The sequence below is a fragment of the Adiantum capillus-veneris genome, chromosome 9 (assembly GCF_014529385.1).
Source record: "Adiantum capillus-veneris isolate H3 chromosome 9, ASM1452938v2, whole genome shotgun sequence".
Lineage (NCBI taxonomy): Eukaryota > Viridiplantae > Streptophyta > Polypodiopsida > Polypodiales > Pteridaceae > Adiantum > Adiantum capillus-veneris.
In genome coordinates this window covers 18,720,857-18,792,945 of record NC_140939.1, presented here as the reverse complement: position 1 = coordinate 18,792,945, position 72,089 = coordinate 18,720,857, and the positions used below count along the sequence as shown (strand labels likewise).

At 42.9% G+C, this 72,089-nt stretch overlaps 2 protein-coding genes across 2 annotated transcripts; one reads left to right on the top strand and one right to left on the bottom strand.

The window, feature by feature from the left end:
• Positions 1 to 10,301: 10,301 nt before the first annotated feature.
• On the top strand, positions 10,302 to 12,395 carry LOC147450190 (pentatricopeptide repeat-containing protein At4g13650-like). The gene has a single exon (XM_086519481.1). It carries the CDS (start codon positions 10,443 to 10,445, stop codon positions 12,060 to 12,062), a length of 1,620 nt encoding a protein of 539 aa, XP_086375607.1. The 5' UTR covers positions 10,302 to 10,442; the 3' UTR covers positions 12,063 to 12,395.
• A 5,776-nt stretch (positions 12,396 to 18,171) lies between these two features.
• LOC147450189 (CRS2-associated factor 1, mitochondrial-like) lies at positions 18,172 to 48,925 on the bottom strand. The gene is made up of 5 exons (XM_086519480.1): positions 47,935 to 48,925; positions 47,688 to 47,815; positions 19,448 to 19,673; positions 19,239 to 19,366; positions 18,172 to 19,167 (listed from the first exon to the last, which is right to left on the bottom strand). The coding sequence occupies exons 1-5, from the start codon at positions 48,758 to 48,760 to the stop codon at positions 18,823 to 18,825; spliced, it is 1,653 nt and encodes a 550-aa protein (XP_086375606.1). The 5' UTR covers positions 48,761 to 48,925; the 3' UTR covers positions 18,172 to 18,822.
• Between the last annotated feature and the right edge of the window lie 23,164 nt (positions 48,926 to 72,089).

Sequence of the window (72,089 nt, the reverse complement as noted above, 5' to 3'; positions counted from 1 at the left end):
TTTGGTATGGTGCCATCCTTTTTAGAGCATCTTCTATCATTTGCTCTACATTTGGCATGGTTGTTGTTTGAACATTCTTTTTAGTGGTAGTCTCGCTCGCTACGGAGGAGGAGCTACTGGATGCAAAATCTGTATCCGCTGACACCTCTCCATAAACCGTACAGTTATCCACTAAGTACAATGCCTCTCTCGTTACTTGCTCGAAACTTGTACAAGCTTTCAAGTGCAAGTCCTTCTTGAGAGTGTCGTTTCTCAGTCCCTCAATAAAGAGAACAGATAGTCTGTCATCTTGTGGTCGTTCACGTACTGGACATCTCTCAATGTATTGTTTGAAGCGAAGTGAAGCTTCCTTCACTTTTTCGTGTTCTCTCTGTTTAAAAGCATATATTTGTGAGACCGTATTGTGCTTAATCCCTCGTTTTGAGAATTCCTCAGCAAACTCTCTTAGCAAATGGTCAATGTCATGGAATCCCCCTATGTTCAGTGGTTGAAACCATGTCAATGTCGTACCTTCTAGAGTAAGACCAAATCCCTCGTATTGTGTATGGAAATCTGTTATCTGCTCAGCTCTTAAGACTTGCTTAAAGAGTGACACATGTGCATACGGATCTCCTGAACCACCATACTTCTTTGGCATACACTTCGCTACTTGAGATGGTCTCATACGTCTATGGTCTGCTACCAATCTCATTGCTCCTGTGTCCCGGCTAAAGCTTTCTCTAGCATCATGGACTTCATGGGTTACCCTTGTCGGTTCCCCTGCCCTGAATCTACTACTAGGAGGTAAATGTGATGGTTCCGCTTCGAACCTTGGACCTGGAGTGGTATACGTGGGGATTGGAACTGCACTACCTCGATTCGTATCCATTGACTCTCTGGAATGTAATGATCCCATTGGTCCGGGCTTCGAGTACTGAGGTTGACTGAAAGAGTCAGCAGCCTGAGTTCTTTGTCCTCCTGTCGTCATTGGGTTTTGCACTCCATTTGTTGGTGCTAGTCTTTGTGAGCTAGAAGTAACATAATACTGATGTAGTGGTCCCCCAAAGTATGTATATCCTTCTAATTCTTTCTTGCCCATTGTTGAGTATTGCCTCCCATACTTGTCGTAAGCAGCAATTTTCACTTCCGATCCCTCTGTGTAGGTAAAGACATAAAGTCTTTTTTGGTCTGTCAACTCTCCGGTGTAGGGTTCTTCACATCTATAATAGAGATCTTGCTCCCCATTATTATATTTGTATAGCCCCACATAGATGTTATCAATGTTGATCCTTGTAGTTTCATTCTCTCTTCTTAACCTCGCATCAGGGAAGTTCATTATTGGTGCTTTCTCCTCAAGTTCTTCATCTACTTTGGCTTTGGTGCCCATCAATCCCCACTTGTCCACAATGTTAGGGTTTAGGACTACCAAGTACATGGTACCCTCGTCATCTAGATATCTATCTCCGCTATAGCTCACAGGCACTAAGTCCTTGAACTCACTAGGTCTCTCCTCTATCTTTACACAATAGCGGTCCATTCCATCTTTGTAGATCTTGGCACCTTGCTCATTGTCGTACTGGTATTTTATGAACAATAGCTTCATTGTGGCGGAAGGGTTTGATGATCCTGCTGCCATATTTTCTCTGTTGTTTAGGTTCAAGTGTTCCAAGTGTTCGGTGAAAATCTCGTAAGATCTCTCCGAAGAAGTATCAGAAACACTTCCTTCAAAGATCGGCTCTAATGGTTGCACCCAACTTTGGTTTACACTTCCCTCGGTTGATATGACACTTGCTTGTTCCCCTTGTTTTGGTTGGTTATTCTGGAGATTCCTGCCCGATCTCAAATTCATCAATTCCCCTAAAGGACTTTAACTTTTCCGTCTCGGCAATTTGTTTTCCCCAAGTTTTTGTGGTCAGAATTGATCCAAACTGATTGATACTTGGTCAATTGTTTAATCTTGTCAGTTGGACAACTTCTGTTTCATCAAGTGAGAATTTTGTTGCAGTTATGCTGAAAAAGGCATTATACGCGTATGATGTCTTTTTTCACACATTTGGACTATTTTTGTTATGCTCACTCTCAGTAGCCCCCTTATGCTCTATCCACTCACAAAATTCAGTTTGAACTCTGTTTAAGCAAGTTATGGCTAATTTAGGCTTTTCTTGGCAATTTTCCGCTTTTGACTTGTTTTGGGTCAATTGTGATCCAAATGGGATGAAACTTGAAATATAACCTCTAGACAGCTATTATGGATCTGTGTTGGAAAAGTATCAAAATATGTCCAAAATTAGGTAAAAGACATCATACGCGTATGATGTCTTTTTCATCAATTTGGGTCAAGACTTGATATTTATGCTTTCTACAGTGTTTGTAACAATCTTGTCAGGTCAGATATCAAAAATAAGCAGTGGATGTGCTAAAAGACATTATACGCGTATGATGTCTTTTGTCCCAGATTTTGACTATTCTTGGTTTTAAGCCTTCTCCAATGTTTATAATTGAGTTTCAAGTGTTTTTGTCAGGTTTGAATGTAAAAACAAGATCTGAATCCAAAATTTCCTATTCTTTGCGTTTCTTGGACTCCGACTTGTCTTTTTGAGTTTCTTTGAGTGTTAATGCTCTTGTTTTAAGTTGAAATTAGGGTATAACTCTCCTTTTGAACACTCTGGTAAAGTCAAAATTTCTGTTTTGGTCTCTGTTTGGTCATTTAGACATCATACGCGTATGATGTCTAAAGTTGCAGATTTCCAGTTTTTTGGCACAGAATCCTTCCTAAAGCTTTCTCAAGTGCTCAGCAACTCCCAGATACACAGAAAATTTCTCTGACTTTTGTTTATTGCAAGTTTCACTACTAACTCGACGGTTTAGTGATCTAACATGCAATCAACCATATCAAGCAAATACTCCACTAGCTCTAGATCAGGATCAAATGAAGTCCTACCTAAGCTATTCCTAATCATAAAATGGGTTTGGTAATTGTGATTTTAAAGAGATCCACTGCCACTCACAGACTAGCAAATTCTTCTTCTATCAACAACTACTCAACACCAACAAAACAACAAACAAATCTAAGCTAAACTAAAAATACTGTCAACACGGAAGACCCAGGAATACCCCACTTCCTAGTATCTCTCGAGATCTTCGGAGTCCACCACTCCTAGATCTTCTCTAACTAAAGTATACAAAGTAGTTTATACGACTCACCTCGTAGGATTAGTCTAAGGTCACCTACTTAGGGCTCTCGTCCCCGGCAACGGTGCCAAATGTTAAGGCGGTTACGCCGCTAGCGGAAGCTAAATAGCGATAACTCAACCAACAACAGAATTTGTCAGACGAGGACGGAGCTTGACCCGCAGGCGCATGGAAACAACTAGGTGGGTGTCAAATCACCTACTCGACCTTCTAATGACAATCACTACTAAGGAAATCAAATCTAAGTTCTAAAATACGCAAGTGACTGAAATCCGTACTACGAACGAATGCTATACGAAACAGGATCTAAAATCATTGAATCGATCTCAAACTCAAGGGGAAGTCTATACACTAGGTAAGAACAACACCCTAAAGACTTGAACTGCAAAATCAACCTATAATCACTCCGTGCGGTAAACGCGTATGAAAACAGGCCGAAAAATACAGGTGACCGAAACTTGACCCCGATGGTACTAATGCGTAGCTCTACTCGTTGTGGTTCTATAGATATGCTGCACGCTCCATTCCGACACACGAGTTGGAAGAAAACTCACACCGAAGCTCGTAGGAACTTACCACACATAGAAGCCGATAGCGCGCACTCTTGGTATCTGTGCGTAGCTCTCGCCGTTGCTAACACAATGGCGGTGTCGCTTCTCCAATGGCGGCTCCGTAGCTCGCGTAGCAAGTAGATAAGACTCTCTCTCTCTCTCTCTCTCTCTCTCTCTCTCTCTCTCTCTCTCAGACACAGTCACGGCGCTCCAAAAACTCACTTTGATTAAATAAAAACTCTCCTTTAGGTTACAAAACTTTGGCTTATATACCTCAGCCTTGGAGGTGAGAACATCTCTAACTAATTACATCAGCAAGTGAACTTACTTCGGAATTACAAGCTGGAAACTCAATTGAGTCCCGTTACTTAATGAATGGCTCCAATCAAAATCAATGTCGCAAAGACATTTATTACAATCAATGGTTACAAAAATGATGAGTGTGAGCAAAAATGTGGGTGTGATCCTCTGCTGGCTCAACATGAGGTTTGGGGGATTCTCGAATGTTGAGATCCTTTCGGTGATACAGGTCTTGGAGCGATCCCTCGAGCACCCTTAGATAGGCAGCTAGGATGTATTGACTGTGAGTTAGACAGTTGGGATTGCATCTTTGCTTTACTGCCGTTGAGGCATTGTCGCAGTCTATGCTTATAGGATAGTGACAGGACAGTGAGAGACAGTACAGGTCCAGGACAGGTTTACCCGCAGCTTACAGTGTCAGAGACAGTGCTTTTTGAGATTTTTTTGATCTGTTTTTTAGTACACCAGAGCCATTTTACAAAGGAGACTCTGCCAAAAATTTTGCAAAATCTGAAGCTTTCTTGGTTCATTTGACAAGTTGATATTGGTTCAGAGGTCAGTTTACAGGGGAAACTTTGCCGAATTTTTCCCAGGAAAGTAAACTACTGTGAAGCGTAGCTATGGCTGGATCACAGGATACTGCTCTTTACAATATCAAGAAGCTGGATGGAACCAATTTCCCATTGTGGAACAAGCAAATTTGGCACGTGTTGGTACAAAAGAAGCAGATAAAACGTATAAAGCTCAGGGGGATAAAACCAGAAGATATGGACGAAGATGAATGGAGCGAAATGGATGAATTGGCACTTTCTACCATTATGCTGACTTTGGCAGAAAGCGTTTACTTCAATGTAGCAGACGAGATTTCGGCTTATCAAGGATGGTTAAAGCTGAGTGATCTTTATGAGAAGCAGAGTGCAGCTTCACAGGTATACTGGCTTAAGAAGCTTGTTGACTTGAAGATGAAAGAAGGGACACCTATGTCCAATCATCTGAATGAATTCAACACAATCTACAGTCAGTTGTCAGCTCAAGGTGTCAAGTTTGATGACCTGTTAGAGCTATGTTCCTGTTGATCACATTGCCAGAAAGTTGGGACACTTTTCGCACAGCTTTGAGTAATTCTGCACCTCCATATGGTTTGAACATAGCAGGTGTAGAAGGAAGTCTGCTTACTGAAGAAACCAATAGAAAGACAATGGACAAAGGCAAAGGAACAGCCTTAGTTGTCAGGGGAAGGACCAAAGAAAAGTACAAAGGTGGAAAGAGGAATGAGTCTCGTAGCAAGTCCCGCAGTGCTAAAGGCAAGAGTGACATAGAATGCTACCATTGTGGCAAGAAGGGTCACATGAAAAGAGACTGCAGAGAATGGAAAGCAGAAAAAGGCAAAGAGAAAGCTGAAGACCATAGTGAGAAGAACAAGTCCTCAGTGAAGATTCAAGAAATAAATGTGACAAACACTGTTGCAGAGGATGACAGTCTAGTGTCAGGAGACATCTACTTCTTGAAGAATACAATGGACTCGGCTCTTCTTACAGCATCTGATGGAAATGCACTGAGTGACTGGATTATAGACTCAGGGGAATCACTTCATGTGTCTCCAAACAAGGAGTGGTTTACTTCTTATGTGACCACTAAAGATCATGTTCGGCTAGGCAATGGGCAGACATGTGAGATCTTAGGTGTTGGAGATTTTCAATTGAAGTTTCAGAATGGATCTTCTTTCACGCTGAAGAATGTGAGACATGTTCCCGCAATTACAAAGAGCTTGATCAGCACAGGTTTACTTGATGATGCTGGCTACATCACCATTTTTGGACAGAACATGTGGAAGATATCCAAGGGTTCTATGACAGTAGCACATGGAGTAAAGTCTAGAGGACTTTACGTGATTTATGTATCAAATGTCTCTAAAACTGTAATCAATGTAACCGAGCAGCCGAACGTTTCTTTGTGGCATAGCCGGTTAGGACATATGTCCAAGAAGGGAATGGAAATCTTGTCTCGTTCTGGTTATTTGCCTGGCTTTTCATTTAATGATTTTGAATTCTGTGAACATTGTCTGTATGGTAAGCAAACACAGTAGCCACATAAGCATAGAAGCAGTAGAAGAGATACACAGTTGGCACTTGTTCATAGTGATTTGTGTGGACCTATGCCTAACCTATCTCTAGGGGGAGCTTCTTACTTTATGACATTTATAGATGATTACTCGAGGAAAGTATGGGTTTACTTTCTCAAGCACAAGGATGAAGCGTTTAGTGTTTTCAAAACGTTTGTGACACTTGTGGAGAATCAGAGTGGCAAGAAGCTTAAATGCTTATGAACTGACAATGGTGGAGAGTATGTTTCAAAGGCCTTTCAGGACTTTTGTGAGTCAAAAGGTATAAAACGTGAACTTACTGCTCCTTACAATCCTCCTCAAAATGGTGTTGCTGAGAGGATGAATAGGACCATACAAGAGAAGGTCAGAAGTATGTTGTCTAATGCACAGCTGCCAAATGGGTTTTGGGTTGAAGCTGTATCAACAGCTGTTCATCTTGTAAATAGATCTCCTAGCAAGGTTTTGTAGAAGGATTCAGTGCCAGAGATGGTATGGTCAGGCAAAATGCCCTCATACAAGCATCTCAGAGTCTTTGGCTGTGAGGCATATACTCACGTTCCAAAGGAATTTAGGAACAAACTTGAGCCAAAGAGTAGAAAGTGCATCTTTCTAGGCTATGGTAATTCTGGTGAGATGGGCTACAGACTTTGGGATCCCGAATCCAGAAAGGTTGTCCGCAGCAATGATGTTCACTTTAATGAATCCAAATATCATTCTAAACCAGAGAGGGTTGAGGAGATTAGAAGAGTAGTTTTTCAAGAAGATGGACCTGCACGTGCAAGACAAAATTTCAGGGCTCAAGAGGAGCAAGGACAGGATAGAGTGGAACCACAGGTTGTGGCTGAGCCTGAGCCACCTTTTGTGCGTAGATCTGGACGTGTCACGCGACCTCCTGATAGGTTTGTTCCATCTATGAACTATGTCATGTTGACTGATTGCAATGAGCCTTCATGTTACAAGGAAGCAGTGCAAATGAAGGACTCCGGGAATTGGCAATTGGCCATGCAGTCAGAGATGACAGCTCTGCATAAAAACCAGACATGGAAGCTAGTTAAATTACCACGGGGAAAAAAGGCTCTACCTTGTAAATGGGTTTACAGGTATAAGATCACCGCTCATGATAGTCAGCCAAAGTACAAAGCAAGGCTTGTTGCCAACGGCTTTAAGCAAGAACAAGGCATTGACTTTGATGAAGTCTTCTCTCCGGTGGTCAAGATGACTACATTGAGATGCTTTCTTGCATTGGTTGCCATATTAGATTTGGTGTTGCACCAAATGGATGTCAAGACAGCGTTCTTGCATGGTGATTTAGATGTGGAAATTTACATGCAGCAGCCAGAAGGGTTTGTTGAGAAAGGCAAGGAAGATTGGGTGTGCCAGTTGTTAAAGAGTCTTTATGGCTTAAAACAATCACCGAGGGCATGGTACCATAAATTCCACAAGTTTATGCTTTCTCAAGGCTACAAACGTAGTGAGTTCGATCACTGTCTATATACAAAGAAGGCTAAGGATGGCAGTTGGCTGATCCTTATTTTGTATGTGGATGACGTGTTGATTGCTGGCAAGCACTTGGAAGAAATTTCAGCTTTGAAGTCAAAGATGGAAAAATCGTTTGACATGAAAGACATGGGTGAGGCAAGTCATATACTTGGTATGCGCATTGAGAGAGACAGATCAAAGAAGTTGATTTGGTTATCTCAAACAGAGTATATTGACAAGGTTTTGCAACGTTTCAATATGGAGAAGGGAAAGGCATTGAGTGTTCCATTGCCACCATATGTGAAACTTAGCAAACAAGATTGTCCTGTGTCTGAGGAAGAACAGGCTGAAATGGATAAGATTCCATATGCGTCTGCAGTGGGTAGTTTGATGTATACAATGATTGCTACTCGCCCAGACATTGCATTTGCAGTGGGAGTAGTAAGTCGATACATGTCAAACCCAGGCAAGAAACATTGGGAGGCAGTGAAAGGAATATTGAGATACCTGAAAGCTACAAAGAGTATGCGTGTATGCTATGGGAGTCAGGAGCTAAGTGTAAAGGGTTTTACAGACTCAGATTATGCAGGTGACTTAGACAACCGAAGGTCTACGTCAGGGTATGTCTTTACATTGGCTGGTGGAGCAGTATCATGGCGTTCTAGATTACAAGATTGTGTTACTCAGTCTACTACAGAGGCTGAATATGTTGCAGCATCAGAGGCATGCAAAGAATCAATTTGGCTTAATTGACTAGTAACACATTTGGGAATCAAAGAAGAGATGCCTGTGTTATATTGTGATAGTCAAAGTGCTATACAATTGGCTCGCAATCCAGTTTATCACTCAAAGACAAAGCATGTGGATGTGAAGTATCATTTCATCAGGGAAATGCTCGAGGATAAGCAACTTCAGCTTGTCAAAGTTCACACCACAGAAAATCCTGCTGATCTACTTACAAAAGGACTTCCCTCAAAGAGCTTTGTGCATTTTCGCAAGCAGTTAGGTGTAGGGTAGTACATCACTTCTCTACATCTCTTGTATATTAGCTTGTATAGTAGCTTCTCTCACACTTAAAGTATCACATTGGACTTTAAGTGGGAGGTTGTTGGGGTATAAAGCCCAATGTGGTCGCCCAGGTAAGTGGGCGGGCCACCAGGTATGTACACATGTTCTTTTGTAAAAACCTAATCAAAACTCACTATGCTCTACACATTACAGTAGAGCGAGTTCACCATATCATCGTGCTCTTCTTCTCGCACTCTCTCTCGCGTCGCACTTCCTCTCGTACTCCTTCACTAGTGACTCCAGCTATGCTCTATGGAGTTCAGGTGTGGGGACCTCAGTAGACCACCATGGGAGGTCTGGCAACACAGATGGATGGAGATGTATGGAGAGGCCTTTGGTTTCTATGATCGCTCGGATGATTCGGGCTAAGGCCTCAGTACCACATGAGATTATCCGAGCTGAGCTAGCCCCCCCCCCCCCCCCCCCTCTCGTGGTGGAGGCATTGACTAGATCAGTATCTTTTATGCACGATCTACGGGATCTCCCCAGGGACAGATACGCTCGGCTTGCCTTGGAGTCATCTCAACAACTAGCTCTACAAGGCGATACAGCATGTTGGTATGGACAGATGACAGCATGGTTTCAGTCGCATGGTCTCAACATGGATAGATTACCTCCGCTTCAATACTCCCTGGATGCACCCTCCCTGTCTCTCACACGGACAGAGATCACCAGACTCATACGTCAGGGTTTGATTCAGCTAGATACCAGGAGTACATGGATACAGCCGACACAGGAGTTGGGCACGAAGATGGTCTTCTACAGAGAGCATCTTCTCCAACTCACGGAGGATGGCTTTGTGACTAGGCCTGCATACATAGATACACACTTATCTCATGGGATAAGATGCGCTATTGGACAGATACGCACATCCTCACATCAGCTCCAGATCGAGACTGGCCAATTTCGAGGGGTGCCGACAGGGGCCAGGATATGTCCTATGTAATTTAGAGCCAGAGACAGAGCTGCACTACACATGTCACTGCCATGCATACTATGAGATACGTGGCCGCTTCCACTGCCTATTCAGAGAAGGTTTCGGACCTTTTTCTAGAGTCATGAGATACAAGGATCTCATCGACCTCCTCCATGGTCAGTACTCTGGTTGGGCGTCTTGCATGTCGAGCTAGAGTAATCTGTATCTTCTGTTGCAGCCTTCGTCGTTAGTGGGAGACCCCCCCCCCCCCCCCTCTATTTCCTTTTTCCTTAGTGTTTTAGTGTTAGTTCTTTGTAACTTTATAACTTTATAATTTCAGTACTCAGACATGATATCAGATTCACCATTTGTAACTTTTTGGTCTCATAGGTCATTTTGGCCTTTTGAAGACGTTAATATAACATTTCATTTTAATCTCTCTCTCTCTCTCTCTCTCTCTCTCTCTCTCTCTCTCAATAAGGTGGATCGATCTCTTTATTTGCATGCATGTCCTAAAAGTAAGACATCACCAAGTCAACATGAGACGAGTTTTTTTTTTTCTCGATTTGGAACCCATTTCCATTGCTTGTTGGAGGGTTCTAGAGAGGTAAAAGCCTTTGAATTGTATCCTTGTTTTGCATTTGAAATCCAACCCTTCACTTTTGTTTTGCAAGGTTTTCTTTGAAGTGAACCACTAAGTGACCCACTTTTCGGGCACCAAGTGGAACACCCTGGTCTACGGTTTATAGAAATCATGGTAAAAGTTTGGCAGGCCCGTGCTCTCAAGCTTTGACACTGCTAGCCTAAATGCTGTGCTGTAGATGAGCGAGGGAGTGATGGGCGCGTGTTGTGGATGGATGGGTCATCGTTGGAAGCCCTGAGTATCCAGCAGGCTCTATCGTCTCTCAAATGCGCTACCCACCTGCCCCCCGTGGACTCTCTCATCACCATCATCAACAAATGCAGGGCCTTCAAGAACCTTCCATTCGCCCGCAGCTTGCATGCCCACCTGCTTCACAATGGCCTGGATTTGCATCCGTCTGTGGGCAATTTTCTCGTTCCCATGCTTGTAGAGTGTGGAGGTCTCTCCCATGCCCTGCAAACTTTCTCCCGTCTCCCCCATCGCCGTGAACATGCATGGACTTCACTCATTCAGGGTCTTGTTAACTGTGGGAACTCCACGCATGCTCTCGCCCTCTTCGAAAATATGCAAGAGGACCACGTGCATCCAAGCCCATTCACGCTTCAGGCTCTATTGAAAGCTTGTGCCCAGCTCAAATGCCTGGAGAAGGGCCTGGAAGTACACACACAAATTTTCATGGCTGGATTTGATGTAGATCCTTTTGTTGGTAATACTCTGATTGACATGTATGCTAAGTGTGGCTCATTTATAGAAGCTTGGGAGGTGTTCTCCACGCTGCCGAGTCGAGATGTCGTATCATGGAATGCCCTTATGTCCGGATATACTGAGTACATGCTATGCGAAGAAACTCTGTGGTTTTCAGAAAAAATGAGGCTGGCTGGCTTGTGTCCTAGTGTTGTGACCTTTCTCTGTATGTTAAAGGCTTGTGGCAGCTTACAAGCACTAGGTAGGGGCCAAGAAGTACATGCAGAAATCATTATTGAGGGGCTGGAAAGTGATGCTTTCATTGGCAATGCTTTGGTGGACATGTATGCCAAATGTGACTCACCCATTGAATCTTTGGAATTGTTTTATGACTTAGAAAATCGAAGTGTCGAATCTTGGAATACCCTAATTACAGCATTCTCCGAACAAGGATTAGACGAGGAGGCATTGAACTGCTTGGAACAAATGCAGCTGGAAGGGGTCTGTTCCAATGAGGTTACTTTTCTCTGCAGCTTGAAGGTATGTGGAGATACAGGGCTTCTAGAACAGGGGAGAAAGCTACACAGTTATGTGCTGAAGGGAGGATTTGAGGGAAACGTGTTCCTTGGAAATACCTTAGTAGATATGTATGCCAAGTGTGGATCGCTTGACGAAGCACACGATGTGTTTGATTGCCTTTCAGTACGGGATTTGGTCGCTTGGAATGCACTACTTGCCGGGTATGCTCGTAGAGGAGAGCGTGACATTCTACTTTCATTTGTTCAGGTCATGATGCATGAGGGAGTACAACCAAATTGGGTTACATTTCTGAATGTTCTGTCTGCATGCAATCATAGTGGACTTGTACATAATGGGCTAGATTTTTTTGAGTTTATGACAAGCTATGGTATCATCCCCACTGCTAGGCACTACAGCTGCATTATTGATCTGTTTGGCCGCTCTGGACAGCTAGATGAGGGGCTCGCAGTTATGTCAATATTATGTCCTCAGTTTAATGCTGATGTTTGGCAAGCTCGGTACAATGTGTATCAAAGTAGAGGTGATACAAGAACAGGCATTGAACCCTTACCTTGGTCAATGCGGGCAGATGAAGGTTTGGTTGATAAGTACAGAGATGCCCATTAGTTGTCTCAGAAGGCCTCAAAGACCTCCAATCGGTTACACACACACACACACACACACACACGCAGAGAGAGAGAGAGAGAGAGAGAGAGAGAGAGAGAGAGAAGAAGAAGAAGAGAGTTTTAACGTCGTAGGAAACTATCCCGAGAGAGAGAGAGAGAGAGAGAGAGAGAGAGAAGAAGAAGAAGAGAGTTTTAACGTCGTAGGAAACTATCCCGAGAGAGAGAGAGAGAGAGAGAGAGAGAGAGAGAGAGAAGAAGAAGAAGAGAGTTTTAACGTCGTAGGAAACTATCCCGAGAGAGAGAGAGAGAGAGAGAGAGAGAGAGAGAGAGAGAGTATTTCCGCTCAGGCATGTGGGGGCAATCAAGGTGAAACCCTGCAGATTGCTATTCCATGGTACTTCTGAAGTTGCTCCAGTTAAGGTGGGGCATATAGGATGACCTGTTGCAGATCGGCAACTCAAACTCCCTCTTTCTCTGTGTCGGCTTCTGTCAACCTTCTGCCATTCAAGGGCTTTCTTATTTTGTGTAAGTTGATTTTCCTGCACACAATTATCAAACCTTAACGTTTTAAAGCTTACCATAAGCTCTTGCATGCACACATAGTATACATACATGATGGCACGGAAAATGCACGCACATCGCTTGCATTTTTAGCTTCCTCTTCACACATTTACATAGTGCTATCATATGTCCTACTCTGATTTTGGCATTCTTTTGATTCGTTATTTTAACTGTTGTATTTAGTGATACCCATGCCTATCTATGGTTGCACTGTCTAAAATTTGGTGCATTGCCACCTTCTTTTGGCAGGGAATAGGCAAGGACAGGTTGGGGGCGCCATCTTTTGCTATGTCATCAGCATATACATCGCCCTTGCTTTGTGTGCTTGGTGGCATGCGAATCTCTGTCAAGCTTTCTTATCACAGTTCTGGAGGCATATTTGGAAGACATGGATTTATTGGCGAGTGATGTATTTTTATGTGGGTGCTTTCACATGTGGCCAAGATCCCAGGCGACAGGGATGGCGGTGGCAATTGCAAGCACTGTCTATGCAGTTTCCCTCAGGCTCACTCGGTGTGAAAAGACAGGCCAGTATCCCTGGTGTCACAGATGTCATCAGCAGCTGCGAACTGGAGTTGCTGTACGCTCATGCTCGCTTGGTATAGGTCATATTGTGTCCAAGCAAGGCGATGATAAATTTTGAGCGCTTCTGCCTATGTGGCAGCAGCGCTCGCCATTAAAAATTTGAAGATCAATAAAATCAACCACACTCGCTAGTGCCACATAGGCACTAGCGCTTGAAATTTAAGTGCATCAGTCCAAGCATGAAATTACTACAGCTTTTGATAACATCTTTTTTATTTACCTGCACTGGCCCTGATCCCAGGTGTCAGAGATGTCTTGGTAGCTGCGAAGCGCTACATTTGAAGTTTCCCTTGCACTCTTGGTATTGAAAGCTACAATGGTGCTGTCCCAGGCAAGGGATCAGGTAGGACTCTTCAATTGGAATGCACTGAGCTGGATGTCAGATGTCTCGGGTCTTCATCTTACTTCCGATGGGAAGGACGTGAAACTCTATGTATGTAGGGGGTTTGCCACTCACTTCTCTTATAATCCACCCCAGAGGAGAGCATCATTTCTTTAGTCCCAGGCAATGGCTTTTATGTGATGGTTTCAAAATTAGTGTGAAGAACAATGGGGGTGAAGAATCATGAGTGGTGTAGGGATATGTTCTATGAAACATTTTTTTGTGCGTGCTTTGTTTTTGGGGTGAAAGTTAGTTAGAGCCTAGTCTACTAGGCTTGGGGTTAAAAGTGTTGCCTCATTATGGATGTGAAGGGCTTGGAGCGTGTGCTGCATTTATATTTGGAGCGGTAAGCGAACAATGTCATGCTCCCTATGCTGAGATAATTTTCAAAGTTCTGTAGAGCATACACCTTTTAAGTAACCTCATTACTCAAAGGCACATGACACAGTGTAGCTGTGCACACTCTGTTGGCAACAGACATGTTAATGGACGAAAGGGTCCAAATTCATAGGTTGCCAAAATGCATTGAAAGGTAACAGCATGAGTTCATAAGATATTGAGATGTGACCCTTGTATGCCTCCAATATGAAGCTAGTAGTGTAACAAGGGGCATCAATCGGGCATGTTAGGATATTCTCTCTAGCAGAGGATACTTGTTTGTAGCAATTACTCTTACAAAGATGAGATTATTTTAAATTAACATAAAGACCCCTAGAAAAATCTGCATGGGTGAAGCAATGGCTTGATATTTGCTCTTGAATCACACTTATTTTGGGGGCCACATTGAATTTCGAATTTGAAGGTTGTGGATGTAACATTTGGAGGAAAGAGGCTAGGCTAGAGCGGAAGTGTGATGTGTGTAGGAGCTTGTGAGACAACCTGGCCACACTTGATTGATGAGGACATACAAGCTTTCAAGCAAGTCATGCACATGTTCATTGAACATATTGTTGGTGTATGGGAGACAACACCTATTATACACTACATGGTAAATTAATACATTTATGTTGAAAATGTCTAATTAATATGCATATTGTCGTGGTTATATTGTTCACTTATGCACCATAGTTATTACATACACTTTTTGGGCAATCAAGGCATGGAAAGGTTGCAATACTAAGGCAAAGAGAGAGCAACAAAATCTTTGTTTCAACTATCGTATCTGATAGTCACTTGTCTTAGCATTGCCTAGAGGGCGATGGAAGTTCTCTACATAAACTATGACATTGCTCAGGAAGTCTTTGCAAGCGTAAAGAGTGGGGTTTATCTTCACTCTTGGTAACAATACTTGAGCTTAAGGTTAAGTAGGTATTGAGGGATGGATTGTAGATGTATTTTATGACTTTAAAAGGGTGAGTCCTCCAAACAAAAAGATTAAGCTTGCAATATACCACATGCAAAAGATTGTAGCTATTCCTAGTAAAAAAGGAAAGTCACAAGTACATGTATTACGTTGATTCTACAAACAATCAAAATATTGTTTGGTCCCAATTAAGTGTTATCACACCAAGAGCTACTTATACTAACCATACTTCTAGGTTCCAGCAATATTGCTCTTAAATCAAACAATTATTAGAAACCAAAGCTCAAATGCCAAGCAGACTTGTCATTCTTGAAAGAGAGCACATGGCATATTCTTATATATGCGCCAATTTGGACAAGAGTTGGTCCAAATAAGTGTGGAGAGTCATGAAATATTGATTGTATTGCAAAAAGAGTGTTACAATGGCCATGATGGTGCCGTCAACAAGTTTTTTAACGGTTACAATTGAGGGGTACCTATAGTGGTGAGGCTTGAGGGTCAACCAAGCATCAAACAAAAATGAACTATAGAAGCTTATAAAAGTGCAATTTACTATCTAGCCAATATGCACTACACTTCTCAATTATTTTTGGTATCAGAAAGCTCTACACCATGAATCAAACCATTGAGCATGACTTGACATATTACACAAGTTGTCTCACATTAACACATCAAAGGCACAAAAAACATATAAATAGCAAGCATACCATTGCCAACACAAAACACTTGAGTACCTCACCACTCAAATCACCACAGAAACTCTACACAAAAGGAAAATCATTGAAATCAAGAATGCATTCAAGAATAGATTTTCAAGTCTTTGGGGAGGAAAATGCCTCTATGCTTAATAAAATGGAAAGATAGAACCTGTTTTGCAGCCTAACCAAAACCAATCATATTAGAGAAGCCCCAAATGGATAAATTTCATTGTCATGAAAGTCAAAAATGTACAAGAGCAAACAAAGATGCTATTACTACTAAGAGATAACCTAAGAAGTGACAACTACGCTAGCTACTACCATGGCAAGGAATCATTTACACAATGAACAAGAGGACTCTTCCAAAATATGTTTAAGTAATCACCATCGTATCAAGTGAGTAGAGTACATGGAACACCTATGTCCAAAGAAATGTGTTACAAAGATCTTCTTTGAATAGTGCATAGGTTGTGAACCTTAGAACCCAATATTTTCACACATTTGTACCTTCTAGTTTATGACCTAGAGAGAGAATATCCTATTTCCTACAAGAATTTGGTAGCTTTAGAAGTCCTTTTATAAATGTTTGATGTGCAATGCCAAAGTTTGCAAGTGCATTGTACTTGGATACATGTTTTTAGGGAACACTAGTCTGTACACCACCAGAGATGCAACATGAATGAAATGGTAATGCTAACAATGTGCTTTGCTAGATGCCCATTCTCCATCTTACACAACTTTATAATAATCTACATTTGAGGTATTTAAAATGACTGCTTTGCCTCTTTCTTACAAGCCTCACTTACCTTAAGTTTACAATAATGCTTAAGACAATGAACAATAGAGGCAAGATACAACCTGTAACGTTAGCAAGTCCACTACTCCAAGTAGGCTAAAAATTGATACTTTGGATAGTGGAGTTAGGATATCTAGTTTGGCTAAAGTTGTCTCATGAAATGAAGGTATTGTACATGGCCAACCAAAGTTATATTAATCTCTAAATGGTCTATTGTTCCATCGGCATAAATTCATGGTTGGTAATTGGAGTATTTAGAGTGGCCTTTCACATTAATTCACAGATTCGGTAAACTCCATACAAAGCACCAGTCTAATAGCCAAACAGTATCACAAGTTGTGAACACACTAATTCATGTCTATAACGCCCTATAATAGTCACGAAGTAGCAAATTGTGACACAATAATGTGTCTCTAATACTCAACAAATTGTGTGACTATTTTACCACAATCAAACTTCCTATAACACCAAAATGCAAGAATTATAAGAACTTGAGCCCTAATTTTCATTTGGATGAACAAACTCTAGCTCTATGTAAAAATGTTAAAACACACTTGAAACTGAATCCCGAGCACATAGGCATAGTCCAAAAGACAGCACAAAGTCCCAAACCACTACATCTCCATCAAGAATAACCTCAATCAAAGATCATTATCAATGCCTCATAAAAAGCCCCAAGCGGTTTAGAATCAGTAAGGAGGGGAAGACAATAAAGATGAAGCTTTCAACTCACTTCATCTGCCCTTATTGTTGCTCAAGGCCTTCAACCACAATGAGGATCTAATACCTTGTAAAGGAACATACCAAGATAGAGCTTGTGGCGGCTAGCAAGCACACACATAAAAAAACAAGTGTGTGCATGAATTTTTTCTTTGTCACCACTCCAAATGAGAACAGTCTCCATAGTTTAAGTGAGACATAATAGGAAGATAAAGTCAATGTGAAAGTGCTAGTGGATGAGGTGGTGGGAGAAGTGCCAGTTATATATAGGAGGAACGGACCATATGTTGGTCTTGTTATGACAACAATGATCACCTTCTATATATCGATGCCTGATTGTTACCTGTCCTTCAGGTTGGGTTGCACTTATCCTACCATTCATGTGTTTCTAGGGGGGCCTAGACTTTCTTTCCTTACCGACCTGATGGCCTTGCTCACTGCTCATTGCCCTCCACATTCTCCTTGTCCACTCATCCTAATTGCACCTCACCCTCATCGTGTAGAAATTTGGCACCTCATCTTATTAAACTTGATCATCTACTTGTTATCCTCAAAGGAGCCTCTCGTACATTGCAATATGAAACGAGGTGAAAAATCACAATGGCCTACATGAGAGGATAGGATTGTGTGCTACTCTATGTCCCTCTTTATAGAAATAGGAAAGATAGTGTCCAACTCTCACACATGGGCTTCATATACAAAAGGCATTGCTTAGTTAATGCCCCCTTTTACAGGAAGAAATAAGGGCTGTCACCAAAAGCTTGCCATGGAACACTAATAGAGAAGCTTTGAATACCCCCGGGCCACTACAACATGCAAAATAATAGCAGATCAAGGAAGAGGGCAACACCTCCAAACATATTGCACCATGCAAAAAGAATAGACTTCACCAAGACATCAGAGAAGCTCCGTTATCTTGATGTGTCCACGTAAATCCACTAGAGGCAAAATTTTGCAAAGAACCACAAGAACAAGAAATGAAGCTGTCCACTTAACATCGTCAACAAACCTTTATAATTCAAACGCACTAGAATACAACAATAGTAAAAAACAATGTATTGCAGACAACAAAGAACAGGACTGCCTTCTTCATTGGTCCCCATTTTTTATATCCACACAAGCAATGCATTCTACTTCATGAGCTGAAGGTATGAGAATGTATCCCTTTTCTTCCAAAGAAGCCAAAATCATAACCACCCAGGCAGTCAAGCCAGAACGAGCTAACCATCACAATTGCAGACATGATGATAAGTTAGACCCATGGTCTAAGTCAATATGCAAGTGCCAGCTTGTATGACTCAAGGCGTCCGTCATTACCTTTGTTTGAAAAGTAAGGGTCAACCCTAAATCAAAAATAGTCTGGCAAGTAGGACATTCCAAGATAAGAAATAGACATAGGACTTCATGGGTGGGGGCACTGCACAAGCCCAGTTAACAAGTACAAATGAGACGATTAGAGGAGCCATTCTATAAGCCAAAAAGTGACAAAAGTATGCGAATAAGCCATATATCACTAACTCTGCAGCCGCATTAACTCCTCCACAAAAGCTACATACATATCTCTAGCCATACTACAGAACTGAGATACCCAAAGTCATTTCCAGGGCAAAATATGGGCAATGGACATTTCGGCGGGACAAAGATGCAGCCTAATTGCTAGCCTAGCATTTGCTAGAATTTAAGTGCAACTACTTTTAAGCATATTTCATCCGTCAATCATGCTTCAATGCTTTCTTCCAAAGAAGCAGAGCTTTCAGATTCAGAAGAAGAAAAACCAGAGCTTTCAGCATCTTCATCTGAAGTATCCCACAGGTTTCCTGCTTCATTGGAGAAGTCACAGCAACTCTTTATGCTGTTCACATCTCCAGATTGCCCAACCAGCATTTGGATGTCCTTACCACCATCCTCAAGATGTTGGACAATTGTTCCATCACTTTCCTTGAAATTGTTTGAATCTACTTTCGACGGTTTTGATTCTACACGCGATGAAACCCAGTCCCTCCCTCTCCATAAGATTATTTGTTCTTTATCAAACGATAGCAAGTAGCAAGGAACCAGATCCTACACAAACCCACCATCAAGATTCATCAGCTGTTGCAGTTTGGGAATAACATTACACCAGTGAAACTCACCCTCAACTTTGAACCAATCTTCTTGTAGTCACTTGGATTTAAACCTTTGCAATCAATCCGTACCAGCTCATCATCTTCAAACGCCTCTCTTACATGCCGTACAAGGTCTCCATAGTAAGCATTTTTAGCTGCGTCAAAAGCATACCTCAGTAGCTAACACATCGAAGACACAATTACAGGAGAGGACAAAAAAATACAAAGATACTCACACAATATGCACAGGCGCATGATTTGAAGACCTCGTTTTCTCAAGACGTTTGCTTGATAAACTTTCAAGCCACCCGGTGCTTCACTGATGAGCTTAGGATACATAGGTGCATGGGGCTTCCAAAGCATAGGAGGAATAAAAGGTCTATCTTTGAATTTGAAGTTTCGACCTCTGAACAGGTACAGGGTTCCACCAATTCTTTCTATTATCTTTCCACCAGTCTTGTCCTGCCAAACTGATGAGTATGATCTTTCAAAAACTATCAAGAGCTTGACTCTTGAGTCAATTCATGTCCTGAAAACTGACCAGTGGCACCTTTCATACTAAAATCAAGTTGAAGCCCTCTGATGAAACAATGAGCAGTCAATTGAAAGTCCCTCTGACAAAAAACAGGAATGGTTCACTCAAACATCTATTCTTATCCTTTGAAAACTGGGCACCGGCTATTGACTTATACTAGAATGGACCCTCAAGAACCCAGTTGCATGGGGTAATAAATGGCCATCGCTGAACAAAAAGGTCACAATTGACATGAGCTTTCGTTGGCATATACTAGAGTGGACCCTCAAGAATGGCCATGTATATCAGGATGACCATCTAAGTTCACTTTGAACTCAACTTACATGCATGAGTACCTGCCAATAGTGTTAAGAGTTTTCTGCAGGTATAATCAGTTCCTGGTATAATTAGTTCCTTCACTTCCCCTTAAAGCATAACAAGATTGTTTCTAGATTGCTAAATGAGTGATTTCCTGACACCAGCACATCAGGGTAGACATATTTTGCACACCTCCTAAGCAAACATCATCAAGGAGTAAGGCATAGGACAGGTAGCTCTCTTCTCTTCTCCTGGCAATTTGCAAAATCTTCCCTGCAAATGGCATACCCTGAGCACTAGCGAAACTCCAAGAGGTATGGGGATCACCTTTCCTAGTTGTGCAGGGAGATTTTCTGTGTTACATGCCTCAAAGAACAGCTTGACACGGTATGTTGGTTTAGCCCTGCCTGAGCGGCAATGCTATCAAGGGCCACCGACCAAGTCTATAAACACTATCATGGAGCATATTGGAGAGAGGCTATGACACAAATCGCTCAAGTGTCAAGCCACTCGCCAACCTCCTGCAAATCCTGACCGAGGGGCCTAAACCCTAAGAAGAAGCAACAAAAGAAGTAGAAGGGGCACAAGAAGTTTTACCAACTTGCAAAGTCTCATCGAGTGGCCTATTTTTAAAAAAGAGTTCCCACCAACTTATAGGACCCCGTCCGATAAGGGCCAGGAACCTAAAGGCATTAAAATAAAGCATGACATACGCGCGCGTTGTCGTATTGTGACACGTACATAGTCGGAACGCATGCTACAAGAGTTATCTTGTAACTTTTTAGATACATAGTTATATTTTCTATAATGTACATATGCATATTTATGTATAATAATATGCTTTCTATCTCATCCTATTATTTATCTCAAGGGTAACCTATTCTTACTTTACCATCAGAAAATACTATGGAAAAAGCGTCAATAGCTCCGCCTCTTTAACTTAGGGCAAAAAACATTGATTCTTTATTTCTACTATCTCATTATCATTTCACACCCTAGCTAGATCCTATATCTAGGATAAACTCCAATATATATATATATTTTTCATATTTTTCTTATATTTCTTTTTAAAAAGCTACTATGAGGGAATCAAATCCATGCATTATTGCAAGCATGATTACAAAACTTTGTCAAGGAGCAATGTCATGCTTTCATATGGCATGAGATGTCCTTTGGAATCAAATGAAAGTCTAAGCTAAGGAGACCACAGGAAAACTTTTGCTGCCAGAAATGGACCCTATTTTGATGATTTTTTACACAAGGTTCTAATCCGAATTGGAAAACGATTTTAAAATGAAAATCGTAGCTAATGAGTTGAATTTTCTGCCCATATTTTTACTTTTTTATTTGGAGCCACGGTTGAGGAGATATGATCAAAATACTAGACCCCAATCTGCCCACATCATGCAGGGACAACTCATTTCCAACTTTTCTGTTCACACTGGCTCTTCTCTTCTTGTGTAAATCCTTGTGGGTTCCCTTCACCTATAAAAGGGGACCTCTTCTTCCTTGAAATGAACTCAAGCATTCAAGCCATTGATAAGAGGAATTCATAAGGGAGTGAGTAGTAAGGCCAAATTGTACTTAGCCATTAACATAAGCCTAGGCCTACACTTTCTCCTAGAAGAAGACTAGCCATTCTTGCAACAAGCTAACCTTGGAAGATCAACTCTAATCAAAGAAGGTCTTGCACTTGGTGTATCAATCAAAGTGGAATTATCCACTCTTCTTCTCTCTCCATCAATAATGGTGCCGAAGGGTTTGTCAAGTAAGATGTGTTCTACATTGATGTTTTCTTGATTTCTTGTTGTTTTCATTTTCATCTCTAATCCAATATATATATATATATATGTATCTAATCTCATCTCCTTAACCAAACCTATCTCTCTCATTCTTAGTAATTCATCCTCTCTACAAATTTTAGGTTCTCTTTGCTACAGGTACATCTCTCCCCGCAGTATCCTTATTGCCTACGGGCAAGAATAGGGCTTGGGAGGGAAACTTCTCATCTCTTCACTTCTCTCATATCTACATTTCTCACATACTATCCTAGATTAATAATCCACATGATGATAATTTCTATCGCTTTCACTCTGTACGATCTATTAGAATTAACGTATGGATTAGCCGTAAAATACACTTTCAACAACGTATAGTGTTTCTCTTTTGCCCAGAAAGGCTCAATGAAATACTTCTATCACCGGATCCCATCATACTACCTCTCATAAACTATAATTTTTCTTTTGACGTAACCGTAGTTATCTTGCTATGAATGAAGAGGATTTGTACACACAATTAATCCCAATCACTAGACAAAATATATATATATATTATGGTAAGCACAAAACTACAATTCCAAAGAACAATTCGTAGTCTATCTGGTCAATCAAGATTGAATGCCATTAACTCATCTATTAACCCTTTCATACTACCCATGATACGATATGACCATAGCCTTGATGTTTTCATCTTTGTGTTGTTTTGACACTCTCTTTTGTGTTCTTTCTTTGTGTGTGTGAGTGCAAGAGAGAAAGAGTAGAACTTCTTTCCAAACCCTAGTCTTCATGGCATCTATGGTTTAACTCCTTAATATAGTTTTTTTTTAGTTCTCTCACAAACTCTCACAGCCATAAGCCCGGTGCTTTCCCAGCAAGACCGCAAATTTCTCGACGGCGCGCACACACACAATCTCTTGCGTGGAGAGCTGATGACGTGGCAACTATACGGACAGATTTCTACAGTCCACGCTGATTGTGCTAACGTGGCAGACAATACGCAATTACCCGTTTTACGAGGCTGTGCCGAAGGGGAACCTATACGGATTTCCGCAAAATGCGCTGGCAATTTTGGCGCTAGTACTTTGGGGCCAGATGATTTTGAGTTTAAAGCTTTTCATGTAAATGTTTTTGAGAGGCCAAGGGCGAGCAAAGGGCTCATTCTCTGGCATGCTTCTGCAAGAAGGTGCAGAGGATGAAGTACAAGCAATGTACTTGAGTTCAAGGAATATAAAGAAATACCAAAAGGGGCGCCAAGGTTTAGGCGAGTGCTCTCTTGGGGTAGAACTCCGCCACTCCCCGTCTCGTGTCGTGCATCTCTTTCAGTTCAGTTGTTATATGAAGTGCTTAAAGATGTTCAGTCTGTTCTTTTCAGTTGACAGGTGGTGCCCGTCCCATTACAGTGGTATTAGAGCTTCAGGCATGTGCTTTTCTAAAAAGCGTATCAGTCCCACCAAAGAGCAGACAAAGCAAGATGGCGCTTCCAAGCTTTACACGAAATTTTATTAAAGAATCTCCGTGTCCCAATCCCGGACTTACTAGCAACTCCCACCCTTTCTTCATTGCACATCGGACGCGCTCCCGTCTGTATCGCTCTGTCTTACAGGGCATAAGCCATAAAGATCACTTGCAAGAGAAGCATCAAGGATTTTTCAAGCCACTGTTTTTCTCAGAGGCAGTGCCATGCAATGGTGGATATCTTAGCTACCAAGCAACACACTCCAAGCACTTGGCAAGCTTTCAAGAAAAAAAAGATTGTCCGAAGTTATATGCGTTTTGACATATTCCTTCGTAATGCAGCTTCTAGCAGAGTGGGTTATCCTGAAATGCTTGCCACGGAAACCCTAGCAAATTACAACTTGAAATTTTTGGACATCTTGCAGTAGGTGTTTCTTCTTGAGCTGATAACCTTGGAAGTCCAATGTGATTAGTATATCTTGGGGCTACCATCACCGCTATAGAAACAGAGTCTGTCGAGGTTTGTTTCGACTATTCAAGAGTTTATGGACCATGTTGTGATTGGCTACAATCTTATGGAAGAAATCTAACCCTAATTTTGGTGCAAGTTTCAGGACGGAAGCCCTGTCAACTTTCGAGCTCGATCAATGTCGAGAATGCTTTTTCAATTTGAATTAGCAAATCTTTTAATTTTGTTTGAGAACTTGTTTGGTGATCCTCTTTGAAATTTGTCTGAAATGGATAGTAATTGTTTTAAACTTGTCTTGGTGTCAATTTGAATTGTTTGACTCTGGTTTCAATAATGATTTCAATGCTTGGTCTAGGTATTGTCTAAACCTCAGAACGACGCAGACGAGATCTCTGGGGAGCGTTTTGTTGTATGCTTGAAACCTCGGAACCACGCAGACAAGATGTCTAGGGAGAGTTTTGTTGTATGCTTGAAAACCTCGCAACGATGCAAACGGGATGTCGAAGAGTGTTTGGTTTGGAAGATCGTCCTGCAAAAAAAGGTGCTCATACTTGGTAAACAAACCTGAATACGTGTCTGGAGCCTTGAGGCTCTGAGTAACGGGAGAAGCATAGATGAATGCCGCTTGTGCTCCTCTTTGTAATTCACGCTTTGCCTGCACATAAGAGATCAGAGGTAAAGAATGCAGACCCTCCTCACCACAAGTGTGTTAAGAGTTCATATTCCTGTTCAGTGGTAGCTCCGGTATCTTCCAAGAGCAGATTAGGGACTGGGGGCTGTTTTGTGGCTGTGCCCGGCCAATGTGAGGTTGTTCTCTCATGTCGGGTCATGTCCAACCATGTTTAGCTCGGGTTTTGGCTTGGTTCCATGGTCTCCAGTTGTCCTGCAGGCTAGGAATAGCATTCCCCAGCCCTAGTATATTTTTCCCCCTGAGCCTATGTGCATCCAGTGCCCTTTCCACACCTATTCCCTATTTTCCACCATTTACCAAGGTCGTGGGGCTAGAGGAGTGGGTCGGGCAGCAGGCTGAGGTCAACCCTATATAGGCAGCCAGGGGGGGATCACTTCCTAGCAGTGCAGATTAGCCCCAGTGAGGGGCGCCCTCTCCATGGCACCCCAAGGGGCAGCTTGGCGTTTTCTCATGCTGGCATCCTGGCGTTTTCTCTACAGATCAGCCAGCGTTTGTCATGCACAGCAGTTTAAACTTTAGCCCCAGTGGGGGGGCCGCCCTCCTTTGGGTGCCCTAGTGGGCAATCCTCTTGTAGCCAGCAGTCAGTGGACAACAGGGTGGCAGCCTTTGAATGCCTCTTCCATACATCCCATTGGAGAGCTCCAACCTTGGGGGCAACCCTTCTTCAGGCGTGCTTCTTTCCTTGCAGTTTTGTGCCCAGTTTACTGGCATGTTACAAATTCACCCCAGCATTCTTCATGGGCTAGTTCCCCGAGCCGATTCCTTTACTCTCCGTTTGAGTATTGGAGTTATGTTGTGTATTGGATGTTGATTGCACAGTTCAGTTGTGGGTATGATCTCTTCAGCACAAGTACAAAGGACAATTTTTTAAGGAAGCAAGTTACAACAGTGGCAATATATGTGCTATTCCGAGTCTGTATGCAGTTTGGCATATTGAATTGGATTGTACCGACTGGTTTGATCTTGGCAGATGCAGAGATATGGTGGACATTTGGTTTAATCTCAGGGAGTTTGCTTGAGGAGCTAGGACTTTTTGGACCCCAACGGCTTCTTTGGCAAACATGATCCTCACGTAACGACCTTTCAGGTCTTGTTGTTCTTCGCAGTCCGAGTCTACCGATGGTGTGATTCGCTTTGAGTCTCGAGTTTCATGAGATTCAAGCTTTGCTATTCGTTTTTAGGGGAAGCAGTTTTACTCCAAGTTGTCTCAGATTTCTTTCTGGTGGTACTTATTCTCTTTTCCTAGGATTGAGCGGGAGGGGGACTTCCTATCTTTGGGGAAGCTCTCAGCTTTAGCTCTTGAGCTTTCAGTGTCAGTGTTTGCTCTATTCCAACGTGGGTTGAGTCACTTGCTACCTCATAGCGTACTTTTGAGGATACTTCTCTTTCAGAGGGGGCTTCCAAGTTATTATCTTCAGTCGACTACCGATGCTCCATTCAGTCAAGTACCACGCATGGTGTCTTTCAGTCCTAGGTTTCCCTTGCCCATTTCTTGCGGTTTTGGATGGTGTGCTTGAGCCCACAGTGCAGTTATTATCTTGGCGGATGTTTTCCCTTAGCCATTTCGGTGGTTGCCTTGTCTTTCGGATTGGTGGTGTGACGGTTGCTCTTCACAGTGCACCCACGCAGTAGTTCCTATGCCCCGTCTTCCAGATTGATCCCTGGAAACTGTACCATACAGGACACACCTACTTCCCTTATCCTTAGACTGGCATGTTCTCTTTTGTACAGGTGGATAGTGGTCCTTCTTGGACTAGGAACCAGTTACAATTAGCCATGGCATTCTTCAAAGAGGGGAGACAGTCTTCTTGCTTCTCCCAGATTTGGTTCCAAGTTCCACAATATATCATTATTACCATTTTTTTCCTTTCAAATTCACTTATCCTTGGTGATCCAGTTACACAGGCAGAGACTATTGGAGAGTTATGACAAGTATCCATGGTTTAGGTGTTCTCCCTTTCGAGGGGGATATGAAGCCAGTTTGGGAGTTGGTTTCCACGGACTACTTCCTTTCAATTCTTATGGTTCCATCTAACAAGGACATATATCAGCACGGTGCCCCAAAAAGTCACCCAGAGCACAATCAGAAGATAGGTCAGAGAGTTCCACAGCAGCCGAAGAGCGCGGAAGAAAAGGAAAGACGAAAGCAGGATTGGTATCAGATTGTGTGGAGACCGACCTGGATCAAACAAATGAAAGCACCTTTCCGCGCATGGGGCAAAGTACGAGATCAAGAAGCCCTAATCTTCTTTGACGGAGGAGCCAAAGCCAACTTTATTTCACCCGAATTGGCGGCTCGACTTGGAATTACGCCCGAGCAAATGGGGCCACAAGCGGAGGTTGTTCTAGCGACACCCGGACGGGATGTTGTCATTACACCTGTCATTGGTAAACTTCGTTAGCATTGTCAGGGGTATTTAGGGCATGAGGACTTTTACATCATGCCTTTGGAAGGGTGTCACATCCTCCTAGGAATCCCTTGGTTCCTAAAGAACAACGCCGTGGTCGATTACAGGGCCAGGAAAGCTACTTTGAAGAATGAGAAGGGCCGAGAGATTGTACTTGATGTGAAGTTGAAGGGTGTATTTGTCTTACTTGTATCGGCTTCGGCCGTTTCCAAATTAATGAAATCTAGTCTTTTTGTTTACTCGATCTTCTTGAAAGAACTGAATGATGAACAAAGGTCAAATACGTCTGAATTAGAAAAGGAACGACAAGAATTTCTACACGCACAGGCTTATTGTTTCTCTGAAGGTCTACCCTGCGAGTTACCTCCTCCTCGTTTTAAGGACCACACGATTGATTCAATTCCCGGTAGTACAACACAGAACGGGCCACCTTATCGAGTTAGTCGAGCCCAAAATGAAGAAATAATGAACCAGGTAAAAGAACTTCTTGAAAAGGGTCTCATCCAACCTAGCACTTCACCTTTCTGTTCACCGGCATTGCTAGCACTAAAGAAAGATGGATCTTGGAGAATGTGCATTGACTATAGAGCTCTCAATAAAATCACCATCAAAACAAATTCCTTATCCCCAGGATTGATGATATTCTCGACAGACTTCGAGGGTCCTCTTCTTTCAGCAGAATTGATTTGAAGAGTGGATATCATCAGATCCGAATTGCTCATGGAGACGTTTACAAGACAGCTTTTATGACAACTTCTGGTTTGTACGAATATTTGGTGATATCATTTGGCCTTACGAATGTTCCAACGACATTCAACCGTATAATGGATAGGACTTTCAGAGAGTACCGATCGTTTGTGGGCACCTTCTCTGACGACATCATCATCTTCTCCAAGAATGAAGCAGAACACAGACAACACCTGTTGCAAGTCTTCCAGGCACTGCGGAAGCATAAATTGGTTATAAATGCAAAAAAGAGTGAATTTTCCTTGCCAGAGATACACTTCTTGGGACACATCTCCTCAACAGAACGGATAAAGATGGACACGACCAAAATTGAGACTATTCGTGATTGGCCTGATTTAAAGAATGTTCATAAAGTTCGAAGCTTTTTGGGCTTGTGCTCATATTATAGGCAGTTCATTCGAAAATTTGCAGAGATAGCTTCTCCTTTACATATGCTGACTCGAAAAAGAGTTCCCTTTACTTAGGGATCAGCAGAGATTGCAGCCTTTCAAACTCTCAAGAAAAAGTTGACAGCAAGACCAGTTTTGGCCTTACCAGTTTACTGGGATGCTTGTGGTCGCAGTTTGGGAGCAGTCTTGATGCAAGAAGGCCATGTCGTTGCTTACGAGAGCAGGATGTTTTCATGTCCTGAAATGGTTGCACAGATTTACGAGATAGAGCTCTTGGCAGTTATCCATGAGCTTACACAGTGGCGACGCTTTCTACTCAATTGGTTTTACTGTCTTTACAGACCACCAAAGCTTTCGCTACTTCTTGTCACAGGAGCAACATTCGGAAAAGCAGATGAGGTGGGCGAACAACCTGGCACAATTCCACTTCCATATAGTCCATGTTCACGGACAGAAGAATTTAGTGGCACATGCGTTGTCTAGAAAGCCCTTAATTCTAGCTATTTCCGCGATTCACATGTCATGATTCATGGCTGCTTTGTGCAACTTCGGGGCTGTCATGATCGAAAGGAAGGGATTGTAGATTTCTTGATCTGTATAAATTTGCCAATTGAAATGACAAGTTCCAGTTGTAAATTTTCCTAGCTCCTTAAGAGGGCTTCAACTTGTTAAGTGATTCTCTCGTGTATCGTACCCGGTTTCCGGCTTGGGATGCCCAAGCCTGTGACAGTGGTATCAGAGCATCAGGCGTGTGCTTTTCTCAAAGCATACTGATCCTATCAAAGAGCAGACAAGGCACTTGGGCACAATTTTGGAAATTGTTATTGAAGAATCTTCGTGTTACGTGACACATCCAACCCTCTGTGTCTGTGGACAAGCTACAGCATGACAAGGGTTCAATCAGTCCAGTCAGTCTAGCTTAGGAAGTGTTCTGGAACTTTTGTGAGTCTGTGCGCAAACCGTGCATGCCCAAGCACTTAAGTAGATGCATATCCTCTTGTTACACACAGCATGATCATCAACATTACCATCAAAATCCAACAGAATCTATCAAGAGCATTTTCCAGTGCATTAAACTTATTTTCCCTATTTTTGACATTTTTCACTTATTATTTTAAGTGACTTTTGTTGAGAACTGAGTAGGGCAATTTGGGTAAGATAATATATAAGCAAACCCTAGGCTAGCACTATTTGGCAGACGAAACCAAGAGAGCACAAGGCAATCCTGCACAACAGGCCCTCAAGGTGACTCCTCAACAAGAACCCCCAGCGTTTTCTTCAACCAAAAACGCCAACACACCATCAGCGTTTTTCAGCCTAGCCTAGCATTTTTCATCATCGTTTTCAGCCAAGGACTGCAGCGACAAAAACTCAGCAAATAGCGCTTGGTTTTTCCCCTGCTGCCTAGCGTTTTTGAGGCACCGAAACCAGCGTTTTTGGACAGCAGATTGCAGCCTTATAGCGTTTTTGGACAGCAGCAGCACATCCGATTTTCAGCAGCCATAAGGGACCAGCAGATAGCGTTTTTGCAGCGATAGTATTCAGCCAAAACAGCGGCTACTTCATCACCATTTTAAGCCGAAGACAGAGTCAAGTCGTTGCCGTCGACATCGTCCTAGTTGCCATTGCATCATAGTCTTCAAGTGCATCAGAGTTGTACGAGTTTGTGCAATCAATAGTAGACCACTCTCGCCATCGAGAGTGGGGCCATCCGAGGAGGGTTTTACAACTCCTTGGTGTCGTATTCTCTTCTCTCTCTATCTCTCAGTCTCATACACCTTCACGCACAGTGCCCATTCACTTTGTTTGTGTCCATTGCACTCTCTCATTAAAGAACGGAAGACTCTCCCTTCCCTAAGTAAAAGGAACCTTGAGCACAGTTCGGAGCACTCATGTTGAGCAAAGTTCATCATTCATTCCGCTGCACCTTACATTGGTATCAGAGCTTTGGCAGTGTTTTGTATCACTCAAGGAAAGAACCACAAGAACCACTGATTTTTTTTTGCTTGTTGCGGTCACACGTAACCCAAGTCCTCTTGGGCGTGTTGATTCCTAATCGTGTTTTTGAAGAGTGACAGGAAACCCAAGAAAGAAGGGCTTGTCCAGCCTCCCCTTGTGCCTCTTTTCACTCATTGAGAGCGGACCGTGCACTTAGCGGCCGGCCAATCAACATGAGGTGGGAAAAAGCAACCTTGGTGTGAGCGCAAGGCCGCCAAGCAGAGTTACCAGGGAACACCTCCCTATGGGCTGGGAACGCCGGAACGGCGTTCCGGAAGGTTTTCATGGCCTGAAACGGCCCGAAACGGCCAGACGTTCCGCAGGGGGTTTTGGTACCGGAACGGTTGGGAATGGCAGATTTTCAGATTTTTGAGCTTTATCTTGTGAGGCTCCCCCTTCTTAAATGCCCTTTCCCCCACCCCTTACCTTCACAGTGCACACAAGCTCTCAAGGGTGAAAGCTCAAGCTCTACCCTCTCGAGTCTCGAGTTTTGACTCTCAAGCTCTAGCCTTGTTAGTCTAGACTCTAGACTCTAGATTCGACAAGGCTCTCTCCCTCTCCCCCTCTCTCTCAAGCTCTCTCGAGAGTCGAGTCTCCCACTTTTAAGCTCTCTCTCTCTCTCTCTCTCTCTCTCTCTCTCTCTCTCTCTCTCTCTCTCTCTCTCTCTCTCCGCATCCCTCCCCCCTCAAGCTCTCAAGCCTATACGACACACGTTGGCCATAGTAAGGTTGAATGGTCTTCAAATCAAGTTTTTTGTGAGTATTAGAGTCAAAGAACTCTGACACTACTATTATTCAATCACACAGAGCTTAAAATTGCATTATTTGGGTGTTTTTATGCCTCCCGTTCCGGGAAACCTCACCGTTCCCCCGTTCCGCGGGGATCCCGTCGCCATTCCCGTTCCGCGTTCCGGGTAACTATGCCGCCAAGGGGTGCGCCCGTGGAAAAGAGTAGAACTCGGGTGAAGAGAAGATCCTTCTCTAACACAGATTGCAAGCTAAAGAAGAACCTCAAGACCCTCAAGAACCCAAGACCCACAAGAACCCAAGTTCCTCGAGAACTTAAGAACCAAGATCACAATGTATGGTCATCACACGAAGCGGAATAGATACTTTACATGGAGGTGGTGAGCATGGGAGTGGCGAAGAAGAGTTTTCCCCACCAGGAGGTTTTCCCGACTCTCCCCCTTCCCCATCTACGCCACGGATTGTACCAAATCCTATGGAGACTTTGGTCAAGACAATGTTGAACATGATGGCACAACAAGAAGCGAATCGTTTGGCAACCGAGGAAAGACAGGCAGAGCGTGCGGCACAGAGTGAACGACGCATACAAGAGTTGGTCCGACATGTTCTCACCTCGAAGTCCGAGCTAGCCAAAGATGTTGGTAGTTCCTCAAGTGACGCAAGCCGAGATTTGGACTCCAACAACCCAGTCATAGAGAAGTTGACTTTCAGTAAGTATGATGGTAAGACGGATGCTACGGTTATTCATTCTTGCTTGCATTAATTTAATGCTTATTTTGCGACAACTAAGAAGACAGGAAATAGCAAGGTTTTGACGGCAGCTATGTACCTTGCCAGTGATGCCATCAATTGGTACCACGCATGGCAAGAGGCACAATTAGGCGTGCACCTAGAGGAAGCCGACGAATTCATGCCCCTTTCCTTCAATTGGGTTGATTTCCAAGACAAGCTGAAGGCGCAGTTTATGCCACCTTAGTACCTCGCACGATTGAAGGACAATTGGCGCGCTCTCAAGCAAAATGGTATGCCAGTTATGTCTTTCTCTAATCGTGTTTTGCAGCTCGGCACTAAATTACGCAAATCGGATGCGGAGCGCAAGAAGGCATTCCTATATGGATTGGACGAGTATATCAAGTATGATGTCGAGGTGCTCGATCCAATCGATCTCAACAAGTCGGTAGCGATTGCTCTCCACAGGAGATGAAGCACAACAAGGGAAAGCCTAAGGAAAACAAAACTTCTCAAGAAACCCCTCAGACTTCTCAGAACCCGCACAATGGTAAGAATGGTAACTCTTCTAGCCCATCTTCCTCTAATTCTTCGGAAAAGAACTCTAACAATGAATCTAAGGGTAAACTAAAGCACCTGCAAAACCTAAGCTAACCCCAGATGAAAAAGCTGCAGAAGGAATTATAGGAGGATACATCACAGCTGAAGAACAAGTGATTTATGCTAAGGAAGGTAGATGTTATCAATGTCACGTCAAAGGTCACATTAAGAAGGCTTGTCCTAAGACAGCCCCACCTAAAGAACCAAAGGCACCCACAGCAACCACAAGCACTTTAATGAACCAAGCTGAATCTTCTCATGTCTCTAAAACACACATTGATGAATCTCTCATGAAGTGTTTTGGTCATGTAAAAGGTCAGCGTTTTATCATATTGTTTGATCCAGGCAGTATGCATGATGTGATTAGTGCCTCTCTTGTTGACAAAGCCCACCTAGAGGTTAGTCAGAAATCGTCTCTCGAGGTTTCTGGCTTCGCTCCTGGTATGGACTCTCATCACAAAAGAGTGCCTTGATGTGTTGTTTACAGTTCAACAAGCTCCTTTCCGTAGGAAATTTCTCGTGTCTCCTCTTTCAGAATGTGATATGCTTTTGGGCATTAGATGGTTTCGTGAGCATAACCCTCTCATTGATTGGGAGGCTAACACTCTCACCTTAAATGCCAAGACTAACTCCCCCCTCATCATTCGTGTTGAGGAGGGTTTGCATTCTTTGCCTCTCATCTCTCATGTGCAGGTAAAGCATGAATTACGACGAGGAGCACGAGCGGCATTCATCTATGTTGCTCCAGTTTCCCCAAGCATTCAGGCTCCAGCTAAGTATTCAGATTTGTTTACCAAGTTTAAACATCTCTTTTTGCAGGATGATCTTCCACCCCGTCTCCCACCCGAGCGGCCGGAGGACCACTGCATCAAGCTTATGGAGGGGGAACAGCCTGTCAGTAAGGCTCCCTACCGTTTGAACAAGACACAGGAGCAAGAGTTAGAGCGACAACTCATGGAGTTGGTGGCTAGAGGATTCATACGTCCTAGTGTAAGTCCTTTTGCTGCTCCTATTTTGTTTGTTCACAAGAATGATGGTTCGTCTCGTTTGTGTGTTGATAACGGGGCTTTGAACAAGATGACCGTCAAGAACAAGTTTCCGATGCCTCGCATTGAGTATATCCTTGATAAGCTCAAAGGGGCCAAGGTTTTCAGCAGGTCGATCTCAAGAGTGGATACCATCAGGGTATGGATATTCAAAGGCGACATCTTCAAGACCGCTTTTCGCACCGAGCGAGGGCAATGGAAGTATATTATTATGCCTTTTGGATTGACAGGTGCCGTGGGTACATTTAATCCTCTCATGGTAGGCCGTTTCGGCGATATGGTTGGTATATGTGCGTTCATCTTTCTTGATGATATTCTCGTTTTTTCTGCATCGTGAGAACAACATGAAAGGGATGTCGAAAGGGTACTAACCCGTTTGGATGAGTGTCAGTTGTACATTGCAGCTAAAAAGTCTGAATTTTTTCTTACTTAAGAAACTTATCTGGGTTATATTATATATGCAGAAGGCGTCGAGCTAGATTCCGCGAAGGTGGAACATGTTCGTAAGTGGGATTTGCCCAAAACTGCATATGATGTGCGTTCTTTTCTTGGTTTATGTCAAGCATATAGTTCGTACATAGAGAATTTTGCACGCATTGCCGCACCTATGACTGATGTTTTGAAAGAGGTAAAGACTCGCCATTAGCGCGTAGACTTGTCCGAAGCAGCCATTGAGGCTTTCGCAACTCTCGAAGTTGCGGTGACAGAAGCACCGTGTCTTATCCTTCCCTCTTGGGATGATCCCTTTGAGGTATGGACGGATGCGAGCAATGTCGCCATAGGCGCTGTGCTCAGCATGGTCGTCCTGTAGCTTTCCTTAGCCGGAAGCTCAATACTGCAGAAAAGAATTATTCAGTTTATGATAAAGAACTTTTGTCTGTCATTCACTCTCTTAAGCATTGGAAGCATTTTCTTTATGCTAGAGAGTTTACAGTTCGCATAGATCATCAAGCCCTCAAGCGGCTCCAGTCTATGCCTAGTGCACATTGGAGTGATCGCCAAGCACAGTAGGCACACTTTTTTGAGCAATTTGGAGGTTTGATTGAGTATGTGCCTGGAAACGCTAACCCTGTTGCAGATGCGTTGAGTCGCAAAGGACAGATTTTGGCTCTTGAGTCAAGGTCCACATTGTCTATTCAGGGTGTGTCTTTCGACAACATGAAGAATCAGTATGCGGATTCCGAGTTTGGTAAGCATTGGTTGCAGGCTCTTGCTTCCCAAGGGCCAAGCAACTATCTCATTCGTGATGGTTTGTTGTATTTCTGTCAACGTTTATGTGTGTTGCCCTCTCTCAGGCCAACCATATTGCATGATGCACATGATTCTCTCACGGGTAGGCACAGGGGAATGAACACCATTTTGGAAAACATAGAAAGATTCTTTTATTGGCTTAAAATGCGAAAGGATGTGTTTCGTTATGTCACACAGTGCACTATATGTCAAAAGGTAAAAGCTCCTCAAAGTAAGCCGCAAGGCCTCTTGCTTCCGCTGCCTATTCCCGATGGACCTTTTCAAGATATTTCCATGGATTTTGTGACTAACCTTCAACCAAGTTTGCGTTCAAGAAACACTCAATGTTTGACAATTGTCGATCGTTTCAGCGAGTTTTGCATATTGATTCCTTGTAAAGCCACAGTCACCGCACAAGATGTTGCACGGTTGTTCATTAAGCATTGGTACCCCCTCTCTGGTTTGCCTTTTCATCTGGAGTAAGCTTAGGTTTAGCAGTTGTGTTACCTTTTCATCTAGAGTAAGCTTAGGTTTAGCAGTTGTGTTAGCTTTACCCTTGGATTCATTGGAAGAATTCTTTGTTGATATACTGTTGGAAGATTGGTTAGAAGAGTTATCATTCTTACCGTTCTGAGGAGTCTGCGAGGTACTTGTGGAAGTCTTGTTCTCCTTAGGCTTTCCCTTGTTGTGCTTCATCTCCTGTGCGAGAGCAATCGCTACCGCCTTATTGAGATCGATTGGATCGAGTACCTCCACATCGTACTTGATATACTCGTCCAATCCAAAGAGAAAAGCCTCTTTGCGCTCTTCATCCGTCATGCGTAATTGGGTACCTAGCTGCAAAACACAATTAGAAAAAGACATAACCGGCATACCATTTTGCTTGAGAGCTCGCCAATCATCCTTCAATCGTGCAAGGTACTGAGGTGGCATAAACCGCGCCTTGAGCTTGTCTTGGAAATCAGCCCAACTAAAAGAGAGAGGCGTGAAATCGTCGGCTGTCTCTAGATGCGCGGCTAGTTGTGCCTCTTGCCATGCGTGGTACCAATTAATGGCATCACCGACAAGGTACATAGCTGTCGTCAAAACTTTGCTATTGCTTGTCTTCTTAGTTGTCGCAAAATAAGCATTAAATTGATGCAACCAAGAATGAATAATAGTAGCATCCATCTTACCGTCATACTTACTGAAAATCAACTTTTCTGTAACTGGATGGTTGGAATCGGCGTCGTGGCTTGCGCCACTTGACGAACATCCACGATCTTTGGGTGGTTCGGTCTTCGAGGCTAGGACTTGGGCAATCAATTCTTGAGTGCGTAGCTCTCGTCGAGCTTCACGCTCGGCCTCCAAGGCCAATCTACGAGCTTCACGCTCGGTCTCCAAAACCAATCTATGAGCGGCACGATAGCCTCCAATGCTGCGTTTCATGCTACCGCTTCTTCCTTCCTTAGTTCTTTCTTTCTTTTCTTGCGTCGCGCTCACGTTCTAAAGCAAGGCGCTTGTCTTCCTGTCTATCCATCATGGCCATCATCTGCTTCATCATTGCCTCCATAGGGTCTGGCGTAGATGGCAAAGGGGGAGGGTTGAAGAAATCATCTCCAGGTGGGGACGAGTCTCCCTCGCCTCTCTCATGCTCATCACCTGTATGCGAAGTATCCATTCCGCTTCGGGTGACGACCATGCACTATGATCCTGGGGTCTTAAGCTCACGAGGAACTTGGGTTCTTGAGGGTCTTGATGTTCTTGAGGTCCTTGATTTGTGAGAATCTTGGGTTCTTGAGATTCTTGAGGTTCTTGATTCTTGAGGGTCTTGGGTTCTTGGGGTTCTTGAGGTTTTCTTTCGCTTGCAAATCGCGTTGGAGAAGGATCTTCTCTTCACCCGAGTTCTACCCTTTTCTGCAGGTGCACCCCTTGGCGCCCTTGCGCTCACACCAAGGTTGCTTTTTCCCACCTCACGTCGGTTGGCCGGCCGCTAAGTGCACTGTCCGCTCTCAATGAGTGAAAAGAGACACAAGGGGAGGCTGGACAAGCCCTTCTTTCTTTGGATCCCTGTCACTCTTCAACAAAACACGATTAGGAATCGCCACGCCCAAGTAAACTAGGGTTCGTGCGATCGCAACAAGCAAAAAAATTCTTGTGGTTCTTTCCTTGAGTAATGCAGAACACTTCCAAAGCTCTGATACCAATGTAAGGTGCAACGGAATGAATGTTGTATTTTCTCAAGATTAGTGATCTTTATTGCTCAAGGTTCCTTTTAGTTCTTAGGGAAGGAGAGAGCCTTCCATCTTGTAGAGTGTTGTCATCACGAACAAAGTGAGTGGATATTGTGCGTGCAAGTGAATGAGACTGAGAGAAGGAGAGAGAAGAGATACGACACCCGAGAGGTTATAAAACCCTCCTCCGAAGGCCCCACTCTTGCGGCGAGAGTGGTCTATTCTTTGATTGCACAATGGTGTACAATGCGTATGCAATGGACTGATGCGATGACGGTACGGCGATGACGACGACAACTTGATGGCTGAAATCTGGGATTTTCTAATCGCTGAATTCGGGGACTGTTTCGGTGGCTGAAAATGACTGTTTTGGCTGCGTTTTTATGGCTGAAAATGGGGGGACATCTGCAACCGTCTTGGAATGGTTCTGCTACCGAGTCATAGGCCGAAAACTGCAAGGATCTGCTGCTGTTTTGGGCTGAGAATTAAAAACGCTGATGCTGTCCTGTTCTTGCCAAAAACGCTGGGCTCTATAGGACTTCTTTGGCTGCGTTTTTAGAGAGGTTTGCAACTGCTGAAAACGCTGCATATGCTGAGGTGCCAAGCTGTGGAAAACACTCGAATAGGCAACACTCCTAGCGTTAGTGATTATTGATGAAAACGCTGAAATGCTGAGACAATAACGCCACAATGCTGATGGTCTTGGCGATGATGTAAGGGGGAAAAGGATGCGGGGAATCTGGTGTTGCCACGGTATTGCAGGACTCCTCGTCGGCTGAGGTCTTTATCCAAAACGCTAGGCTCTTGGGGGTACTGCTGAGAAGTGACCTGTTCAGCGGGAAGCTCCTACTGCCTCTTCTGCCAATAACTACTAACTTGGCTTTGCTTATATATTAACTTAGCAAAATTGCCCTACCTACTTTTGTTGGAAAGTCACTTAAAAATAATAAGTGAAAATAACCAATAAATAGGAAAATAGGCTAAATGCACTGGAAAATTCCCCTAACTGATGCGAATGGATTGTGATGGGAATTCCGATGATCATGTTGTGTGCAACCAGAGGATATGCATCTATGCTAAGTGACTGGGCATGCACGGTCTACGAATAGACTCACAAAAGTGCCAGATCACTGCTAATCTAAACTGACTGAACTGACGGGAACCCTGCTATGGTGTAGCTTGTCCACGGACACATAGGGTTGGGATGTGTCACGTGACATCCCCTCCTTTTCAAAGTGAGGTACTGGTACCGAACTATATGGCGTCGAGGGAGATCGCCAACAGCATCCGGAATCCTGGAAGGGACTCTTCGCCGGCCCACTCTGATGTGTGGGTTGTGCGGTACTTGAACTTCATAAAGGTCTGCAACGCTTGCTTCTTTTGGCCGCGCCGAAAGCGACACAGTCTTCTGTGGCTCCTTCGATGCTTCAACTTCGTCTAGAGTCCTGCTTCTTTCGTCTTCAGGAATCTCCATGGCTAAAATTCCTGAAACCATCTCCAACACAAAACCATGAACATACCCATTCCATGTAAAGTGAAGGAAAAAAATATTGTCTTCTCTAAAGACTATGTATGCAATGTAGATGAACATATAGACGGAGTGACAACCCTTTCATTAAACACATGCAAACAATGAGGTCGAATCTTTTCTGTTTGATAGAAATCAATCAACTGTGGCAAATCACAGTGGAATGCCCATGCTTGGTGCTCATACTATCATGTGATCTTTTGGAAACTATGTCATGCCAAGGAAGAGACATGGAATGCGAGTTCCTGACATACATACTTTTCAACTTTTCATGAACAATCCGCATACATTCGTGCGCATCCATGATAGAAACGTGCTCAACATACAATATGTCATGCCTAGGAAAAGGAATCACATAACGATGCTGACTAAAATACAAGAAACCTTCACGAATGAAACAATCGAACAATGCGTGCATATCAATCATGCGAACACACAATACTTCCTGTGAGGGTTCTTTGGACCAAGGCTCGAGAGCCGAGATCGATCCTTCGTGATTGATCGAATCTACAACGAGGTTAGCTTTGCTAGAAAAAGCATCCACTAACACCTCATCCTGGTGAACAATCACATCTTTTTCATGCAAGTCATCATGCTTGTCTTTATCATCCAAATCATCATGCTTGTCTTTATCATCCAAATCAACATGCAAATCATTATCATTCAATTCATCATGCTTCTGACAACGAAAACAACGACCTTCTTCAGAATAAGTGCTTTGTTCTTCTGAAGTGATGTAACATCCTACAATTCTTTGTGCTACCTTTTCATCTGGAGTAAGCTTAGGTTTATCAGTTGTGTTAGCTTTACCCTCTTTGTTGAGATACTATTGGAAGATTGGTTAGAAGAGTTATCATTCTTACCATTCTTACCGTTCTGAGGAGTCTGCGAGGTACTTCTGGAAGTCTTGTTCTCCTTATGCTTTCCCTTGTTGTGCTTCATCTACTGTGCGAGAGCAATCGCTACCGCCTTGTTGAGATCGATTGGATCGAGTACCTCCACATCGAACTTGATATACTCGTCCAATCCAAAGAGAAAAGCCTCTTTGCGCTCTTCATCCGTCATGCGTAATTGGGTACCTAGCTGCAAAACACGATTAGAAAAAGACATAACCGGCATACCATTTTGCTTGAGAGCTCGCAAATCGTCCTTCAATCGTGCAAGGTACTGAGGTGGCATAAACCGCGCCTTGAGCTTGTCTTGGAAATCAGCCCAACTAAAAGAGAGAGGCGTGAAATCGTCGGCTACCTCTAGATGCGCGGCTAGTTGTGCCTCTTGCCATGCGTGGTACCAATTAATGGCATCACCGACAAGGTACATAGCTGTCGTCAAAACTTTGCTATTGCTTGTCTTCTTAGTTGTCGCAAAATAAGCATTAAATTGATGCAACCAAGAATGAATAATAGTAGCATCCATCTTACCGTCATACTTACTGAAAATCAACTTTTCTGTAACTGGATGGTTGGAATCGGCGTCGTGGCTTGCGCCACTTGACGAACTTCCACGATCTTTGGGTGGTTCGGTCTTCGAGGCTAGGACTTGGGCAATCAATTCTTGAGTGCGTAGCTCTCGTCGAGCTTCACGCTCGGCCTCCGAGGCCAATCTACGAGCTTCACGCTCGGTCTCCAAAACCAATCTATGAGCGGCACGATCAGCCTCCAATGCTGCGTTTCGTGCTACCGCTTCTTCCTTCCTTAGTTCTTTCTTTCTTTTCTTGCGTCGCGCTCGCGTTCTAAAGCAAGGCACTTGTCTTCCTGTCTATCCATCATGGCCATCATCTGCTTCATCATTGCCTCCATAGGGTCTGGCGTAGATGGCAAAGGGGGAGGGTTGAAGAAATCATCTCCAGGTGGGGACGAGTCTCCCTCGCCTCTCTCATGCTCATCACCTGTATGCGAAGTATCCATTCCGCTTCGGGTGACGACCATGCACTATGATCCTGGGGTCTTAAGCTCGCGAGGAACTTGGGTTCTTGAGGGTCTTGATGTTCTTGAGGTCCTTGATTTGTGAGAATCTTGGGTTCTTGAGGTTCTTGAGGTTCTTGATTCTTGAGGGTCTTGGGTTCTTGGGGTTCTTGAGGTTTTCTTTCGCTTGCAAATCGCGTTGGAGAAGGATCTTCTCTTCACCCGAGTTCTACCCTTTTCTGCAGGTGCACCCCTTGGCGCCCTTGCGCTCACACCAAGGTTGCTCTTCAACAAAACACAATTAGGAATCGCCACGCCCAAGTAAACTTGGATTCATGCGATCGCAACAGGCAAAAAAATTCTTGTGGTTCTTTCCTTGAGTAATGCAGAACACTTCCAAAGCTCTGATACCAATGTAAGGTGCAGCGGAATGAATGTTGTATTTTCTCAAGATTAATGATCTTTATTGCTCAAGGTTCCTTTTAGTTCTTAAGGAAGGAGAGAGCCTTCCGTTTTGTAGAGTGCTGTCATCACGAACAAAGTGAGTGGATATTGTGCGTGCAAGTGAATGAGACTGAGAGAAGGAGAGAGAAGAGATACGACACCCGAGAGGTTATAAAACCCTCCTCCGAAGGCCCCACTCTTGTCGGTGAGAGTGGTCTATTCTTTGATTGCACAAAGGTGTACAATGTGTATGCAATGGACTGATGCGATGACGGTACGGCGATGACGACGACAACTTGATGGCTGAAATCTGGGATTTTCTAATCGCTGAATTCGGGGACTGTTTCAGTGGCTGAAAATGACTGTTTTGGCTACGTTTTTATGGCTGAAAATGGGGGAACATCTGCAACCGTCTTGGGATGGTTCTGCTACCAAGTCATAGGCTGAAAACTGCGAGGATCTGCTGCTGTTTTGGGCTGAGAATTAAAAACGCTGATGCTATCCTGTTCTTGCCAAAAACGCTAGGCTCTATAGGACTTCTTTGGCTGCGTTTTTAGAGAGGTTTGCACCTGCTGAAAACGCTGCATATGCTGAGGTGCCAAGCTGTGGAAAACGCTGGAATAGGCAGCACTCCTAGCGTTAGTGATTATTGATGAAAACGCTGAAATGCTGAGACAATAACGCCACAATGCTGATGGTCTTGGCGATGATGCAAGGGGGAAAAGGATGCGGGGAATCTGGTGTTGCCGCGGTATTGCAGGACTCCTCGTCGGCTGAGGTCTTTATCCAAAACGCTAGGCTCTGGGGGGGTACTGCTGAGAAGTGACCTGTTCAGCGGGAAGCTCCTACTGCCTCTTCTGCCAATAACTACTAACTTGGGTTTGCTTATATATTAACTTAGCAAAATTGCCCTACCTACTTTTGTTGGAAAGTCACTTAAATATAATAAGTGAAAATAACCAATAAATAGAAAAATAGGCTAAATGCACTGGAAAATTCCCCTAACTGATGCGAATGGATTGTGATGGGAATTCCGATGATCATGCTGTGTGCAACCGGAGGATATGCATCTATGCTAAGTGACTAGGCATGCACGGTCTATGAATAGACTCACAAAAGTGCCAGATCACTGCTAATCTAAACTGACTGAACTGACGGGAACCCTTCTATGGTGTAGCTTGTCCACGGACACATAGGGTTGGGATGTGTCACGTGACAGAAGGGGATTGGGTGTATTTAAGAATCATGAAGCAACATCTTAAGCAAGTTGGAAAGAAGTATCCCAAGTTGTCTTTTCGAATGTATGGTCCATTTCCAATCATTAAAAAGATAAATGAGGTTTCAATGAAATTGCAGTTGCCTATTTCATGGTCAATGCACAACGTTTTCCATGTTTCTTGGTTGAAAGTGTTTCAAGGAACACCTCCGAGGGACATTTCGGAAGAAGAAGAACCAGAGATCATCGATGAAGCTAAAGTTATGGAGCCGGAGCAAGTGTTGTTGCATCGATTTCGACATGGTTCGAAGAAGCAAGTGAGACAATACTTTTTGAAGTTCAAGGATCAAGGGACCCACGAAGCGGTGTGGGTCGACGAAGAGTTTTTCAAGGATCATCCAGAGTTGGTAGCAGACTACAAGGAATGCAGCTCGGTACCAGTACCTCACTTTCAAGGAGGGGATATCACGTGATACATCTAACCCTATGTGTCCGTGGACAAGCTACAGCATGACAAGGGTTCAGTCAGTCCATTCAGTCTAGCTTAGGAAGTGTTTAGGCACTTTTGTGAGTCTATTCGCAGACCGTGCAGGCCAAGGCACTTAGAGTAGATGCATATCATCTGGTTGCACACAGCACGATCATCAGCATTACCATCAGAATCCAACAGAATCCATCAGGAGCATTTTCCAGTGCATTAAACCTATTTTTCCTATTTTTGACATTTTTCACTTATTATTTTTAAGTGACTTTTAATGGGAACTGAGTAGGGCAATTTGGCATTATTTGGGTAAGAAAATATATAAGCAAACCTAGGCTAGCAGTATTTGGCAGAAGAAACCAAGAGAGCACAAGGCAATCCTGCAGACATGCCCTCAAGGTGACTCCTCAACAAGAACCCCCAACGTTTTCTTCAACCAAAAACGCCAACACACCATCAGCGTTTTTCAGCCTGGCCTAGAGTTTTTCATCATCATTTTCAGCCAAGGACAGCAGCGACAAAAACTCAGCAAATAGCGCTTGGTTTTTCCCCTGCTGCCTAGCGTTTTTGAGGCACCGAAACCAGCATTTTTGGACAGCAGAATGCAGTCTTATAGCGTTTTGAACAGCAGCAATACATCAGATTTTCAGCAGCCATAAGGGACCAGCAGATAGCGTTTTTGCAGCGATAGCATTCAGCCAAAACAGCGGCTACTTCATCACCATTTTCAGCCGAAGACAGAGTCAAGTCGTCACCGTCGACATCGTCCTAGTTGCCATTGCATCATAGTCTTCAAGTGTATCAGAGTTGTACGAGTTTGTGCAATCAATAGTAGACCACTCTCGCCATCGAGAGTGGGGCCTTCGAAGGAGGGTTTTACAACTCCCTGATGTCGTATTCTCTTCTCTCTCTATCTCTCAGTCTCATACACCTTCACGCACAATGTCCATTCACTTTGTTTGTGTCCATTGCACTCTCTCATTAAAGAACGGAAGGCTCTCCCTTCCCTAAGTAAAAGGAACCTTGAGCACAGTTCAGAGCACTCATCTTGAGCAAAGTTCATCATTCATTCCGCTGCACCTTACACTTCGTGTGCCGACTCCGGACTTATTAGCCACTCCCACCCTTACTTCATCGCGCATCGGGTGCGCTTCCGTCTTCATTGCTCTGTCCTACAGGGCATAAGCCAAAAAGAATCCCAGATTACACATGGGTTCTCGTGGAGAATCCGACAGAGATAACACCTTTCAACGGAAAGGCAAAGAAAAGTTGAAATCCGGCGCGGGAACTGAAGAAAAGAATAAAGATTTGGACAATTTTTTTGGCAGAGAAGTTTGTCAGAGTGAAGTACAAGCGTCAACTGCAGGTTGACACATGTGTGAAAAGATTGATCAAGTACCCTAGAAACCCGAGATTTGCGAAACACCTGAAGAATTACCTAATTGATGAGATTCACTCAAGATGGCGTGAAGCCACCGAGTCTCCTTTCAGGACGGGGTGGAAAGCTGATAGGACAGACAAGTGCAGAAAAGCAAAAAGCTTTACTCACAAGAAGAGTTGGAACATAACTCTTAACTAGAAGATGAACCAGATACTAGAAAGAACATTGAAAGGGATATTGATGTACTGACAATCTGGTTGTTTGTGACAGATAACCGAAAATAGGAGCGAGGAACTCGCATCTGTATGGATTGAGAAGCATGGAGCTTGACATCCACTCTTTTGCAACGAGGTGAGCCATCTCCTTGCTTGTTTTGCAAGTGAAACTGAGGATGGGATGGTGAGATCGAGAGCGACGGAAGCTCAAGAATGGATCCGTCGATTCAAGATAAGAATGATGAATGGATGATGACGCATGTTGAATGATTCTAGTGCATCAAGATTCCCATGTGAATGAGAAGACTGGATATTGTGGTGAGCGCATCAACAGTTCCTACGAGATGAGATGGCTACACAAGGATCTAGGTACATCAAGACTTCTAAACGGATGAGATGACTAGATGATTGAAACATTGTGTTCACTATGAGCTAAGTATTGAATGAAGAACTTTAAAAAAGTAATTTCCGAAGATGATTCTGATTTATGTATGAAATTAATGTTTTTGGAAGAACTTGCTAGATGTGTGCAAATAATAGGTGAAATCGATGATAATGATTACAAATTGGGAGCAATGACAGCTCCCGAATGAATCCATTAAGTATCATGAATTTTGAATGAAACTAATGTTTTATGGAAGATCCTACTATTTGTGAACAGATAACATGATTAAGAATGAGATCATGATGATTTTGGAGCAGTGACAGCTCTCGAATGGACCTGATAACGAATCATGAATATTGAATCACAATTGATTCAATGAGACTGTCGTGTGCGCATCAAGAGTTCCTCCGGGATGAGATGGCCACAGCTAGAACTGAATGATTGGACCACTTTGTTCAGTATGGACTTAGTGATGGATTGGAATCCCCGGAAAATGATTACTCGCACACGACAATGTTGGAGTGCAAAAGTCTATGGACATGATCGCAATATGGGATTAGTCAATCCGGCATCAGTGAGATCTGGGATAGATCTAGATGTGGTTGCTAAATACGTTGCCAGGAATCATGCTCCATTGAATCCATGGACGTGATCACGATATGGGATTAGTTAATCAAGATCAGTGAGGTCCGGTGCGGATCTCGATGTGATTGCTAAATACGTGGCCAAGAATCACGGTCCTAGATTCTATGTGATGTGATCTGAATGTGATCTGATTGTGATGTGATGTGACTTGACTGTCGTCTTTGTAGAAGTGCTGAATTTGTGTCGTCTAGTACGTCGGTACTTAGAGTCAGTGTCTATTGAACTGGTTTATGGCTTATGTCTGATTTTGCAAGGGTAATCGAAGGCGATTACAATTCTTTCAAGAGGGGGGTATGTCACAAAATGATGATTGGCATGACTACCTTGCGGACAGAGCTGCTGACGTGGCAGGACGGTACGGACACTAACAGCTGACTATACCACTGTCCACATATCGCGCTAACAAGCTATTGACGTGGCGGTACGAACCTCCGTAATACGTGCTAACAGCATGTTGACATGGCAAAACTATACGGAATTCCGCTTTTTTACGTTGATGCTTTTCTGGCAGCTTTTGGGATCATTGCTTTTGGAACTGTTTGCTTTTGAGTTTATAAGCTTTTGGGACTCTACTTTTGGGGCATTCCTTGTAAGAATAAAAGGACCCAAGGGGCCTCACTCTTCAAAGCATCTGGACACAGAGTCTGAGAGCAGAGAACCTCTCGGAGTTGTACTTTGCTCAAGCATTGATATAAAAGAAATATTAAAAGAGGCGTCAATCTTTAGGGCCAATCTCTCTGGGCACAGAACTACGTCGTGCCGTCTCGACTCAATTTTAAAGTGTGATAAAGTTGTGAAGTATTTTAAGTGATTCTTTGCTCGATTTCCGACTTGGGGTGCCCAAGCCTGTGACAAGAGGGCAGTACTAATTCAACTAACTGCTAACTTTACACAGAGCACTAAGAAGAAAAGAGAGCACAGATGCGTCCGACAACTAGAATGTCACTACGCACGTGAAGTCCGACACCCTGTAGGCCCCAAAGACCAGCGCCACTTTAGGTATTTCTTTATTCAATTGAAAACGAACGATCCGAACACTTAGATCAAACTCTCATCAAGTTGTCCAAACCTGTCTAGGGCTGGAAAATGCAAGTTTCCGACCTAATTTCGACAACATAACGGCACCAAAACCTTTGTAGGTCAAAAGTACACCTCTAGGACGGATTCCCTCGCATTCTAGAAGCTTTTCGGTGAGCTGTAACAAAATTTCAGCGCGCTGTAAATCCCTATTTAGCCACTACCAGGTGCCCAAAGCCCTGTCTAAGCATGCCAAGGCCTTCCTGAGGCTCCCCTGGTGTTCTCTTGTAATTTAGGTGCGAAACCCTAAACCTGCAGAAAAACACAACAGGCTATAATTCTCTGTTTTGAATCGTTTTTAGCGGAGCGAGCACGTCTATGCGTGTCCCAAGGGCTCCTACACGCAATGGGACAATCCCCTACACGTGTTTGCATTTGGAGGCTTATTCCAGACGGCAAAGGGGGAATGTACATCTCCCATATTCTTTATGTGCCTTGTCTTGGTTACCACATTTTGTCAGTGTATGGACTTTGCTGACTTGGCATGGTGCTTGTATTTGATGAGCATAGGATGTATAAAGCTTCCGGCCTGGAAGTCAGGGGAGTTGCAACAGTATGTGGATTGTACCAACTTGATCCTCTTCCTTCAGATTTGGACTCACACCCAACAAAGTTTACTCTCAGCCAACTTACTTCAAACCAAATGTTACAAGGTGTACCAATCGTTTTCGTCCTCGAAAACGAGCATAGGAAAACGTTTCTCAAGTGCGGAGACATTCTCCCATGTAGAACCTTCTTCAGGTCTATCTAGCCATTTTACCAACACCTGTCGTCTGACATGATGTCTGTTGCGAAGCTCATGAGAATCCAAAATCCTTTCGGGCTCATGAGGAATGCTTGGCGGTTCGATAAGGTCAACTATCACACCTTTGTCAATGACGTTATCATTCTGTCCTAGCTGTTTTCATAAACGGCTAACATGAGAAAAAGAATGAACTCGTGAGTGCTCTGCGAGAGCTAACTTATAGTCCACTTGACCTATACGTTTGAGAATGGTAAACGGTCCACACTAGCGTTGTGAAACTTTAGCAACTTTTCCCGTCTTCAGACTTTCTGAATGCTCCGGAACTTTGAGGAAAACCTTGTCTCCTTCTTCGAAAGTAGCAAGACGACGATGCTCATCTGCGTACTTCTTATATCGATCTTGAGCTTGCTTAACATTTTGTCAATATGGCACGGATTGTGGAGATACCCGAGTACATATGGGCTATTCTCTGGAATTCAAGCTTGTTACATTTGCTACCAAATGTGCAGGGCAGTTTCGACATCACAGACGCCAGTTACTGTTACTCTGTAGAGTTTCTAGTGTATCTCGTCACTTTAAGTAATGTGCCACCAGGAGTCTGATGCATTTCTGAATGAAAAATAATGTCTCTTCCCTTAAAGCTATCCTCAAAGGCGCCTACATCTAGCTTCATTGATCCGTTACAATTCCATGCTGCCAATTTAAGGTTGGTCCCATAGGTCTCGCACTGTCATGTGGTGCGTTTTTCCAACACCACTTCTCCCTCGCCGCCTTGTTCTCTAGCATCAACTCTTGCATGTGTGCTACTTGTGTTAGAGTGAGGTCATCAAATATCCACTACTATGTGCATGCCAAAAAGTGGCTTATCACCGTCAAAGAAGAAGCAATATACAAGCAACAAGGCTCTCACATCATAATTCTACTTATGTATATCCACAAGCTTGATTCACCAAAAGTCCAGAGTCCAAGCCCCTAGCGCAGTGCCTGAACAATGGGCAGCTCTAAAATCATAGACGCAACAAGAAGTTATCCAAAAATAAATATGATAGATAACAGCAGAAAGCTGAAGAGCAAGTTGTCCAGACCATTCACGGCAAGATTATAAAAAGAGCATGCAAGCCTACCTCAAGTTGAAAAACAATGTTGTCCATGTCAACAGTACACACTCCCTTACACCTTATTCTGATAACTGGCTCACGTTTCCAATGCTCCTGAATTTCTATAAGCATATTATGGGTTAGACCATCTCTACCTGCATGAGAAAAGCAAGGATTCAATCAAAGGAAGACAAACACTAACAAGGAAAAGCTGCAAAAACCCTACTTGTCATGAGTGTCATGTGATGCAAAACCTATAATACAAGTAAGATACCCATATTGATCTGCCTTCTGGTTTTGTGTTTGCTTGCATTCTCAACAAACACTTTAATTTCCTCTTGAGTTAGAGGCTCTCCAAGGACCTCTTCTCTGGACCTAACTCTCCTTGAGCGAGTGTGTGATTGTTGAGAAGTAGAAGGGTTGATCAGTCTGACCCCCTTAAAACTGTACTTGCCCTTCCTCATATTCAAAACACTGTTGTCTGAAGGAGTGGAGGACGACAACGAGGGTGATCGCCAAGATGAGAAAGAGGGTGATAACAAAGATGATAAAGATGGTGATGAGACAGCCTGCTGGCCATCCCAAACTCTGTCCAAACGGCCGGGACCAAAAGGAGAAAATTTTTCTTGAAACCCAACTGCCGGTGCTTTGGGAATCTCTGTATAACTATATCTGAATGCAAAGGGCAAATCCGAATGCGCGGGGGTTGGGGCTGTGAGGCTTTCAAACTCGATAGGGCCGGGAGGTGCCCTTTTCTTCTTCTTCTTCTTCTTTTCATCCTCAATATCTACTTTAGCATGGGAAGGAGGCCGCCATGACCTGCGAGGAGGTCTTGTATCGTCGTCACAATCCTTCCGCTTTGGTAAATTGAGCTTTTCTAGCTCTCCCGCTAGACCGAGCGGTGGTGCTTTGCGAGTGGCTGGGGGGGCTGCTGCAGCAATGCGGTTGCTGGTGCGGCTGGCAAAAGACTTTCTCTGAGCGGAGACCCGCCCGATCTTTACCGCCTGCTCTGGGGTGTTGCTTGTGTGGAAGAGACTTGCGTGCGTAGAGGACGAGCTCAGAAGCTGCTTTGCAGCGGAAGAGAGCTTGCGCCCAATCATGAGGCTGAGAAGCTGCCCTTATATTTTCATATGGTAGTCACTGCCTGCTCATTTCTGCTCTACGTGAAATGACGAGGCCAAATATCGAACCCTCTCGCCCCCGCCCTGCAAAACCTCCAGGGGTTTTGGAGGACGTATGAGTGCTCAATACATACTGGTGGGTTTGCTATTATATTGTACAGGAATCTTCTGAGATCCCTCATTTCTTGGCTTGGCGCACAAAGAGCAAGCTGGCTTGGCGTACAAAGAGCAACAAAATTAGCAGCTGATTTCCGGATTTGAACTCTGACGGCCAGGCCAGCAGAATCTGAAGCTCACCAACTCAGCCAGTCGTTTCCTGTGCTTTCAATCGCACCTTTCATTCTATAAAAAAAAGTCTTTCAACCCCTTCCCAGGCCCTCGTCCACCTGCGCGCCCTGCAGCTCAGTTCGTGCCAAGCGTAGTCCCCCGACCCTTCATCCAGCTCTTCCAACAACATTGTACCCCTTCGCCGTCGCATCTTGTACATCAGGCTCTCTTCGAAGTGCGCATCATCTTAGATTCGCTACGATAACGATTTTTTTTAAATCGTAGGGACATACTGGGAAAAAAATGTTTTTATTAGCATATTCCCCCTTTGTAGGTAGGTCTTTTTTGTCTCGAAGCAGTCACGAGGCACCGAGGTTCTCTCTCTCAATCCCTCCCTCTCTTGCTCTCTCTCTCAAAGAAGGTGGGCAGTGGCTCAACGTCTCTCTCTTTCTCGAAGGCTCTTTCAGAGGCAGTGGGCGATGCCTCTCGCTGTTGAGCCACGAGTAGATAGCCCCTTTAATGTGTCTCTCCAGCACTCGGCAGGAGCACAAGGAGGCGGCAGGGGCCCTCTCTCTCTCTCTCTCTCTCTCTCTCTCTCTCTCTCTCTCTCTCTCTCTCTCTCTCTCTCTCTCACACACACACACACACACACACTCTCATGCACGCAAGCAGAGTGTAAGACGGTTTTGGGCCGATAGAAAAGGTAGGTAGAGGAGCAATTCTCTAAGAGCACTTGACCTCGGGAGGGGCATGCGGCGATGGCGAGCAGAGCTGGTCAAGGGGGGGGGGGGGGGGGGGGGGGGGGGGGGGGGGGGGGGGGGGGGGGGGTATCGAGTGGGTATCTTTATGTAATGGGGGTTTTTAGTTTTAGAGAATAGTGCATCCCCCTAACTTTAAATGATGGAAATAAGCATTGCATCTGCGGGAGATGCCTTTGTCTGAAGAGGGTCAGAAAAGAATGAAGGATAGGCGAGGCGAACAGATGGCTAACAAGGTACGGAGGGGACAAAGGGATCTCTCCCTGATCGTGTGGGCGCCATGCCACTTCTCTTTCTCCTCCCTCTAGAGCGTTCTCGAGCCAAAGGCAAGTGGGCAGTATACCGCGGAGGGAAGGCCATCATTCAAGAGTTTCGAACGCCTAAACTGGCCCCTACCCCATAGGACCTCTCCTTAGGCTTTTATTTTTCTTTTGATGGACCCTCAGTCCTTAACTGATATGTATCGATTGCCCGCACTTAGAAGAACTGGTTGTAATGTTTTGTTTTTGGTCCCATGGGTCATATCTGACCTCCGTGGACGATAATTCAATCTCTCTCTCTCTCTCTCTCTCTCTCTCTCTCTCTCTCTCTCTCTCTGTGTGTGTGTGTGTGTGTGTGTGTGTGTGTGTGTGTGTGTGTGTGTGCAGGATCCCCCCCTCTTGCAAGGAGAATCTGTGATGAGGTTGTTAGTGAGAGAGTCCACGACTACAGATGAGGGACATGTGGGAGACCGGGAGGGGTGGAGATTGCCAGTGACGGCTTGTTGTGGCTAAGGGCCTATGTGCATGGGGTGGGGGCCAAAGAGTGGTGGATGCACGTGAGCGCAGCCTTTTTTTTTTTTTTTTTTTGGGGGGGGGGGGGGGGGGGGGGGGGGGGGGGGCTCAACACTAAAGGGCAGGGGGTCTTGAATGCCCAGCCATACAAGGCATCCGTAGTACCTATGCATCTTATCCAAATATTGATGCTCTAGATCCTTCACATTGGAAGTTAATGTGACAAATTTCATAGGTCCTAGCCAAGGACCGGGACCCTCTCTTGTATGCATGGCCTAGTTTACCGCAGTCCTTGTTTTCCATGCAAACCCTAGTTTATTGAAGCAGTCCTTGTTTTCCATGCATGACCAGAGCTTATCTCCAAGGCAAGTCCTAGTTTACCAAATTTGACCCCTTTTTGGAATGGTTCTAGTTTACCTATCAGTCCTTATTCCTTGCATCCTTAATCTGGCGGTATTTGCATGGGGGGCAATGTCTTTTGAATTCTTATGTGTCCTAGTTTACCTGCCAAGCATGGTTTCCATGGGCTAGAGAAGTTTTCTGTAGTTTAGCATAAGTGATATACATGGAAAGAAGAGGGTCCTAGTTTATCCATGGGTACACTTGTCAAGGTTATTTGTAAACATCGGTAGGAAGCCATAGTACCTATGCATCTTATTCAAATCTTGATGCTCTAGATCCTTCGGATTGGAAGTTGTTCATGCGAAAAATTTCACCGCTGTTGGTCCTAGTTTATCCGCCAAGGGTTGAGACCCTCCCTTGTATGCATTCTTGAAAACCTACTTTACCCGCCATTTGTGGGCCCAATTTATAATATAGGCCTACTTTCTTGGGTCGCCATGGGTGGCATGGCCTACTTTATAACATAAGCCTACTTTCTTGGGTTGCCATGGGTGGCATGGCCTAGTTTACTTCAATCTTTGTTTGCCATGTAAGTCCTAGTTTACTATAGTATTCCTTGTTTTCCATGAACGACCAAGTTTACCCTCAAAGTAGGTCCTAGTTTACCCAAGTTTGACGTAGTTTACCTACCATGGGCCTAGTTCCCATGGGCTAGAGAAGTCTGTTGTAGTTTAGAATAGGAGATATATATGGAAAGAAGAGGTGAAGCCAGTTTACCTGATTCAAGTCCAGTTTACCCAAATTTGACCCTTTTTGGAATGGTTCTAGTTTACCTATCATTCATTATTTGCTTGCATACTAAGTTGGTTGTGTTTGAATGGAGGGGCAATGTCTTTTGAATCCTTATGTGTCATATAAATACAATTCATTCCACATGGGTTGAATGGTTGGTTTCATTTATATTTCTTGCACACATCGTTTAGGTTTTTGAATCCATGCATCTATGTGAGAGAGTTGTTAATAGGGATGGTTTCATGTGTTTCTTTATTTATGGTTTGCTGACATGCATATGTTTGGTCTTCAAATGCATAGTCGTATGAAGTTTTTCTACCTTGGCTTAATGTCATGATGGATGACATTGACGAAGACTCATACATGCACAAGAATAAGGGAAAGGAGGTTGTGAAAGAGGAGTATTGTGGGGAAGTTTTTTGGGATGCAGATCAACATTATGTGGAGAGCCCTAAAGAGGAGAGAATCTTTGATGAGCAAAAAGAGTACCATATCCAAAAGGAGGAAGTGGATAATGAGCAAGAAGAGGACCATATCCAAAAGGAGGAAGTGGCTGACGGAGGGTCCAAGGACGGAGAAGGGTCCAAGGTGAAGGAAGACAAGTCTGACAACAATGATTCAAGCATCTCTGGCTCCTCCTTTGGTGTTGGAGATGCATCAATGTATGAGGTGTTTTCCCCTTATGAAGCCAAGGATCTCCCGCTCATTGCCTCCATGGATATCGTGCACTTCAAGCCCAAGATTGCACCCGCTTTAGAGGCCTTGGACAACTTTGTTGGTTTAACATTGAATATTGATGTTCGACAAGATGATGTAAAACACTCTTTTTTAGTTGATCTCCTTTTGGAGCCATGCTGATAGATCCATTTTATGCTCTAAGTCTTGCTACCTATTTTGTTAGGCTCGCTTCCAATGTCGACATCACGTTCAATTCTACAAGTTTCAAGTTGTCAATTGTTGTAGACCAACCCTAGTGCATGCTATATTGCATGGGGAAGTCAGCTCAAGGACCTTGAACTTGTTTGACCAGTGAGTATACTTGGCCTCCATGTCTTGTGTTGGAGACTTTTCTTAAACCTTAGCAAGTTCATTGTTTGCATGCAAGTGGCTGGAGAATATTTTGCCTCCTTCAATTCTTAAGAAGGTGTGCCTTGTTGATGCTCTATGGTATACAATGTCAAGCCAAGTTCAACAAGGATTCCCTTTGGAGCAATTTTCAAGACTCGAATTCTGTTTTTGGCCGGTCATTTGCAGGTATTGGTTTTGTTCAAGATCAACATTGTGTAGCACCATTGTATACTTGTGCAAGATGGGTTTTAATTGTGTTCTTTCTCATTTAGGCACCATTGGTTGCTATTTTTTCTCTATGTTAGCAGAGGAGCCAAGCTCCTGTGCTTGCCTGGAAAGAAGCACTATTTGGTCTACTTCGACTCCTTGTGTCTAACGAGCGCGTTTGAGTGTCTTGATGCCATGCATAGGTCAGTAATGCATGAAGGTTTACATTGTTTGACGTTGTTGTTGCTTCAAGAAGATAACCAGGTTGCATGCATTCATGTGTTGTAGTGGCCTTCAAAGCCTTGGCCAGCTGGTGGGTGATTTGGACGTACAACATGCTTTGATCGATGAGTCGTAGTTAGAGCTCAAGTTTATGGAAGTTCCACATGGCAATCCAATAGCCACGATTGCGGTTTTTAAGTCATGAAGTATAGCAGGTACAAGGTTTGCCCATCTAACCAAAGCCATGGAATCCAAGAAATACTATTACCCACAAACATAATCAATGCCCACACCTGGACAATGAATTTGGGGCTTTCTTTGAAAGTGGACTTGACTCCTTCCTTGTTGATGCTTTCGTCGTAAAACACATGTAGCGAGAGCTTTAGCTGGTGGAGAGTCCGATACGACAACCGTTTCCTTATCGGATCCACTGGCTTCTACGGGCATTCCATGACCAAGTTGAATCAGCGTAACATGAGCTTGGACCTATTTTATTGAGCCCTTTGCTAGGAGCTCAATCTCCTTTGGGACAATCAAGGCGATAAGACTATTTTGTGATAGAGATAGTTGTGTCAGTATGGTTGGCTTTAGCTTGCTATATCACATTGCACAACTGCTCTTCAAGACTCTGCAAAATGGTCCTCATGTTATAAATGTAGCTACCAATCTCATCGTCTATGTTGACAACTTTGTCAGCTACATCTAAAATGTCATGTACACAATCTATATGGACTTCCCTCACTCCAATTATGGGCTCTATGTCCACATGTCCAAGGCTTGAATGCTATCTAGGATTAGGAGAATTCCTTGAAGACAAGGAAAGTGCTTCTCGATTATTAGTCAAACTTTTTATAAATGCTTGCATTCTGATCCCCAATCGGCACAATTGCAATAGTTGGATTGCATGCTCAGATGACACCAATTTGAAGCCGAAGTCATGCTAGGACTTTAAATAGCATGTTTCCTTCCTCTATCACTTGAAGGGTGCTTGGATCAGCCTCGAATCTTTTAAGAATCAATTTGCATCTTGCTAACCTAGACGTGTGCTGCTTGCTTGATCCATAATGGCTAAAATGCCAGGAATCAGCTGAATCATTGTCAAATTGGAAACTTGTAAGCTCCACAATTGGTAACATGCTTGCATACCCACAAGCAAAAGAGAACTACCCTTACCAATCTCCTGCTTTTGCTTGAAGAACTTTGGAAGAATTCCTCCAATCTTTGTCCCATGTAGAGAATCCCCCACAAGCGCATGAAACAGGACCAAGAAAGACTTGTTTATCTTTGTATCTAGCAAGGTATACTTGATATATTGCTATAATTTCTCAACCAAGTTTGTAGTGTCTGCATTCCCATGTGGAAATAGACGATCGAATCTTGGCCAGCAACTTCACCACATACATGTGTTATCACACCAACCATTCGATACATATTGTCGGATATTATCATGTGCTTTATACACCTGCAACAGCTCACTGTACCTTGCATCAAACATATCCTCATTTGTTGCATGTATCAAATTTGACAAGAAATTGTACACATCATCACGCTTGTCCTTAGGGACCTACGCAAAACATGAACATGTGGAATATTAACATCAATGTGTAGACGCGAGCTGACATGAAGAACACACCAAAGAAATGACCTACTTGGGGCAAGAGCTTCTCAACCCATGCCTTCTTGACATGAAACTAACACATAGCAAAAATTGGCATGCAACTTGTTGCCGCCTCTCCCATCCTCCTCTTCTCTCTAGCAAAAAAGATCTTCGTCCACAACCTTGAGAATTTCTTTGAGCTCTTGCTGGCTCTTGTCAATGACAATGGTTGCGGGTCGATCCTCACCTAACTTCGAAAAGACTATCTTGGATGTAAGCTCAAGGGCCATCTTTTCTCGGCTGGTTCCCACATCATTGTTGCATAACGTCAACCATATTAGAATCCCTATGCCATTTTGGTTTGGCAAGACTGCACCATAGAGTGGTAGACCAAGAATGTTTGTCTTGAAAGTAATGTCCATAGCCCATCACAATCTGGCTCAAATGTATTTTCCATGTGAAATCTTTCCTTTGAGATTGACATTTTGGCGACATGGCATCCCAACATCAAACAAATCATCCATATAGCATGCAACTACAACTAGATGTACTTGCAAGTGGTAAAGATCAGCACGTGAGTCAGGTATGTGTCCCTTGTGACTGCCATGGACTGTGATAGACACCCTATCATTACCATGAAAGTGTTGAATCACCACCTTAAATGAACACCCACATCTCTTGGACTTTCGTTATCGTCGCTTATCTTACCTCTCCGATCTATGCTTATTTATCATCGCGTATCTATACCCCTCCGATCTATGCGTTTGCCTCAATGACAAATGTATTCTTGTAGCTTCCCAGCTGCCCCATGCTTCCTCATTGATCTAACTAGGAACAAACTTGTGTGATGCTTTATCATGATGCTAGTCAATTGTTTCTCGACTCGTGACATAGTTGTCTCGATTGATGAGCTTGGGTGATTAGACATTCTCCTACTAATAGGCCAAACAAACACACAATGATCCTCCCTTTTAACAAGCATCCACATGTAGTAATTGACTCTTTTATGTAATCAAGAGGCAAGCCATGCTGTGTCTTGTCCGTGCACCATTCCTCCTTGATGGCCTTGAGAGTGGTAGCCACTCCTAGATGATTTCATGCATCAAAGGGCAACGTGTTTCATGAACAATACGTGCCCAATCTTCCATGAAAGCAATCTTTAGGTCAATAGATTTCAAGCACAACCAGCCCATTTCCAACCCTATAGTGGGACAAAGTATCAATTCATCTCTTATCCATTTCCACTACAAATCGAATAATTGCCACACATCAGTCTCTTGAAATATTGCTGATTACACAGTTGTTGTCCCTCCCAAATCTGACACCATTAAGGAGTATGTCTTATCGTTGAAGGAGAAAAATGTTTTTGATGTGTATAAAAATGGGTCTAGGGAAAACCAAGAGAATTGAGGGTGTGTAAATGCATCATAGGAGGGACTTACGTCAAACCCACCTCCATTGTTTTGTGGCCAGTTATCCATGCCAAGATCATCATTATCCGACTAGTCATCTAATGATTCCCCTTCAGTTGTTGTCTCACAATTGACAAATCCACTCAATGGTAGGTTTCTGGAGCACATTGATGGGAGACAAATGTAGATATAGACATTTCCCACACAGATGCACACTCCCTCGACTCTCTCTCTCTCTCTCTCTCTCTCTCTCTCTCTCTCTCTCTCTCTCTGCACCACATACACACAAACACACTACCTATCCATGACACCTTGAGGTTTTCCTCAGAACTCCGCACGCAAGAGGGCCAAAATTCAAATGGGTTGTGCATTAATCACCCAGAAACCCGCCATGCTTCATGAGGCTCCACATCAGCCACGAGCCCCCTCCACTTTCGCTCCACGTCACATTTCCTCGATGCCCCTCATCCATGTCAGCGCCCACATCAGAGTTTACTTGTTGGTCACGTGGCCGACGATGATCCCCTTGCCAAACGCGCCCTACTTCACTCCATTGATCCCACCCCGAGGCCTTCATTCAAGACCTTGTGCCCTTTAGTGTTGGGGGCGGGGGGGGGTATTTTCTTTAAGAGAGAGCAAGTAGGTGTCCCAAATGTGAGCTAGATACAACTAGGTTTTTAGATGTTATATCAATGCTCCACTTGAATTTTCAAGTTTATCTCAATGCTCCATTTAAGGAAATTCAATTGTGAGGCTTCTTGAGGGACTCAATCAAATCACAAGAGGACACATAAGCAAGGTTCAAAGCATATTCCACATGTTTCCTTTAAATAGCGGATGTATGTGTTTCTTTATCGGGACTTGTATCAAAGTTCGTAAGTCAAAATTATTTAGTATATGTCATATCCTCATAGAACTTTGGACCATCATTTGCAAGTGGTTAGTTATACTTCCAATGAGCAAGATTAGGATACCTAGCTCTAGGTCGTACTTGCTTTTAATGCAAACATGGCTATCAAATTTTCACGTAACCTATAATGGCTTGTGATGGCTGTCGATTGGATTCCCTGGGTTGGAGCGCAAGGGGAATCCAAGGTTCAAGGGGAGGACGCCCACTAGCGAACGCCCGACGGGCGGCTTGTAAGTGTGGATAGGCATACCACCACTCTAAAAGGCCGGCAATGAGAAGCTGTTAATAAGTTGGGACAATACTTTGAGGGTGATGAATCAGATGCGACCATACCAATCACTACCAAGGGATTAACTGTGAAGGGAATCCTTGATGGTGGCGCTGGGGTTAGCATTGTGACTAAAAATTGCTAGGAAACTATGGGAAGACCTCACCTTGCAACCACAACTATAGTAGTGAAGATGGCCAATGGGTCTATTGTTAAACCTATTGGGATGCAAGAAGATCTCAAGATCAAGGCCTTTGGACATAAAATAAGAGTTACCTTCATTGTTATGGATTTCTCCAAGCACACTATGGCATCGGAGATGATCATAGGACGTCCTTTCATGAGGGGAGCAAAAATGGTGCATGACTGGTCTAAAAATCATGTTTACTTGTAGTTCCAATATTCTGTCATTCGAGTGGATCTTGTAACTGGTAGAGCACATCCTCTAGGAAACAGGTTTATAATTGATCATAGATCTGACACCACAGTTCACTCGTCCCCATTGTAGTATTGTTACGCGTGTAAAGCGGACACTGATGTTGGGGAAGATTCTCCTTATATGGACGTACTACCTGGGATGACCGAGTCAGACAATGTGGATTGGATCCACCTAGCAGCAACCATAGACACTTGGGGGTTTGTGTACCCATTTTTGGACTTGAGATAGTGTTACACGTCTTTGTTCTAACAGTCAAACCATAGAATCTCCATGTCCCTCTCTTCTCACAGGGTCTGGTTCATGCCTCAATCTTTCGTCAACTACGCCTCTCATCCCAATTCCTCTGTATGACCTTTCCACAGGCGGTTCCCTTACAAACCCTCTTTTTGTCTTGATTCTCTGCTGATAGGGAAAGTCTGCTGTGATTGGGATTGTGGTTGGTCCCTTGATTTCCTTGGGATAAGAATAAGAGTACGTGGGCATAGGTGAGACTATTGGAGTCACATATGAACTATTTGTAATAGGGGCTTCACCTCTATAGAATTCTTGTTCTCTCGTCATCGTAGGTCGCAACCATGATTGTAGTGTTTCTGGATTTGTGTTGAGATATGAAGGAAAGACTGGTATTTCTACCGTTCCAGCTTCCCTGGCTGAGATTCTGATCTCATTCTCCATTTCTTCAAAGGGATTAGTAGATTTACTGGGGGTAGGGTTTAGTCCTTGAGTGGTAGAGAGTTCTGTTGGGATCACCCTAGTGGCTATCAATCTCTACCTTTTTCTTTTGGCCTATACTCACGTCAATATTTGTCAACATATATTATGAGGCTTCCTTCACTTGATTCATAAGAGAACAAGCATAGAGTCTATTCTGTGACTAGATCAAAGGCAAATGGTGCTAGGCATAAAAAATATGTCTTGACTCTTCCATTCAAGTATTCATAGATTCCTACTACTCCATGACTAGTCGCAACTTTAGTCACCTTCTTGTCAAACACTAGGGTGGCATTAGGAAGGTCTATTAAAGGAGGTATTTTGGTGATTTCAAAAATCATCTTCCCTTTTACCACATTATCCCCATACTTGTTGTAGTTCTCTGGATCCTTAACTATAAGGTAATGTGTTCCCTCCTCATCACAAAATCTATCCCCATCATCGTACGCTAGAAGGGCATCCACTCCTTCTGTTGGTTTTTCCTCAATACATATACTTTTGCGTCGCCTTTCATCAGCATAGACCAAAGTCCCATGGGTATTTGGTCCTTCTAAGTAAAGGGTTGTAAACCTTAATGTCCGAGGAGGGTTTCTAGAGGTGCTCCCTCCCTCTCCTTGGATAGTCTGGTTCATTACAGTTTTTCGGTCTACTATGAGATAAAAGGATTGCTCAGAGGAGGTGTCGGTACCACTTCCGTCCTCTGTGATTGGTGCTAGTGGATCTAACCTTGATTGGGCCACACTCTCTTCCGTAGACACTATGCTAACCTGATCTCCTGGTATTTTCTTGTCTCTTTGAAGGTTTCTTCCTGATCTCAAATACATCAATCCGTTAATACACTAGTACAAATCCAAACCTTTTACCTTTTGAGTTCACTCTCTCGTGTCTTCCTCTGACTATTTGAGCTCTTCACTTGGTTGTTTGCTTGCACTTTAGATTGGTCTGGAATTGTTGGCTATCTGTACACAACTTTATACTCTGCAATTCCTTGTCAATGATGGTTCTCTGTTAATAACATTCAGTATTGATTAGGAAGAACATGCAAGTTTTTTCCTGTCCAAATTTTCCTTTCGAAGGGTTGATCCCTTGTATATGTTATTATCACAAAATGGACTAACAAAAGGTGTTGTCAGAGCTAAGTGGATTACTTGGCAGTCTCCACCTATGCTGTTTGCTCTAAAATCTAGCTATCAGTCTTTATACGCGTATGAAGACTTTTTGCTTAGAAATGGTAATCTTTCTTCACCAGAGATTCTCTACCACTCATGCAACTCACATAGATTTTCAAAATATAAATTGGACCACTTTAGTGTGAGCTACAAGGTGATGCAGGTTGATTTGCAGTTTCTTGGCACTTGCACACTTAGATTCTTTTCAACTTGAGTGTAATCTTGGCTAGTGGCATATAAGGTCTCTTAAAATGCAATGATATGTCCCATTTCAACTTTGGAAGTCGTTAGGGTCAGAAAGTCTTTATACGCGTATAACATCTCTTTGACCAAATTGACTATATTTTTGCAAATCAATGCTTCTTGTTGAGTGTTGATAACCCTTGTGTGGTCTTAAGTTCAATTATTGGTCAATAGCATAAAAAATACTTCATATGCATATAAAGACTTTTAGGGCCAATTGACATGTATCTTGCTCCGGAGGTAGTCTAGCACTCAGGGACTTCACAAAAATTCTCTAACTTGAGTTACGAATCAAATTTGTTCAATTTGTGACCAAAACAGGGGTATGTAGAATGTTTGCATTGTTTCTTGTTCTTTTTTTAAGCTTTGTTTTGATCCAAATGCAATGAACTATGAATCAAGGGCTTCCCCACATTTAGGAAACTTTGAGCATGTCCCTTTGTTCAGTTTGGCTCTATTCTGGGCTGCTAGTCTTTATACGCGTATAAAGACTTTTTGATAAGAATGAACTTAAACCTCAGCCCAAGGTTCTCTTTGATGTGTATTCTAAGCCTATGTGCTCAAAATCAAGTTTTAATGCCAAAGATTCACCAACTCCCCACTTTTCTTTGTTTTTGGTTAGAATTTGCTAAATACTCTCCAGAAGTAAAGTTAGCGGACCAAATGATATGAATTCTTGTAGTCAGGCTTAGATAACCCTCCTAAATGGCTCACTGCTGACCACATGCAAATTATTGCCCAAATCTACCCTGAAGACTTCATATGCGTATGAAGTCCTTTGTCTTAGAATTTAGATTTGTTTCTTCCTTAAGTTCCTCTACTTATCAGCATCATGTACAATTGTTCTCAACAAAATTTTGAGCTTAAAAGTGCTTCCAAACACAACTTTCTGATTTTTTCTATTATAACCACTCAGTCTGTTGGTGTTTGGTCCCCAACTCTTTGCCAAGACTCCCAACTTAAGGTGTTCCTAGGGTATAACTACTATTTGCACATTCTGGTACATTCAATTTTCCCATATTTGGTCTCCTTTTGGCTTTGGAGACTTCATACGCATATGAAGTCTAACCTTATAGATTTCAGATTTTGATGTGCAGGGTCCTTTCTGATGCCCTCTTTAGTCCTCAGAGCTCCTTAGCCATACAAAACATCTTTATGATCCTTGTTTTTCACTGTTTCAACCAAGAATCACTCTTTTTTCAAAATTTCAATTCAACCAATAAACTCAAGCAAATTTCCATTGATGGACAGCTATAGATCAAGATCAATTCACCTACCTAAAGCTACTCCTAAGCATAAAAAACTAGCTTTTGTAATTGTGAGTAGATAAGCATTTAACTGACATAAACAACCTAGCCAATGCTTTACCACCTCCTCAACCACTCAAGCTCCCAAACTAACACATTTCTAAACTAAAACCATCAACACGGGTGACCAAGGCAAGACACACGCTTCCTAGCACCTCTCTATAGATTCTAACACACAGAGATAAGATCGATTTGATTAATTCCAAAAAAGTTGGGTTTAGGTTACAAAAGTTGAATTATATACATTCCTCCATAGAGGCTCGTTCCCACAAGGTGTATTTGCAGCTCAAATATTACAAAGGTACATTTTCACTTCAAAAAATAGTAGTACAATGTATTGGGAAACCGCTTCTATATCTTGTCGTCAACAGAAACATAGATGGAAGGGTCATTCACATTCTTAATATTAATAGAAAGCCAACTCATGTCTTTGAAATTTTAAACTTTCTTGGTACATTGGAAACTATGAGCCCTAATCTCTCTTACACAATGTAGTATCTGTTGGTCTTCATCTTTAACAACTTGCTAGCTTACCCAGTTTGTACTTCTTGACTTGGTAGCACTTTTGTCAACCCTAGGTAGACCAAGGAAAAGGCGTCCTTATTATTATATAGGCAGTTATGATGTGCACTACTATCATGTCTTGCTCACAAGAAAGACGTAAGGATAGAAGCAAGTAAGAGAGTGGAGTAGAGACACTGAATCCAATCGTGTTCCTATAATTGAAACCAATTCTAGAATCCACTCCATTTTTAAATAAAGTTTTATTCACATTGACTTCTCTTAGCATTCATCTCTTCACACCATGCTACCTTGTCTAATCTCTATCATCAAGTTTGGTAGTGTTGCTCGATCAAGATAGACCAAAAAAAGGACTCTCTCTCTCTCTCTCTCTCTCTCTCTCCACCACAATAGAAGGAGAGCACTCCTAAGTTTGTTGAACAAAGGCTAGCACCTCATGAAAGATAATGTTTATGAGAATTTCCCAAAATTGGTTTTAAAGTATGCTTTGCATCATCTTACATATAGACCAAAAGGAGGACTCTCTCTTTCTCTCTACCCACCCCAATAGAAGGAGAGCACTCCTAAGTTTGTTGAACAAAGGCTATCACCTCATGAAAGATAATGTTTATGAGAATCTCCCAAGCTTGGTTTTAAAGAATGCTTTGCAGCATCTTACATATACTCATGTTTGTTAAAATCTATTAAGAGGTTGTGTCATGCATCATTTTTTAGAAATACAATAGGCTATACATGTAGAAAGAGAGTATTGATAGTGTTCTAATTGGAACATAAGATAGCCCTATGAGAATACATGCCATGTTTCCTTGATCACAGCAAAGCGCGGTCACATATTAGGAGAAACACAAAAATTGCACCAATTGTAATGGAAATGGCCTATGAACTTTAGGAATAGCGGAATTAAGAGAATTAGAGTGAGCATTTTTGTGAGACTACTTTGAGAAAATAGAGGGTGAACTTAATTAGTGGTATTACATAACCATAGTACTTAATTAACATGGCACGAACAATACTTTTTCGAGAGAGAGAGACTTTAGAGAACTTGACAACAATTGAGGGCTGGATTTATGTGGAGCCGGTCCCCCCTCCGATAGCCTTTTGTATTATAGATTCTCCCATCAAGAGAGACTTGGTACAATACAATCTTTGTGTTCCTTGTGACCTAGGTGATGCAATAAATATGGAAGGCTTCATGCATCACGAGCATAACATAGACTTTGTAGAAAGAATTAATCATCCCCGGCCTCAGTCGCAAGGCCTCAAACAACTTCAAAGGTGGAGAGAGCTAGTGGGGAATGAGGGTAGGGAAGAGGAAGAAGAAACATTCATAGGAGAAAGAAATAGTTCTTCACTTACCATCAATCTTCTTGCTTAGCATACATAATAGCATAGTATTGAAGATGGAGAAGATGGCAAGCTTAAACATTGGAGCATGGCTCTTGGTTGGATTTGCATTCCATAGTCAAGAGTGTTGGTGTAAGCTCTCAACTTCTCAACAAGCTTTGGAAGGACATGGAGATCTTGCACTTTGCACTTCACACAATGAGCTTGCGTGTGTGTGTGTGGGGGGGGGGGGGGGGGGGAGAGGTTATATGGGCAAGCACACCCCCTACCTTCTTGGGTCGACCCCCTCTTCTAGCACTAGCCTTCATTTGATTGGGCCACCTAAAGGCTGGCCAATCACATGCTTAGTGCATATCAAGCAACAAGGGTAGCATTAGGACAAGTGTCCTTCTTACCCCTTTGAGAGAGAGAGAGGGCTTGAATAATGCTTTAAAATTTAATTAAATAAACTAATTTCTCATTGGACCCCTTGAGAGGTCAACCAATAGGCTTTAGGCACCTTCTGAGGGCAACATGGAGAAGACGAGGATCTTGACATGTGTCGTTGTTGCCTCCTTGGTCTAGGCTTGCCTTGTGTGAGGGTGTGTGTGTTCTCGCTCATGCCCCCAACTTGTAGGGCTCGCCCCCTCCTTGTAGGGATCCTTGTTGAATTTTTGACACCTCTGCCCCTCAACCTTGGGCCCGGTTTCCACCACAAGCTCGGCCCTTAACCCCTTCAAGCTTGAGCCACGTTCCCACCTTAAGTACAACCCTAGAATCTCAAGCACGACAAGCACCTCAAGCACCTCAAGGCATCTCAATCATCAAGAACCTCAAGAACCTCAAGCATCTCAATCATCAAGCTTGACAAGCACCTCAAAAGCTTGGGCCAAGTTCCCACCTCAAGCACATCCCTATCTTACCTAAGGTCCAAGGATTTTCACACTAACTATTGGAAGTCTTTAATGAATCTAATCCTAATGTCTTTTAAGCTCCATTAGCATTGCTCTTTGATAGGCCATCTCTTGTTTGGGCCCATTACCTTTGGCCCCGTGATGAGATGCATCTAAAGCACATATCTATATTCTAACTCTTGTTCCCGTTTATTCTCTCACATTAAGTGATCATTTTAATATGAGAAAATCATTTGGGTATAGTTAGATATTAGATTTTATGACATTACCTCTCTCTTGAAATCATAGTGGTCCTTGACTATGAGGTAGAAGAGCTAAAGCCTTAGTCATTAGTCAATGTTTCTTAGCGGGTAGAGGATCCCTTTTTACCCTACAACATCATTCCAAGATGGATGACTAGTCCATGTGGTGCTTGGGAGATGTAGCTGCCGCAAGCATGTCTGCTCTTTAGTTCATTTCATTCTGCCAAGTAGAGTGACAAATTCTACTTGGTGTTTGAGAGACGTCATCATCACAAACATGATTCTAAGCATGCATACTACTTAAATTTGTGCACAATAAAAAGAGAATTAGTCTTATAATACAAAAACATTGATCATTTAAAAGAAACATGTACATTTGCTTACTCTAATGTAGCATTTAAGCATTGAGAAGGGGTTCATACTATCCTTAAGCTGTATTCCTTGCATCCATCTAGCATTTTCAAAAGGATAGTTTTTGAACTTAATAAGATACCGTCGGATAATTTTATCATGTCATAGTACCTTGTCTTCATGCGGAAGGATAGCTTCGGCTTGTAGCACCTCTTCTTGGTCTTTGATAAGTAGAGGAAGATTGGTATAATCAACCACAACCTCCCATGGGGAACCACCTTATATGGCACCTCCAAAAGTAGCACCTATATACTTCTTTGCAAACTAGATTGGGGATCAGAGGGGTCAAGCCTCTCCAAAGACAAAACATTCAAAACTCTACACTCATACCTAGGTTAGAAAGAAGAAGAGTCTTTAGTGTGTAAGACCACAAAGCTGAATCGAGCAAAGAAAACATTAGAAGCAGAAAATATTCAATCAATAATGTCAATACCCATCCACCAGTGTATCATTACATTGTGTGAATTATTGAAGATCGCACCACATTTATGGGAAGAGCTGTACAAAACATTAAAAAAAGTGGGAATCATAGGTTATCAAAGGAAAAAGTCAAAGAGATGCAACGAGAAGAATCTCAAGATAAAATTTTCATATCTGTTTTGAGATGAACAAGGTAGGAGGTTATTGCGAAGGGAATGAGAAAATACGACACTTCCTGTGGAGTATAACAAAGTCAAAACCATGGTAGTATTAGACAGTGGGGCTGGCATTGCCATAGCCACCAAAGTAGTATGGGAAAAAGCGTGGGATAGACGTTGCAACAATAAGGAAATCAAGAATAAAATTGCAACTAGTAGATGGCCACATCAAATGTCCAACGGGGCTGTAGGGATAGTCAACTCTTGCGGGATTGACTATCAACATACTTTTTCCATTGTAGATTTTGGAAACTATGAAATCACTTTGTAATAACCCTTTATGAGATAGGTCCAATTAATCCAAGATTGGGGAATGACTACTTGTATCTGAAACCAGTAGGATAAATTAATATGAGGGTAAACCTAAGCGATCATTCTCACAAGTATGCCCTAAAAACACCTATCAAATAATTTGATTTCGAGACTTTAACTGAAACTAAAATTCCATCTTGGATAAACAAAGGCACTCCTATTTGGATGTGTGTATCTTGTAAGAATGGGATTTTAAAGCGAGAATATCATATCTTGGATCAAGATGTCAATGATGCAGACTTCATATACCAAAACCTTTTCTTGAACATAATTTTGAGCCATTTACATGGAATCAAATATTAGCCACCATGGATGTTTGTGTCAATGAGTCCACACCCACCTTATTTTGTGATGAAGAGGGCTATAACATTATTCCTATCCAAATGGTAACTACTTTGCAACTTAATGAGATCAAGAAGTTTTCTCTCACCATTACTTGGATGCTATGGATGAGCTAGAAGAGGAAACTCGTATGACCAAAGAATTTGACTTTGATAAAGAGCACATAAGAGCGAAGCTATTGCTACTATCAGGAGGAGAGGATAAATACTTTGACCTCTTGCTTACCTCCGGATGCAACGTAAAAGTGGTAAAAAGAAGTAGATTTTTGGGAATATCTTCCAATCAACATCGCAGATGACAAGAGAAGTACAAAAAGAAAGAATTTGAAAAGGTGATACAAACAAAATTTGTAGCTTGTGAGTTGAAATTTCACCTCAAATTTTTTCATATTTTTTTAAGCTATGAGCTGTGAGCTATGATTTTATTGGTGGACCCCAGTTTGCCAATGTTATGCAGCAACACTCCCTCTTTCACTTTATCATTTTCCTCTTTCACACACACTCCTCCCTCTCCGTTCCACTCCCAAACCTGCAACTCCCATGTCTTAATTCACCCTTTTCACCATTGCCACATCTCTCACACCTCCATAGCGTTTATCCTCCATTTCTACACCCTATGTGTCCCCCTTTCTCTCTACATATATGTCCATATTACCATACTCTCTTCAGCTTTGTAAAGAACTTCAAAAAAATCAACAAAAATCCAAGGATAACCTCTGCAAATGAAGGCTTTTATCATGAATTTTCCAAGGTTTGAAGATAACATAGCTTCATCGACACGCGTTACTTCGCCATGCTGACTGCTTCTTCTTCTGGTGATGTAAAGAGGTGAATGTCAACTTCTCCAAAGCTTTAACCTCTCTTTACAAGCTCATCCCTTCTCTAACTTTTCTCATAATATATCTCACCATTTGGTGAATGATTTTGTAAATATTTTTTAGTGATAATTACTAACTACTAACCACTAACCTTATTGTAAAATGCACCCTCTACTAGAGTAGGCACTCCCAAATTATTCACTCAATCCTCTCTCCTATCATCCTCAATAATTCTCTTCCCTTGAGCCCACATCCATGTGACTCAAAGGACAAGAGAGACCCACCCTCATTAAAAAATAAAATAAAAAAATATGCATAATCTTTTATTCCTTCAAATAAACTTGATTAGGCCTAATCCTAATCGGGGCTTCTAAAACCTATAAATAGAGCCCTTCTCTCCCTTGTAAATCACCACATGATCACACCACACCACACCATTCTCAACACATAACACACCACTCTTCAAGCCTAGTTGTGTAGAGTGTGTGCATTGTGAGTGCTCTATTCCATCACTACACATAGGTGCATGGAGAAGCTTGAAGTTAAGTATGCTATCTAGAAGAGTGGAGTGATACTATACTCTGCAATCACACTTGTAGCCTACTCTTGTCCATAAATAAGATTCATAGTTTTGGGTGCAATTGTATGCTGCAACTACGACTCTTCTCTCCAAATTGACTTGATAAGTTGGCTCATCAGGTGGTTGAAGGTATATTGTCCTTGAGTTTGTTGTGCCATTTCATGCTTGGTGGTTTGAGGGCTTGTTGAATTGTTTGCCAAAAATTTCAATCGTAAGAGGGTGCTCGGTGAGAGGGCTCCCGTGACCCTAAGACAATTTGTGTATTGGCAACAAGGTCAAGTTTTGTGTTGTCTCTTTATTTCTCATCAAGCTTTGTGTGCATCTAGTCTTTAAGGCTAAGAATGAGTTGCTCGAGTTGATTTGTGCGCTTTACCTCTCTCTGGCATGGTGAATGTTTATGTTTGGTGTGTGTGGCTATCTTGCATTCCCCTCTCTTTGTGCGTTTGAGTACAAGGAGATATCACGTGCGTCCTAGTTCGCATCTACAACTAGGTGGTGCCCCTTTTCTTGTTTGGTTTCTGGCTGTGGGTTGTTGTTGTCTCTGATTGTGCTTGCCCCAGCCCCAATTGAGCAGCACGGGAGCCTCGAAGGGTGTTTAGAGGCCGCTCTTCTTGTTGCCCGCCCCGGACCGCCTCAATAGAAAGCCATTGTTTAGTATACAGCATGGGATGAGGACAAGGATAAGGATTAGCTAGTCGAATCTAGTTCAAACTTTGAATCTTAACAATGTCATCCCGCAAGCATTCCACTAAGCTACTAGCTTTAAATAAAGCTCTGAGACAACAAAAAGCACTCCAAATTCAGACATTTCTTGATGATGACATGGCATACTTGGATCCAAAGCACTTTCAAATGTTTTATGTGGGAGCTAGAAGAATGGTATATTCTTGGAAATCAATCAGCTCCACAATCAGCAGCTCTATTAGCTATCTCCACATCCAAGTTGCATTCAAGTCCTAGAAAGAATCCCTAAATGGTGTGTCACAAAAGAAGACCTTATGGTTAATCCTCACCTCCACAACCCCTCCATAGCTAATCTCAAATATTTGGGCTTAGAGTTGAAAATGCTATTAAGGAATAAAAGCCACCATATAAGTGTATGAAAGACATAAGGGTATAGATTAAAGAGGTATTGATCCAAAGTGCTAGAAAGATTTTGGATCTTAATATTCAGCTCCTTATTGAAAACAATGCCACTTGTAGTTGAGGGGCTAGAACCAGACTAAATCTAGGAGAACATGAAAGAATCCTTAAGATCTTATTCCACTTGGTTAGAATCAATAGAAAAATGATACAATGGGAAACCAAGTGATAATGATTTCTTAGAGTTTTTCCCAGATTCACCTACATTAATCTATGATCTTCCAATTAAAGACTCTAAACTACCTAGATTCTTCCGTGCATTATATCCATCATAACCTGAGCTTGCAGATCAATAGAGCCACATCAAAATTGTCAAGGAGCTTATTCTTCAAGGCTTGTTTTGGACCGTGGCCCCCTGCTTATCATGGTCTTGTTGTCCAAAAGCAACTAAATCTTATGGTCTAAGATCTTTCTGGCGCTCTGAAGTTGTATCAGTACTTCTTTAATCTGGACTTTGATATCCTTGATACACTTATATGTTGGCTTGTCTCCTAAGAGCATCTCTAATTCTAAGCCAAGACTTTTTGGGTTTACCGTGGAGAGATTCTGCAAATGAGGGTTAACCATCAGATCTTCTTTTGTGATGAGCCACTCAGGGAATTTTCCAACACTTGAACATAGCTAGGATGTGGAGTTGAGTGAATATAAGTCATTGACCATCCATCTGGCTCCCATAGCCAACATCTGAAAGCTCTTCAGATCCGGATAGGCTTCTTCATCGTGAAGAAACTCTCAAATCTGAACTTCTTTTTGTCTTCTCAATGTATTACTTAAAGCTAGTAGTTCAGTGGAGCGACTGTGTGAAGAATTTGAGTTAGATCTTGACTCCGATTGAAGACTCTTACCTTTATTTTGATTCCCTAAGGTATGTAGAACAATGGTGTGTTATGTAGTTAACTATTGGAAATTAGGTGTACTTGTGTCTGAGATTGCTATTAAGGATGGAATTTGCCAAATTGAATCGGATCCCATTGAGTTTGTGATTAGGCTGGTTAGTGTGGTTGGTAGAACCAATGCCTTGCGTAGACTGGCTCCCACCAATTGAAGATTCAGGAGGGGGTTGGTCGTCATCATCATCCTGACCATCTCCTGTGTCCTCCCCCTATTGTTGGTCCTCCTCTTGGTCTTCTTCTTCCTCATTAACGTCATGATTCTTGATGTATTCAACCAGGACCTGATTGACCAATGCTCCTGTGTACTGTTCAAATTTCTCCTCTAAGTCAGACTTCATTGACTCCATCAAGTTTTGCAAATCTTCCATGTTCAATGTCAAGTTGCTTTAGGATTGGCAATATCTATGAGAGATTGATAAATATATTTTTCAGTGACAGCTTGTCGGAGGATGCGATGGTTTGCCATCATGACTTCAGAGCCGTCTTCTTCTCCTCTAGCCTACCCCAAAACTCCTCTTTCTCTTCTTCAACAAATTGTTTTTTATTAAATAATTCTTGGTTTTCATTTTTTAGTGTGATTATATCTTTTTCCTGAGCATCCATGATTCGAGCGTCGTTGGTGTGCTCAATGGCTATCTCCAGCATCTTAGATCTGAGTTCAACCATTCCACTCTTAGCTTTCTCCAGCTTAGTCTTAGTCTCTTGAAGTTTTGTTTGAAGAGCTATTATTAATGATCTAGGAGTCTTCAACTGAGCTTCAACCAACTATCCTATGGCATTGACCACTAAGTCAGACATCATGGTGGCAACACAACCATTGATTATGGCCTCCAGGTTTGTTTGTGAAGTTTCATAAGCAAAGAAAGGGGTGGGTAAGGCATCAACGCCTTATCTACTTGTTGTACCACAATCCTTCCATGGAGGGGATTCTTTTGAAGAAGTTGGAGGCTATCCAGATGCCTTTGTTGAACTGGTGGTGTGGGTAGGGCTAGCTAGGTCTAAGAGGCATCTTTCCCTTGTGTGTCCATTGGTGGAGCCTACTATGTTTAGTGGTATCCTTGGCACTTATGTTAGTTGGTGGGGCTTGTTGTGGGCTAGTGGTCTATTGGTCTCCCTTATCTGGTGGAGTCTAGGCTAGGTCGATGGGCTTATCTACAAATGCCCCTTGTCCACGAGGTTGTTTGGTTGGCTTAACTAGTACAGTCTGCTTGAGTTTCAGTTTAGTGATGAAAGTGGTTGTCTTCTGTTGTTTGTTTAGTGGCTTGGCAATGCCACTGGTGCTAGCTCTTAGTGTCCTCAAGTCATCGTGTGTTGTTGTTCTTTTTGTGCCAATTGTGATAATCATTAACCTTTAGTAGTAGTCTCTTGTTCATTTTGGTGGTTATCGGTGATCTGACTGGCACCAATAACACTGTATGTTACTTTGTCCCACACCTTGGTAGCATTAGGATTTTATAGAATGCAAGTTTTGTAGTATAAAAATTTTCACGCATTCCATGCCTTGAACACATTCTGGTTTTGAATATTGACCTTGGTAGTTTGTTGAATGAGACTGCTGTGTAGAATTGTTGCTGGGTTGATTTTAGCTTTGAAGTCCTTCAATCTTTTGAGCAGCATGTCAAATAGCTTCTTTGCAATGTATTTGGGGTTATTTTCTAGACTAATGGCCTCAATAGTGAATTTGTAAACTAGCCATATTCCAAAACTGCTATTGGGACTCCTAGTGGATTCAATGTCTTCCTTTAAGTGTCTATTGACTTTGTCTGGTGTGCATGCCTTAGCCTTGGTGTTGTAAGGCATTCTAAGAACATGTCCCAGAGCTGCTTTTGTGACCAAAATTCCCTACCATCGATCTCTACAGAGCCATTTTTTGCATCAAAGTTGTCTTTGACAAGTTCTACATCAAAATACAATCTAGTGGCTTTGAGTACCACCTCCAAATCCCAGAGCTTTAATAGCATGCATTCATTCAAATGAAATGCATACTACCCAATCTTGGTATGGGGTACAAAGCCCTCTTGCTCTGTATGTTGCACTTGTTCTTCGATGAATTGTGTGTCTTGGTCACACTTTCTTACATCTGCTCTGAAGCTTTCTTTGTCTTTCCATGTCTGCACTATTTGAGTACTCCTGTGAGGAAGATGACAATTCAATTGTGGTGGTGAATAAAGAGAAACAAGATAGTGGTGGTGTGTTGGGTTTGGAGCAAAATGGTGTAACAGTGGAAGGTGGAGATGGTGAAGGTGTTGAGCTTGCTATATATTGAGTAGACAATGAAGGTGGAGAAGGTTATGCAGGAGAGGTAAGGCACTCAATAGCTTGAGATAGAAGTGCAACGTCGTGCACCTTTTCCATAGAAAACTTTAAACGCACCATGAATGCTCCATGATGTTGCTCTCTTGGTTGTAGGGCTGTTGTTGGCCACGTTTCATTCATGCATTTGTCCAACTACCTACTCATTACTCGGAATATTCTAACCTTACTTGATGATTGCATGTGACCGTTAAGGTTGTCAGATGGTAGTAGTGCTGATTTTACTTGATTCAAAACTACACTAGATTTCTCAACTAGTTTAGCAAATTGTTGGCACATCTCCTGAAGTGGCATGATTTGGAACACGTTCAAAGGTTTACTTTCTAATTTACAATGGTTTCTTGGGTCTTGGATTACTCGAATTCCTTCTAAT

Bases quoted from the DNA above. Each gene is read 5' to 3' on its own strand.
- LOC147450189 (XM_086519480.1), bottom strand. From the start codon at position 48,760: ATGATTGGGCGCAAGCTCTCTTCCGCTGCAAAGCAGCTTCTGAGCTCG. The intron at 19,367-19,447 runs GTGAGTATCTTT...CTTTTGACGCAG, and splicing joins CATGCGCCTGTGCATATTGT to CTAAAAATGCTTACTATGGA. The intron at 19,168-19,238 runs GTGAGTTTCACT...GGGTTTGTGTAG, and splicing joins AGATTGGTTCAAAGTTGAGG to GATCTGGTTCCTTGCTACTT.
- LOC147450190 (XM_086519481.1), top strand. From the start codon at position 10,443: ATGGATGGGTCATCGTTGGAAGCCCTGAGTATCCAGCAGGCTCTATCG.